Source organism: Macrosteles quadrilineatus, unplaced genomic scaffold (genome assembly GCF_028750875.1).
Source record: "Macrosteles quadrilineatus isolate MER2022 unplaced genomic scaffold, UCM_ALF_1.0 Scaffold_3__2_contigs__length_128488019, whole genome shotgun sequence".
Classification (NCBI taxonomy): Eukaryota; Metazoa; Arthropoda; class Insecta; order Hemiptera; family Cicadellidae; genus Macrosteles; species Macrosteles quadrilineatus.
The window spans coordinates 97,511,717-97,577,006 of record NW_026542596.1 but is presented as its reverse complement, the minus strand read 5'-3'; the positions used below and the strand labels follow the sequence as shown (position 1 = coordinate 97,577,006).

Genomic DNA, 65,290 nt, shown 5'->3' with positions numbered 1-65,290 from the left:
CATGGTTGAGAGAATGGCCCTGCCTGCAATTCTGTCTGTGTGGTGTAGGTCACAAGCAGGAAACACAAACTCGATTAAGTCGGGAAGGGATGTCACGTATTTCACACCGGACAGTGGGATCAGGGCAACAGAGTCACGGCCTTCCCCAAAAGGAACAGATGTAATTGTTCCATTGCCTACTTGGAGGAGGAAGTCAGAGTAGGCAGTGGACCCAGAAGTCCGGTGAGGAGTGGAGAGAGAAAAGATTTTGAAACTTGACCACAGAGATGACGCACACAGTGATACACAGGCAATGTCGGCCGGAGTACGAGCCTTGGCAACAACTGGTGCGATCTGACGGAAATCTCCGCAGCAGATAAAGATCTTATTCCCGAATGGCTCAGGTGAATTCATGAGATCACGCAGAGATCTGTCGATGATTTCAAAAATGTACCGGTGAGCCATCGGGGCCTCATCAAAAACTATGAGCTGTGCGGCTCTGATGAGTTCTGCCCGCTGAGATCCGTTGGTCAAGTTCCAATATCCAGTGCCATCGCCGAGATCAAGTGGTAGCCGAAACATGCTATGTGCTGTCGTGCCACCAGGCAGATTACCAGCGGCAATGCCGGAGCTAGCGACAGCAATAGCGACCTGGTTACGACTACGGACGTATGCGAGGATAACTTGTATTAGACAGGTCTTGCCGTAGCCTCCGGGTCCGTCAAGAAAGATCAATTTTGTTGATCGACGATCGACTTGGCCCTGTAGTAGAGACCGAACATGATCGAAGACCGCCCTCTGGTCGCGGGAAAGTTTAGGTTCCCACTCATCTACAAGTGATCTCTGACGATTTTCACCGTAGATGAGTAGTTCCCTCCCCAGTTCGGTCGTGTCGTCATCTACAGTAGGGAGACCGTGATCGGCCAAGCAGGATCCCTGACGTCGAAGGCTTCGGTCGATCTCAATTAGAGCCAGCTTGTACGCAAGCTCGTGATCAAGAGGATTCCGCTCTAAATGGTCTTCGCACAATGCGTCACGGAAAGCATCCCACAAGAGGGCCGCAGGAGCTCCCATGTTACACAGAAGGACAAAGAAAGAGCGGAGCCTCGGACCGACCATGAATCGAGCTGCTTCCTTCAGGGCTTGGTGGTACTCGTCCTCGTCCTCAACCAAACCGAGGGTGCGCGCAACCTGTTGATATGTCGTGCAACCATCACCACCACGAGCAAGCAGGTCGGCGTATCCCCGGCACGGAATGACCATCAAAAGGAGCCTAAGAAAGTACTGCTCGCTTCTGTTTGGCGAGACCCAGAAGAGACGACAGATCTTTTGGCCACGCTTTCTTGAGGTAAGGAAATGCTTGCCGTCTGGATGGTCGTACACCTCAGCATTACTAGGGCGTTTGTTATGAATAACGTACTGCTCGAAAAAAGACTGGTAGGTTAAATCGTCGAATACCGAGTCAAGAGGCCTATTGAAATACAAGAGCAGGTCAGAGGTAGCTCCCGAAGTGGCGTGTGTCAAGTTGTTAGGGCGGAAGCACACAGTCTGTTTTCCCTCTAGGTGGACAGGGAGACAATCGACTGTGGGCTCAGACTTTGAGATGGGAAAGTCCAAGAGACGCCAGCATGCATCGCTGGCTCCCACCATACGCTTCGTGACGTAGTGCTCAACTTCATCGTCTTGTTTAATAAGAGGAGTAACTTTGACGTTCTGAAGCGAGCCACCCTTCATGAGGTATTTAAACAGATACTTGATCACACGACGAGTGGAAGCTACCTCCAAGTTGATGTGTGCCTCGTATTTAAGTAGTAATGCCGAGTTGTACGGCACGACCCAGCCGTCATGTACAGGAATCGATTTGTTTCTTGAAGTTATACTCCCCTCGTTACTATAATCACGTCGATATTTTACAAAGCCCCTATCGTCTACATGGGTTGATTCACAGGGAGGTTTGGGGAAAAATTTTGAACAGCTGCCTTTGGCAGTGTCCCAGCAAGGGAAGTCGGTCCACTGTGATCCGTACCACAAGGGCCGTGGATCATGTGCCGCAGAACCAACGCCCTTAATCGGCCTCCTGCCTCCTCCGGAGATGGAATGTCAGCGCGGATGAGGGAGTCTATGTCCGAAGCCTGCACTGGTCCATCGCCATCGATTTTGAACACGATGTGGGCATGTGGAAGACCCCGCATCTGCATCTCGATGACGTGGACTATGTAGATAGACCGACCGAACATAGCTCCGCTGCGCAAATCACGGAGGAGTTCCAGCAGTTTGATATAGAAAACTCTGCAGGCCGTGCTGGGATCACTGCGACCGCTATTTCGAGGACAGGCTTTTTTGTTCTCCTCCCAAGTCGCACTATAAGTGAATGTGAGAAAAAATGTGGGGAAGCCGAGACGTGAGACCAATGCCATAGCATTCTCATATCGAAGTTTCATATATCTCGGCCCCCCGGTAAACGAACTTGGGAGGTAAACTTTGCCAGCCTGTACCCCACCCTCCCCCTGAACTGTCTCGTCATTGTTAATGTCGTTGAGCACTTGCCGTCCACCACGATTCGCCGCTTCAATCTCATCCAACGGCCCTATCCTCATGGCATTTTCAGCTGCCTTCGTCTGCGTGAACTTGATGTAGTTGAGCTTCTCGTCCTCGTATCTGGCATACATTTCGACCTGCCAAGCTTGAGACAGTCGGCCGAGGTGTGAGAAACGAGGCTCAGACAGCAGAAGGCAACGGGAATAATCATACTGGGACAATTTGTTGTTAAAATTGTCACGGCGACCAATATGCCAGCCCAAAGTGCCTTGAGGATAGAGCAGAGGGTACTGGAAGGGTTCCATGAGGGGACTGAAAAGGTTGATAGAATTGGGTCTTCCGGATCCAACTTTCCATACGGATAGCTTGCGGGGCTCGTAAACTGTCTGGTCGGTGCTTATGACAGCGTGCACCTCAACGCCTGTTTGCCTGTCACCTAGAACGGGACCATGGGTAGATCTACTTGTCACTTGGAAATCCAAGTGAGCGTTCACAGCTGGCTCACTACCCAAACGCCGATAGTGAGTGACGTATGGATTCTGCTGTGACAGGTATCGATTGATAGAGTCAACAACGTCACCGTCAAGTGATCTACCCAAGGCAATGTTCCGCCGTTCTTCACCGTCGTCGATGTAAAGACGGGACCGGTTCACAAACTGTACGTCCCCAGCCTTAGTGGTAAACTTTTGACCAGGGTCGGACAGATTGTAGACCTGGTGGTACATTCTCCCTTCGATTTTAAAGAAAGAGAGACCACTGGGGTGCCTGTACCCACCAGATACCTCTAAAGCACAGAACGCAAACAGGTCGTTGTAGGCACGAGCCCTATCGAGAAAACGCCGATCCGAATAGAAGGATTCATCAAGAGGACTTAGATCAAGGACGTTGTATGCCCCTTGTCCGCAACACCACTTCTTCCTACCCTTTTCCTCCTCAAAAAGTGGAGCGCCACAGTGCATACATTTAAAAATATCATTGACCCAAAGACTAACTTTTTTAAGACTAAAAGCTGGAATATCATTCAACAGCTCCCCCTTCCAAGACCCCATTGGACCGTGATCAGAAATGCTTCGAGCAAGTGAAGCTGGCAAGTGACGAAGATCGGTAAATAGAGGATTTTTCAGACGGAAAATCTGCACCCTTTGTCGAGAGGCATCAGGATTTCGTTGGCTATATCGACCAACCGCCTCTCTGTTGACCTCAGGGTGACTCTGGCTGTAACGCTCAACAGCTGCCCTGTTGACCTCAGGGTGCGTTTGGCTATAACGGCCAACTGCAGCCCTGTTGACCTCAGGGTGCGTTTGGCTATAACGGCCAACTGCAGCCCTGTTGACCTCAGGGTGCGTTTGGCTGTAACGCCCAACAGCCGCTCTATTTACCTCAGGGTGATCTTGGGAGTATTGCTTTTTGTCATCCCTGATTTGATCAGAGTGTGTCTCCCTATACTTCTTTTTAGCCGCATTCACTTGCTCTTCCCTTGTGGTTTCCAAAGTTTTCGGGCGTCCACGTTTGGCTTTTTTAGGTCTTCCGGGGCATTTTTTAGGGGCAGAAACTGTCTGGGAAGGGGGAATAGGTTGTGGATCATTATCGATACGTTCGATCGACCGGACAGTGGAGTCAATTGAAAACCTAAGTTTCATGATGCTGTACTGTCCGCCGACGAACGCACAATTCACCAATAAAAGTGAGGCTAGTGTAGGGAAACTCCCACATACGAATAACCTAGCCTTATTTTTATCCGATTCAATGTCTCTACGGCGGGTTTCATTCACGGCGTGTGAATCAAATAAATAGAAATGATCTTGGTGACGCCAAAATGCAACAGTCACCAGTTGCCCCGTGAAAAGAAACCCGCCGTCGAGAGAATCAGCGGGCATGGCATTCTCCAAACTGGATGATAAAGACTTGACCGCCTCATCCAAGCCATCAACACAAGTCGGGTACAACCCGTTAGAAACATGCGTAATTTCCTCAATGGAAATCTGTTTCTCCGCAATATCAAATGTCCTGGACAGTTCCTCGGGGAACAGGAACCTGTCAACAACGCAAAACTCACGGCGAGATTTCGCATATAGGCGATCGCCGGCCATGAGTATTTCGTCGATGGCGGATGAACTGAAACCTCCGCAGAACACTTGCCAGGCAAGGGCACAAGCTGCATTGGCCATGCACTGAGCGTTGTTACTATCAGTAGAGAATCGTGGATCTCCCTGATGGAAAGAACCAGCAGCTACACAAGTGTAATCCATGCTTTCAAGCCAATTTAAAACAAATAATTGTGTATCGCAAATTGGCAAAAAGCACAAGTCCAAATAATAGGATTAAGTGATGGTGAATCTTTAACAGGTATAGTCAAATTTGGTAGCAAAAATAAGAGCGAGAACCAACTCATTGTACTGCATTACCCACCAGGTATAGTCAAATTTGGTAGCAGAAATAAGAGCGAGAACCAACTAGATGTACTGCTTTACCAATAATCAGCCATTATTAATTTTTGGGAGGAAATGAGTAAAATAAAAAGTAAACTAAGGACAATACAAAGCATTAATAATATTTGAAGAAAAAAAATTACGGAGGAAAGAAAAGTGAGAAAAACATTACTACAATACTACCATATTACACGTCTCTAGCGCGTTTCTATACGATTCGGATGACCATAACAAAGTCATTAAATTTCAATGTTATTCTCCATAAGAATAACATAGGGCTCGTAAAAACTTTCAAATTTTGACATTAAACCTAAGTTTTGGGGGTTAAGGAGTAAAGTTACGAAAAAACCTGTAATGAGTAAAATTTAAAGTAAAGAAAGGAGAATACAAAGCAATAATAATATTTGAAAAAAATAATTATTTAAGTATGAAAAAATAGCGAAAACCGGTAAAGATTTGAAAGAAATTTACCAAATTTTGAAAGTAGGGCGTTTTTTGAGGGTTAAGGAGTGCGATTTTCGGAAAACGCCTAAGAGAGTTTTGTATAAAATTTAATTCCTGTTCCTGGATATACTTTCAAATCTTTTCTATCTCTTACCGTTTTCGAGCTATAGCCCTTGGAAAAAAACGTGTTTTGTCGTTTTCAGAGGTCCGCCATTTTGGATTTTTAGGGTGGTTAAAACTTGAAAATGGGACTTTGGCGAATATCACCGTTAGTTTAAGATCCCATACTACAATACTACCTAGTTTCAAGTCTCTAGCACGTTTCTAAGAGGTTTATTTTATCTTACTAATGTTGGCAATTTTCAATGCTATTTCCCATAAGAATAACATGGGGGGGAAATTCGAGATTACGGGGGGGTTAATGTTAAAAAATGCAACTTTTTAGGATTTTCCCGTGGGTTGGGGCCCAAGACCTACAAGTGTGCCAAATTTCAGATCTCTAGCTATTCTAGAAGTGCTCAAACATTTGTATCCCCCGTGAGTGAGTGAGTGAGTGAGTTACACATCGGGCTGTATAGTTATTTAGATATAAAAATAATTTTTTCTTAGCAATGCGTTTAGGCATGGTTAGCAAAAGGTTTGCAAATTTTTGGATTATGCAAATTAGAAACTTCAAAAGCAACCACAAGAAACCCACAAAATAATTTGTTTAAACATTTTATCTAAATGTAAAGGTTGTGTAAAATATGATTCCCTACGTAGAGATATTAATGTTTTTTAAATAGCCTACTCATAAAAATAAAATTTGATAAAAAATAAATTCTACATATAGGCTACATATTTTCTTTTGAAAAAACTACCAAATCTTTTTTTTATCACGTAGGAAATAATAGAATGTATCAACAGAAAATAAAATGATTTTGTATAATAGGAAATAAAAGATCTTTCTGAAAATATATAGTTGAATTCTAAGTAGAGAGTAATTTATGTCGGAATGTAAAGTTTTGAAGATTTTTTTACAAAAACATAATTTTTATGACATTTTTAAAACCAAATAAAATTTTTACAATCAACCTCATAAATTCAGAGGGAATTGTAGGGAATTTATTGTAGTTTCAGAATATGTACTAATATTGTATACAATGTAATTGACAATCTTGTAGTCAGGTGACCAAAACTTTCCACCACCAAAATCTATTTTGAACTCTCTAGTTTTTCAAACTATGTTTCTTGCTAGATAATACTCACTCAATAATGTTTTATTGCCTACATGAAAATGAATACTCAGAATCTCATCTTTCTAATGGTAGGTACCGGTATAAGATTTCTTGAGTTTTAAAACTGTTTTAATATTTTAATAATAGAAAAACCTGAGCCATGTGGTCTTTAGTGGTCGAAAATCGATCGGCGCCAGATAGAGGGTTAAGACAAAATAGTAGAGTAAACTTGAGTGAGGGGTTGGGAATTGTGTAAGGATGAACATGTATTAAGTATATGATTATAGTAAAAAGTGTTCAGGTCAAGTAGGTGTATATTGTGTTAGTATAATAAATACCTTTGGCATCGTCTTAATCAGATCCAGGGTGTAATTAAGTTCACCCGTCTAGAGCCTGGTGGGAAAGGCCCACCTTTAATGATTAAACGGGTGGTTGGCTCTGATAGAAAATGTACGGGATGGGTTCTTTCCATACTAGCTTTACCACAAATCAGTCATTTTCCTCAATTTTAACTATCCATACTTGTGTGTCCACTAAAAAATTGTTTTAAAAGAATTAGTATTTTAGTGGTCATAAATGGGAAAACACATTAAAAAAATGTTGACTCTATTGTTCATAGAGTTGAATCTGTATTCTAATTTGTGTGAAAAACATTAAAATAATATTTATCAAATTCAGTTAGGCCTGTATTAAAAAATCGTATTATTTAACGCCTGTACACAATTGTAATTTATTACCTCTTTGGTTAAGGGTTAATTGGATAAATGATCTCAGTAATATTGTTGTTTTTCAGGGATTGGAGAAAATCCCAGACCCTTAGAGCAGACAAAAAGAAGAAGATAGAAGATAAACAGAAACCCTAGCTTACTAAATTGTAAAATACTAGATAACTCTTAAATAGTTTAGCAGGCAGAGGCACAACAGCTTCTTTGATGTGAGATAAATCCAATTTATTTATTAAAATTGTTTTCTCTTTAACCTCAGATGTATTCTTAATTCTTATCCAACCTAAATTCATAAACTTACATAGTTGAAAGCAAATAAATAAACTGGAGCACATTCAGGACCTGAGCCGAATTCTGGTATTGTGTCCCTTGGTCTTTGTCTATGTAAACTCTGTTGTGCATTTTATTAATGTATCTTGTTTAAGCCCCTGTCACACGGAGCATGTTTACTTTAGTTGCTAGTTCTCCAGCGGGCTAGAAGTCCTGTCAGACGAAGCTGGAGAACTAGCACCGCAACTTGCAAGGCGATTTTGCAGACCTTTTTTAAAAATCTGTAGAAATTACACCATATATTGGTGGGGAATTTTAAAATTACAAATTTAATTTGAAAATTCTTATGTTATACTTATGGAGAAAATTGTAAGATGTTGTAGTTTGCCAGCAAACTTAGGTACTCGATAAAACCAATGTTATTTAAATATATTTGATTGAAAATCAATTCAGACAATGGAACTTACTTAGTTAAATAGCAGAACTAATAAAAAAATAGCTTAGTAGCAGAATAGGTTTGCTGTAGAATAGTTTGCAAGGACCGAAAAATATTGATATTTTGTATCGATACGTGGGAGGGTATCGATACACATAGCCAATATCGTATTGTTTATTTATTAATATAAATCTTATTTTTATGGTAAGAAATTTGTCTTCCCATCTTCCTCCCCTCAAAAGTAGTAGTGGAAATTTAATATTTTACCCTAGCATCTTCAAAAACACTGATAAAACATCTTATTTTCAGCTATGTTTTGCAAATAACCTCAAAACTAGGGCCACCATTAATGGAAGTGGGGACCCTCATTATCCATATTATACTATTTAATGTGCAAGTGGCATACCCACCATCATTATTAGTACTTTTTTGGTTAAATTGATTATCCCTAAGTAAAAACTAGGAAAACAATAACAAAATGTTTTACAATTTTGAAGGTTTACTGGAATTTGGAGGTTATGTATGTATGTTTGATACAAATAAAAAGACACAGGAAGGAAACGGCTTTTCTGAGGTAAGATTACAAGCACTAACCCTCTTTACCCTCTTTTGTACAAGCTTGTAAGTAACATTGTATTTGTCCATGCAGCATGTATATTTGAGATATTTAATTTTATTTTTTAAAATTATAAATAAATAATACGATATGATATTTTATCCGATACAGATAAAAATCGATACATGAGGATACGATACGATACACCACGTTCCGATACATATCGATACGCAGTATCGATACATTGACCCGTATCGCACATCACTAGTTTGCTGCGGCAGAGTATTTATTGCATAATGGACTGGACATGAAATGACTTCTATCATCGACTATTGATTCAGTCAAAGCTTCTATTCATAGTCAATGGTTGCACCAAAATATCCAATATGAGGTTAGAGGAAAATTGTTAATGTTAAAAAAATAGTTGTTTGCCTATTTAGCTGTTTTACTAGACTAGACTGTCTAATGTCTATAGATTGCTTAGTGAAGAAGAAATTTGGTACTAATGTGTAAAACAGTCAACTTAACTTGTAGGTCTACTTTTTTATGACTAGCAACATGCAGAAACTTTCTCTTCAACACTTCAACCCTAATGGTTAAATCCACCAATAAATTAGGTATTCCAGACCAATTAGTGACCATATTATGCATTAACCTAATTTGATTACATAAACTAATTAAAAGTCAAGTACACAGTGTAGTAGATAGATTATATGATAAGGAAATAATAAACACCGATTTGAGTGTTTTAAAACTTTATTTACATACAATATTTATAAAAATTCCACATCTTCATGCATTCACCTCATGGTAAGGACTGATAAGAAAGCATTGATTCTTTCTGGTAAACATTCCAGCAACGAGTTATAACTAGCAAAACGTTTTACTAGTATACTAGTGTAATTCTGGAAATTGTTATGAGAGTGAAGCAGTATTATGGGATTTCCTTACTGCAATGTAAAATTAGCGATAACCCAAATGTTCGATCTTCAGTTGCCCTCTTAACAGCCTCATTCAAGAGTATTGTACTTGAAAAGTAATAACCGAAAATAACTTCACAAGAAAAAACAATGTATTGCTGATCTATCACAGAACATTATGCAAAATACATCGTTTAAGATTTCATCTAAATTCAACTACATTGGGAAAACTGAAAATAAGTAAGTTTAAAAACATAAAAATTAAATAATAGATAATTTATTACTGATTGAAGGATGGTTGATATTCAACAGGTGAAACTGTAGACTAAAGATAAATTTCTTTAATGAGAGTGGGTCAAATATCTAGAAAATAGTCATACCGCAGAATGTTTTGTCATCCTTTCCTATATTATTTGTAAAGTTAATTTATCACCATGATCAATAAAACATACATATTTCAGAACATAATTAAAAAGCGAGAATCATCAATATTAATTACGTAATTTACCAAAGCAAACTACTTTATGCTAAAAAAATTCATTAGTATGCAATTTGTATAGAAGCTAACACCAACAAAAATTAAACAATGACTAGTACAAGATCTGTGAAGTATAGCTTATGTTGTAGGATGGTATTTGGTATAAATCCGTGCCAACATAAAAAATAAAAAAATAAATTTGTCGATAACATATATACACTCGCATATCCTCATAAACCAAGGTAAAAAATTGGCTTACGAGTCGGTTGAACGCTTAGTCGTACAATATATCCATAAATATTCACTTTGAGCATAAAATTTGGAATAATATACAAAACAAAATAAATAAGAAAGGCGGTTTTGTCTTGTTAGGTTACGCAACATAACTGTACTCGTCTGAAGAGTTGGGGGTTCTCTCAATGTACTGTTTATCTATAAGAGCTTCAATGCATTTTTTGATCATGCTAATTGCAGGAGCGAAGGCTTTTGGCTGACTCAGCACCTGCAACAAAGTGTGGATATTAATTGCAAGTCAAATGAAAATGCTCCAAATCTCCACTCAGTCAGGCTGCGGCTCCACTTCTGTAAATAGTCGTGCGCTAGACGCGACAGTTGGTGGCTCCACTAGCAGCAGAGTACGAACTACTGTACAATCTGCAGCGTCACATGTACCGTGGCTTCACTAGCAGTTTAGTGAAGCACCGACGTAAATGTGGCCCTGGATCATGCCGCAAATTAACATTGGTAGTGTTGTTATCAGTGTACTTTTATCAAGACGACACCGATCACAGCAGAGAAAATGGTAGTTCCATCCAATATTAAGCAACAGAAAGTCCGAAGGGATGTTCCACACATTGCGTAGACAAGTTTTTTTAATATTATCAAACGTCCCAAAACTCTTTTGATCAATTAATAAAAACAGTAAACATGTTTGAAGAAGGATACCAAACTAAGGACTTTTAATGGTCCTGGCTAAAAACACAGCTGATCTTAGTCTGTAAACTTACAAAGATTCTAAAGCATCTCACTTGTCCCACATTCACTCAACTCGTAATAGGTTAAATATTGCCCGACCAAACATAATCACGCACCGCACTAGTCTGGCTAATAAATGTACAGTTTTTGTTGTTTAATGTGTCTACGTCAATGTGTTTCGTACCAATTCATTTTTAAGTATGACGATTCGTAAAAAGATAAACTTGAAGATGTTACAGCCGCCACAAAACATGTACTTAGCCAGATATCGAAGGATAATGCAAGGTAAGAAAATACTTTATATTAATTAAGTTACCTCCTGGATGAGTGCATTATGCCTAAGAACCTTCCTAGACTTCATGATCCTGACGATGGCCGCCTGCAGGTACAGTTTCCTGTCCTCGTCTACCGCAGTCACTGTCTGCTCCAACTCCTGGGGAGATTCCTTCTGCAGCGCAGTCGTGATACGCAGCCGAGTCCGCTTGTTACTGTAGTCCAAGTTCAGCATCAGTGTTGTGTCTCCTTGGAGTTTCTGTTGGGATAAAGGTTGTTTTTATTTTTCAAAACCTAATAATCACATTTGGAAAAATGCTTGTAGAGAAAATTCCATCTGGAGTTATTAAAAATAAATCATAAATGGAGCAAAGTTCCCCAAGTGTTCTAGTTTAGTAGAGGTTTATTTTCTAGTTATTAATACAGTAACGAGTTAGATAATTTGTACAATCGGTTCTACTTCACTCTCGTGTTGAAACAGCTTTTCTCTGAGCTATGCAATCCAAGCATTTAATTCCAACCCCGTGCTCAAGCAGCCCATGCAGTTTACTTTTCCTATGCTAGCACAATCTAAAAGCAGTTTGTTTTATTTCTGTGCAAGATCCAACTGTTTGCACTATTCCTGTGCAGTGGCAAACCTAGCAATTCTTATTATTTTCCTTTCCACAGCAATTCAAGCAGTTTAGCTCAACTCTTGGGCTGGATCATCCAAGCAGTCTTATTACTCCTACTCCACTCCTGTGCTCATTTACTCCTATACCGATAGAGTAATCCTACTCCTAGTCTGAGTTGAGGAAATCTACTGATCTTTAGTGTTGTAAAAACACCTTCCTCCACGGGGAAAATTTTTTTTAGATAAATTAAACCCGGAATTAAAAATCTATCTATCTATATATTAATAGGCAAGCATGTTTCTTTAAAACCTTTTTTCTCAGCTCGTGTGCATCGTAGGGAAAATCTACGCATACCGTTGGAAAGCTATTTTCCTGTAGGTGTGCAGAATCCCTTTATAAATTTAAATAGGCTCAAAGATAAGCACAAAAAATGAGTTTAAAAATTTGAAAAAATTAACATGGATCTTATGCGTTGCTATGCTGGTTACGAAATAACAACGAAATATAAACAGAAAATCAAAACAAATGGAGGAAACTCCAATCACATGTTTTATTTACAGTGTGGGGTGAAAATAGATAAGTGAGTACATTACATATTTTTGGTCGAGTTTCGACCACTGGACGACCACTAGTACTTATTTAATACACAAGCAGGTTTTTTGTGACAATTACTCCTCCGAAACTACTGAACCGATTGATATGTTTTTGGTGTCATTGGAAAGAGTGTAACGTGAAGTTGTGCAGGAAACCTTCTTTTTAGGGAAATAATTAGAGAGTGAGGCCCTGGGGCCCTTTAAAGTTTCGTATTTCTCCATAAGGATAACATGGGAGACCATTTTTATTTACAGAAACATATGTTTGTTACTTGAAAATAGTCAAAGTCTACTAAATGTTAATTGCTGTGTATTATGGCTGTTAATGTATACTACATTTCAATAAAGGATTTTGTACCTTAACCCTCCGAGTGTCACGCGTCATAAAAACGACGCACAACACACTTTGTGTAGGGTCACGCGTCGCTTTTAAGACGCACAAACATCGTTTACGGCGAAGGCTCTATGACTGACTGAATCGGATTGAACTGGATCGAGTTAGGTATCGTTCTTTCCGTAATATTCTAAGCTTTCTCAAGAGGTCTGTCTCTAAGCGCTAGTCATTTTAGTTCCGAAAATATTGTAGCATACAGCTGACGTGCGTGTATTTGTAAACAGCTAGGTTCCCCCGGACCGATGACTGATGTGTTTTATTACGTTTATCATTGTTTTAGTGTTAAAAATCAAAAGTAGTGATATACGTGGTGCATTATAAGAAGATTTAAGTGGTTTTGAAGTGCTGGTTGATGATCCTGAAGAAGTAGGTAGTGATATTGATGTAAATTATCAGCCAGATTCCTAGCTATGGTTAGGCTATGCATTCTTAGCTAAACGCTATGTACTGAAATACGTTTTTCGCTCATAACTTATTTATTTGATAACTTACCTCGCTATATGATTATATATTTGTAATCCTCATTAAATTTAGAACAAAGTGGCTATTTTCAAATATTTATAGGCCTATAATTTATACAATTTCATTGAGCGCGAACTTATTTTTTTTTTGAAAATTTTCGAAATTATATTTTTTTTTACCTAAAAATTTTTTTTTTTTTAAATGTTCCTTATGTTTTATATATAATATTGAAGCCCATGATTTTCCAAACAAAATGGTATATAGAACATTATAATTAACATTGTTTTAAGCTTCTCAGATCCGTTTTAATAAAACCTTGCAAAGGGGCCAAAAATAGGTGGACATTAAGGCCTAAACTATGGACACTCGGAGGGTTAAAGTTTACTCATAAAGGATCTCACTACTTTATTTTAATGCTGGGAATAGAAAAATTTAGTTGAGACTAGGTTACCATGATTTAGAAAACTTTACTATAATAATGTATGTATTTAAAATCACAAATCTTTGGAATTATTAATTCATTAGAAACGAAACAGCTGATTGAGAAATCAAACAAATCATCTACTTCATGTGAATAATGTTTTTACACAAACATAGTTTTTTTTTTTAACCAATAACTTGATTCTTTTTTACTTGTGGGTGTATTTTGAGTTTGCAGTTATGAAAGCACCAAGCCAAGTAACTTTTATCTAATTTTCTTTATAAACTAACAGTATTAATGAATTACTACATGAACTGGATAAGTTAGGTAATTAATTGTCAGTATACCAAAGGGAAGAAGAGAGTGGGTCCTTGAAAACAGACGAAGGCGGAGACACCCATCTAGAAAATCCAACTGACTTTTTAAATATAGAGTTATTTTGATTTTGAGGATACAAATTTGCCCGTCTGGAACAAACTTACCTTTTAATTTTTTTTTTTTTTTAATGGGAAGATGCTAATTTCTGTTATATTTGGCATTTGCAGCACAAGCACTTAAATTAAAGAGCAGCACTGTTCTTAGCCAGACCAATTTCCAGTCATGGAGCAACTATATATATGTTGTTTTAAGTAAGGCTACATCTTTTAATAGGATACCCATATTCATTACGGCAAATTCTGGCCAGGGTAATATTCCTGAAGGTAACTTTAAGACTAAAATTGTAGTATTCATGGAAGTGATTTTGTGAAAAAAATATAGTTTTTTAGTGTTTATTTTTAAAAGGGTTTTCTTCAAGCAGCATTTTATGACCCTCAAAATATGGTACATAGGCCTATTGGTTTGATATGATAACATGTTTTGTTAAATGTGTTTTTAAAAATCTTTAAAAAAACTACCCTATAACATACTTGAACTTGAACACTTATTAATTTACTAAATATGATACGCATACAGCTAGAAAATGGCTGGTCTGCTTCCCTTCTAAGGCCTTATTATTACTGTATTTAATTTTCAACGTCGAGTCAATATATAACACGTTGAATTTGTTTTCTAAATGCATATGTTTTTTGCGGGGCATTGAGCCGCACAGGTTCACTAGTATTAATAAATACTAATTCTTTTAAAAGCAGCCTTGCCAACTTTTTACTAGGTAAAACTTATTATAGCATTATGAATTTTTAATGGACAGCTTGATTCTGTGATTATTTTAATCTTTAACTTTCCACTTATCTGCTTTTATTGTAATTTAATTTTTACAAGACATTGTGGATTGTTTAATTATTACATTAATCTTTCATTTAAGCTATTTATATTTATATTTACTATACTAGCTGTACCCGCGGGCTTTGCCCCGTTTTACTTCATAAGTGAGCTCGTTCCCATGGCTCAATCACGTCCTGGTTGAAGTTCGTTCGCTACGCTAACTCATCTTTAGGTTGGACATGTAGTACAAAACATTATGTGACAATAAAGAAATATTTATTTATTTATTTGCAAGGTATGGTCAAACTCAACCTACCTCAGAACTGGCAGAGAGCAGTTTGCATTCCACTAGGCTGGAGATGTGTTTGCTGAACTGTTCAGAATTGAGTTGGAGAGTCTGCTGCACTTCGCCACAACTCAGTGAATCACAGTTCTCAAACAACAACAACACAGCCATTTGAAATGTCTGCATCGTAACAATGTACGTCTTTTTAAGGTACCCTAACTTCAGCTCACCTGTGAAAACAGTTTTATAATTTGAGTTAGGGACGGAAATATTTCCTAACACAAAGTGAATACTTATAATTATTTTCAGTTCTTTGTTTGAAATTCATTGTTGGTGATGGTGAGTTAATGTTGTTCAAAGGTTTATTGCGGACATTTTCCATCACGATGGTAAATATTTTCGGTTAATTATTGAAATTTAAATTATCATTTTTTATTTAGCTATGCTCACGATTATACTTCGCTTATGTTGGATCAAAAAAGTTAATATTATAAAATCTCAACAGAGATGTTCCGAATAATCCAATTATTATTAAAAAATCTTTATTTGGTTAAAAAAAATAAAAATAAATTCAATCTTAAGATTTTCACTAGCTTGACATTTTTTCTTGGAACGTACTCATTTGGGAGCTACACCATGTTCAACAATTGAAAAAGATTAATAACCTCACTGTGTCTTTTCATGTGATTATCATGTAGTAAATATGATGTAGGAATATTAAAACTTTCGACAATAGCAATACAGTAATTCCATAACTTACCTTGACATAAATGGTGTAACCATGTTAATTTTCTGCCGCTAAAATGATTGTGGTAAAAGTTTTCAAACTAGAAGAAACAAAACAGAAAGTCAATGACGTAAATAACTCTGATATCTATCTATCTACTAATTGGGGAATCAGCAAAGTATGCGGTATTGGTTTTAACAAGGCCAATATTAATGCAGGCAAATTTCAGTTCCATATTACGAGAAATATGTTGTGTTTGATATGTCTTGTTTTTACTAGATCTTTTAGAGAGGGCCAAATGTGTGACAATAAATTACATTTTTAAAGTTATTTTTCTCATTATTAGTTCAACGGTACCGTAGTAAACTTTTGTTTTCAGTTCCAAGTTCTGATAATAGTAATACAATGGTAATACTAAGTATGAACCTCTGTTTGCCAATAAATATATATTTTTTATTTTAAGAAATGTATCCAATCAAAAATATTTTGTTTCAATAGGCCTACAAACCAAAATATTTCACTGTCACTGACAGCATTTTCAACTAAGGAAGAGAGAGTTCTTGTTAGAATATTAGTTTACACTAGTACTAATATATACTTTTTAGTACTAATAATATCCTTTTTTTCAATACACATTGTTTTCCCCAGCCAGCAATGTAGGTGATAAGGAAATTGTCAATGGAAAATAGTTTTCCCATACATTTTAATTCCAGTGTATTGTAGCTTAATAATTTACTGACGATTTATTCTTACCATTTGTACAGATTTTTCTAATTCTTGAGGAACTGCAAAAGATGTAACAGTCGTTTGACCTAGAGGCCAAGCACCTGCCTGAAAATAGGAAATAGTTTTAATGGTTTTGGACGAATTAAGTAAAACAGTTTGTTTGATTAATTTCAATTCTCAAGAAACTCAATTTTCAGATAGTCAAAGTCGTTGGTCGATTTGTAAAAAATGATGTGCCGGAACTGTAACCTATTTAATGTAATTAGTATTTATTTATGCCAATATTTTTATCTTCCCGAAAGAGAGGTACCGGAACTCCCTTTTGCCGCGTTCCCCCACAAATCAACCTAACCTAATTTTACCACTAGTATTCTGTTGCTTACCTGAAGAACGTATATTGAAAAATTGATCCCCAGATCAATGTTGTCTTTCTTAAGAAAAGCGCTGAATTTGTTGTTCAAATCTGTAGACACAGAAATGTCTGTGAACATTCTGTGCAGTTTGTTGGTAAATTCGTAGCCGCAAGCTTGCTGAAACACAACAGTTGAAATAAATATAGACCCACAACAAATGCAATCATAATCTGAATAGTTAACCTTAAGGGTATCTAATATCATTGAATTTGGATGTACATTTCTCCTCCCATTGTAATATCTGAAGTAGCCTGAAGCCTGCCTATTCGTATGTGTACTGTGTTAGTCTTAAGCGAGTGTGTGGATGTTCAGTCTGAAATGTTTTTAGGGTATGTTTTACAACTGTAATTGTAAACAACACAAAATTCTCTCTACATTAACTGAACAGAAAGTAAATAAAGAAACGTCTTATAACACTTAAAACATATATTTACGCTTATATATAGGTGGACCACTTACCACCTTTTTTGTATATTTACCGTCTTGTGAGTAACAGTATAAGTAACAGTGAATACATGTTTTAAGTGTTATAAGACGTTTCTTTATTTACTTTCCGTAAATTTAATAACACATACAATGCTGATCAAGAAGTTAAATAACTGAACGTAAACCTGTTTTAAAATTGGTGGTAGATTATCAAATCAAATCGTTTATTAAGCCAGAATTAACAAAATATTGTACAATTTGTATTGGCTAAGTCATCATTACAACTATTTACAGAGGTCTTATGCAGTACTAAAAGCTATACAGTTCTATATACATATTTAAGCTACATCACTATTCATCGAGCTTATTTTATTTACAAATTCTTGGACGCTGTCACAGGTAAACTTTATCAACAAAGATTTTAATTGCTTTTTAAATTTAAGCAGGTTTGGTTCAAGTTTAAGAGGAAGTGGAAGTGAGTTAAAAAGTGTTATGCCATTGTACAGTAAGTGCTTCTTGAAAAATTTTGTTGAATGTTTAGGAATTGGTAATGTATGTGAATTGCGCAATGTGTTATAATGCGCAATTATTTATCTCACCTTCAGACGGTTAATCATTGCCTCTTCAGCATCCATAGACTGACTTTGTTGATGAATCAGTCGTTTGGCTAACATTCGAGAGTAGAACTTCTGAAATACATCTTTGTCATCTATGTACTTGAAAATTGTTATGGACTGGGCTAATTTCTCATCAATTTCGTTTTCTGACATTCCTTTGGACGATTTCTTCAGCAGCATGTCGCAGTATTTTGCAAGCTGAAAAATAAATATCGTTATCATAAAAATTAATGTTAATTAAAACCCTAACTACTTCTGTTAAAGCCCTAGGAGCTAGAAAAATAATTTTTACTATATACCAAAATTGAATCCTGGAATGACTTAGGTAGTGAAATTTGTATGAAATGTTCTCTCTTTAAATTTTTATTAAGTGTTACAATAAAAATAAAACATTAGTTTAGTCTTAGTTAATTCTGTTTCACTCACCAGTTCAGGAGACCTGCAGGGTTGTTTCGGGTTTGGTCTGAAGTTTATCACTGAAGAGCAAGCCTTGTCCAAGGCTCCCAGGAAACTTTGATCATTGGAGAACACTTCCTGTATCAAAGCCTTGTACTTCTTGTGTACACTGAGCATACTCTCTACAAACTGGGAGTGAACCTGAAACATGCAATAGACAAAACATCAATGAACAAGTGTCACAAAACTATTTTTTGAGTAAGTTATTTCTTTACAAACATAGAAAATAAATACGGTTTCCTTCCACAAGTCAGTCAGTCAGCTGTGCTTCCCCAACCATTTGAATAAGTCAAGGGAAAGTAAGGCTGGCCGCACACCTAATACAGCACGGCACGGCCAAACTTCTTCGCCTCGCCTCGCCTTGCCATGCCACATAGAGAAGAGCTGCATACAGCACGGCACGGCAAGGTGTACACAACAGAGAAGTACCCACTGCTTTCAACAGGTGCTGTCAATCCAATTTAGTAGCTATTTAGAATTATTTAGAATTGAATACTCACATTATCACCTCTGAGTCCAGTGACTGCCTCCAAACCCTGCTGTTTTATATGGTTCATTACATGAGCGATAAGTACCTGAAAGACAAGAAATCAATGAATAACTTCCACATCAGCATCATACATGTTATTAAATTACCTGAAAGCACAAAAATTACGTCAAATAACACTTGTAATAATATATTTATTATTTGCACTGACACTGATTACTCACAAGACGGTAAATACATATAAAAGTTAGTAAGTGGTGATCGATTTTGATTGGACACTCCAGTCATAATCAGATCCAATAGGTGGAATGTCCACTTACCATCTGTTATATGTATTTACCGTCTTGTGAGTAATCAGTATACAGTAGACTCCCTCTTATCCGGACTCCTCGGGACCGAGGCCGGATAGCAGTTTTTCTAGTTAAATCGACGTCCCCAAAAACTTGTTAAAACGGACCATTTACTGTGATATTCGACTTAAATTTAGGAGAGCATTGTATTTAGACACGTGATCACTGGTCTCAAATTTTTCCCACGAGAACGGTCGTTTCAGAACCACCCACTTCCTACCGATCTAGTCCGGTTAAACCAATGTGCTAATAAAAATTGTCCGGTTAAAGAGATGTAATTTCCGCCGAGTGTAGTCCGGTTAAAAGGTGTCCGGATAAGAGTGAGTCTACTGTAAGTGTAATTATATTATTTAAAGTGTTATTTGATGTATTATTTGTGCTTTAAGGCAAATCAATGAATAACTGATTAAACCAAAATATTTTAAGATTTTTCCCGATCACGAAATACGATGAAGATGTTTCCGTGACCACAGAAGGCAATGATAATATCTACATGACCGTTGAAGTTGTTCACGATTTTGCCCAATCACAAAAGACAATGATGATGTTTCTATGACTGAGGGAGCCAATGATGACGTCTACACAACCGTGGGAGGATTTTGCTGGATCACTACTCCTGTCTTCTTTTATAACAATAATATTATTAGAGTACTTATAGATTTTTTAAATTCTTTCTTTTCTATAAGCAATTTTAATAGTCAGCAATTATAGTTTGGATAGTAGGAGTTCTACTGTACAGAGAAAGCAAGTTAAGCTTCAAGGGAGAGTAAGCTCACCTGTACTCCGCTAGGTACAGATCGCAACAGTGGGTACATGTTGGCTAGATCCTTGCACCTCTCCTGCTGAACCATAGCCTCACACTCTCCGTGTAGGAAGCTCAGATGATCTGCCACCATGTGTAACTCACACCTCGACCTCACCTTGCTGTATGAACTGTAACACAAGAACTACACAGTAACAACTCAAACTCACCAATTCTCAAGAATTCACTTGTTTCCTTCAGCGGGATTTGAAATAATTTCAAGGTTTATAGGGACGGGGATTTTGCATATGTTTGCTTTCGTGGGAGATGAACATTTTATTTGATCAAATTTGTATTCAGATTTGAGATTCAAAGTTCCTTCATTTTACTATCACAAGTCTTTGGAATTGATAAATATTTTCCTTATTAATAACCCTCAGAAGAATATATGGTTTGTTTTTGTTACTAATTCAAGGCATATTTCTGAACCTACATTAAATTGTGAGGTACCAAATTTTAAGGGGTGTAAAAATGTAAAGTGAGTAACCAAATAACAGGACTTAAATCCATTTACATTGAATATAGCTTACATCTAGGTCTATGTGTTAGCCATGGGACTTATTAGTGCCATGGCCTTGTTAGTGAGGGCTTTGTGCAAAGAAACTTAATCCTAGGTTCATTCATAATAAAGTGTTTCAAGTATCCACTCACACTAGATGTTTATTTGGAAGAACATTCTAAGATTACAAAGACCAAATTACACTTTCACTTCTACAGAATCGACACCATTTTACGACCAAAATAATAATTAATTTAACATAGTAATTATTTATTATTTAGTTAAAACCACGGACCAGCTTTCGTATGGACCCTCGTATGGATTTCCGGAGAAGAAATATGAGTTGGGGTTCTAGGAGTAGGACCAGCTTTCCTGAGAAAACAATATAATCCCCTCTGGAATTTAAGTCACAAAAGTCAATACAAATCATTAATCCAAACAACAAACTGAATGACATTTAAATGTACCACCATACTCCCACAACTACAACGAACAAGATCTTTGGCAAGAGCAACAAATTAGGTCAGATACTTACCCGTTGTTGTATGCTAAGTTTTTTTAAGTAATTGACATCAACTTTCCTATGCATTCAACAGATTTTTATGCATAACATATAAACAATAGGGATAGGAGCGTTTTCCAGTTACCTGTAGTGTAGGAACCTATGGGATCGTCTAGTCTCATCCTCTAAACACTGCATCACCTTCTCCATGTACTGCGACACATCACTCTCTTGAAGGAATTTGGCCGCAAGACGCTTATAATATTCACCGCTGGCCGACAGGAAAGGATCCTCGAATATCTTTTCATACAACTGCAATCAAAATAAATACTGTATTGTCAATGACTTTATTTGAGTTCCATTACTGATATCATTAATTTAGTTCTCGAATTTGTTTATTTCTTTAATACATCCTCTGGATAAAATTGCAGAAAATAATTTATACTGTATGCATAAGCATCTCTTTTTGCTTTACCTTGTTATTTTGACCTTTCAGTCATTGATCAGTTTCAGTGTTTTAGAGTATTAACAAAAATAGAGCGACCAAAAAGACAAGCATAGTAGATCTACACTTGACTCCCTCCAGAGGTTTCAGCACATGTCATGGATAACCTTCAACAGTTTTTGTTCAATTAATTATGCATAGATAAGTGTAAATTTGTATGCATTAGGCGTGACTCAATATATTTAGTAAACCAACTACTTGTCATAAAATTCACATTAATCTCTCAATCACCTCTAAAATATTACTTATCAGTTGATACACAGATGTAACAAAGACACTAATACAAAAGATTGAAAATCATAAACTAGAAGACTTACTTAAACAAAACAAACTTCATTTTGAATATAACTACAAAATGGACCATATTTACGACATTACAATAATATGTAGGGCCTACTAAAAATAACAATTCTACAACATTCAAATACAGGAGCATTGGGGATGAAATAACAATAACAAAAATGTGGTAATATAGATCAATATGATTAGCAATGTGTCGACCTGAAAAATCAATTCTCGATACCATGCCATTTATTTATTGTTTTAAAAAATTTTCTGAATGGATTGGTTTTACACCAACCCTTGTCTTTACGTCCTATCTTTAAAATATTTTTGAGGTAATGGGGTGTTTTTCAAGTAAAGAAAAATTTATCATGTCATCATGAGTCATGACTCATCTTTTGCCGGCTACACCACGCACGCTACCGTACCAGTATTATTTTAGTTGGCCAATTTTGTTAAATGTTTGTGTTTTCGTGTTCGTGTTCTTGTCTTCAACGACTCTTCACAGTTATGAAGAGGATTTATGTGTTTAGAAAAAGTTTAACCATGGTATCAGCTTGAAAATGAACCTTTAGGTTCGAAACCTGGGTCGCTGACCTAAAACACAGGATCACGGACAAGTAATACAGGTATTTATCCTTTTATTAAAAATGTATGCTGCAATGATACATTCCAACTAGCCAATTTAAGTTTGAACCCATCTAAACACATTGTAAAACTACCATATTAAAGATCAATGTAGATCTTACAAGAAAATTTTAATTTTAGAGGTGTGCTAGCCTGGCATTTTCAGTCAACACCAACTTCAGGTAATATCAAGATCATCAACAGCGGTCATCTTCGTCTTCTGATATCACTGCAAAATCCAAAATATCTTCCTCAATTAAGGAAAAATCCTCACTATCTTTCCCAGTCGCAGAAAAATCATGAACATCTCCTGCGGACGTGTAGAGATTATTATCCATTCCCATGGTCACGAAACATCATCGTTGTCTTGCTTGATGGTGGCAAACTCATTTAACATCACCCGTGGCTGACATCATCATTGACTCCAGCGGTCACGAAAACATCATCATCATCATCTTACGCGGTCACAGAAACGTCATCATCGTCGTTGACTTGCACGTTTGCGGCAATAGCAGTAATTTTACGGTCACATAGTCATGACGGGTATCAGTGTCAGAATTGACTTTTGACGATCGATTCTCGATACCAATACCAACGGCCAAGTATCGATGGTATCGAGAATCGGTATCAAGAATTGACCCATCCCTAAATATGATTAACACTAGCTCACATCTAAGGCATAGCTGAACCAAAATTGTAGGCCTGGCTGAATATGATTTTTATGTTAAATTGAGTGCATTGCGTGCTGTGTTTTTAATATGACTGACAACTCCACTGGACAAACAGAAATTTGTTTTACCTCTCAAAATGCCGGGATGGAAGCGAAACATGTGAATTATCACACATCAGAACTGTTGAGATAAGGTGATTTGTCTACATATGTCAAACAATGAAGGCATGACCAAAATAATTTCCATGGGTTTTTTGCATTAAAAATTAGCTGTTTATTTCCGAACTGCCAATGAATACAAATAGTCCATGCTTTAGGAACTTGATATTGAAAACTGATCAGCAATGCAGGTAAACTACAACATAACTGGAACTACACTAGAATTACCACACACGAAATTTGGACCTGGACAAACTAAGGAACACCCAGTAGACAGTTTTGAAAACCTCCCCAAAAACTTACAACTCGCCAACACCTTAACTTAGCTGGACAGCTAAATACACAGCGGCAGATCTGTAAATATGGCTTAGCTTGAAAAGTGGCTTTTTGAACAGTTTGACTGACTCAATCAACACCGGGCAGGTTAAAGCAGTTGTGGTTAGGTAGGAAGTAAGGAGACACACCACATGTAACCAACTGGCATACTTGGACAGAACATTTCCGTCCTACCACTAATCCGCTCTGGTAATCTTAGATGGAACTGTTCCGCTCTGGGACATTGCTACTAGTTCAACATTATTCCGAGGGATCGCAGCACTTGTTGGGGTCAATATTTTTTTCTTTTTACCTGCAATAGTTATTGCAAGTATTTTTATTTTCTTTAAAAATATGGTAAACAACAAGTGAGAGTTTTGAGGTTATGTTTTGTTTCGAAATTCGGTGACTATATTTTTTATGATCAAATGAAATAGACAGGTATATAGAGCATTGCGAATTGTCTTCCAATCACTAAGAGAGCCATAGAAAATAGGAACTCCTGTATGTAAACAGGAGGTGCAATTTCGGTATGCCAATAGGTTAATATGATTTAATACATAAAAGAAAAAACATTAAGGGCAATTTACGAAACCATAAAATTAAACCATGGACAATACAAAGCAATATACCGGTACATTAATCCGAAGAACTATTCTATTAATCGGAAGAACTATTCTATTAATTTACTCAACTATTCTAAAAATGAGTTCTACTGTCATACATACAGCAATGCTAAGATAATACTAGGATTCAGTATTAAATCAAAGAAGCACCATAAATTAATAAATTCTTCTATTGGTTGACTAAGCGAAGACAAAATGACATTCCCTAACTTTATTCTGACTGGCCTACCTCTAGATTGCCTTTCTTCTTGTATTCTTGAACACTGACGAAAGACTGGATGACTCCTCGGATCACGTCATTGTTGTTGTGCTGGCCGCTGCCGAGCCGATCTTGGTGTATACCATCCAACAACAGCTTGACAAGGCTCTCTTGCAGCGGTTCAATCATATTCCGTTTCCATATTTCAAGACCTAAGAAAACATAATAGACAGAAAATTTTGAAGAATAGAAAATGTATTAAACACAGCTTCTTAGAGGACTGTGTCATTTTTAATTAGGCTTAGATGTTAAGACTGACATGCTTTTCGCCAGAGCAGCACAGAAGTTGAAAAAGCACAGAAGTAATAATTAGGGCAAAAAAATATGAGATTAAATTTGGGTGAAATATCCAGGATAAAGAATTGGCCAGATTGTTAATCAAAATGCAATAGCCTCGGATGTTTGGCAAAAATGCTGCACAATACTCGAAATGTAATGAGCCCTGGTAAGTGCTCCCAGGATAATGTTGCTATGACATAGTGATGTGCGTATCGATACGTATCGATACAAGGACCTCAAAATATCGATATTTTGTATCGATACGTGGGAGTGTATCGATATGCCCGTATCGATACACCTATAGCCAATATCGTATCGAATATCGTATTGTTTATTTATTAATATAAATATCTTATTTTTATAGTAAGAAATTTGTCTTCCCATCTTCCTCCCCTCAAAAGTAGTAGTGGAAATTTGATATTTTACCCTAGCATCTTCAAAAACACTGATAAAACATGTATTTTCATTTTCACCTATGTTTTGCAAAAAACCTCAAAACTAGGGCACGGCCGCCCGCGGCCTTCGAACTGGCAACGTCGCAAGTGGTGTTGTAACAGCTGTTTTTGTTTGGAAGTAGCTAATGGTATTTGTGTATTTACGAAAGATTGGTTACTGGACTATGACAATATTGACTCCGCTAAAAAATGTACAGATATAGATTTTAATTCATATTGTTTCGGGTTTCAATTCTGTATGTTTTATTTTCAATATTTTAATAAATTTATGTTCATAAATTTAAATTTAAATCATTAAAGTGTGAATTAATGAGCTGATGTCACCTGTCTGCCTTGTTATCTTATGGGACGTCTGTCACTGAACAACATACCACTTGCGATGTTGCCAATTCTACCAAAGGCGGCCGTGATTAGGGCCACATTAATGGAAGTGGGGACCCTCATTATCCATATTATACTATTTAATGTGTAAGTGGCATACCCACCATCATTATTAGTACTTTTTGGTTCAATTAATTATCCCTGTGTAAAAACTAGGAAAACAATAACAAAATGTTTTCCAATTTTGAGGGTTTACCGGAATTTGGAGGTTATGTAATATGTATGTATGATACAAATAAAAAGACACAGGAAGGAAACGGTTTTTCTGAGGTAAGATTACAAGCACTAACCCTCTTTTCAAGCTTGTAAGTAACATAGTATTTGTCTATGCAACTTGAATATTTGAGATATTTAAATTTAAAAAAAAATTATATTATCCGATACGGGTAAAAATCGATACATGAGGATACGATACGATACACGTATCGATACATTACGTTCCGATACGTATCGATACGCAGTATCGATACATTGACCTGTATCGCCCATCACTACTATGACATAGACAAAAGGTATTTGGCCAGAACAGTAAGGACAATATTTGACTGAAGCAAATTGAACAAAATCATGCCCAAAACCCGAAGACAATGATTGTCACAGTTTTTTCCACAAGGATTAGGCCAGAGTGCTTTTGATTCAGTTGACCAGGATAGGCCTATCAAAGTCAACGATCTGCATGAGCACTAAGCACCATGTTCCTTGGTGCATGAAAAATGCTTCATCCACTTCATTAAGGCCACCAATTTGGTTTCCAAGGGACAAAGTCGAGAGAGAAATGTATCATATTTTAGGACCACCACCATAAAAAATTTAACAAAGGGCAAGATGGCCTTACCTATTAAAAGTTACAAGCTGATATTTATAGAGGTTCATTTAGGATACGATTATTCTAGGGAGCTGGCACGTGCAAGGCTAGCGAAGCATTGAATCAAATGGGGGGTCATTAGACTAGGGATGGCAGCGTCGGATGCTAAAACTGCCACTGAACGCTTAATTTTGTGCATTCTAGCTGGGATGCTGAAATTCGATCAGTCGGTCGCTTTTTGTCTCCCGGGATGCACAAAATCGGTTGTGGGGCATTGGTTCAAATGCGGCGCATTATACTAGGCGGCTAGCATCTGAAACGCTCTTTTTCGATATGTACACGCACACACAGTTTGACGATCTAATGGTCTGAGTCAGCAGAAAAATATGAAACGTATTGAAAATAATGTAGCAATCCGAGCGGCTAGCATCCCAAAACGCTCAAAATTAAGCTGTATGGGCTATTAATTAACAGCTGTGTCTAAGGAATATGTCGGCCTTAGTCACAAACAAGACTACAAGATCGCGCCACTCATCATACACTCATCTCCATTCATACTTGGCTTAAAATACCTACCTTTGTATGGTTGCCATTTCAAAGAAAAGTATTAAAGTACTAGCAGAGTACCTGTCCTTCGTACGGGGTTGGCATATAAGTATAAAATGCTTATTGCAATTATACTGAAGCTTTGCGTTTGCAATAAGGGAGGACACAGTTTGATAAAATTTGCTTCTTCAAATTTTCATTATTATTCTATAATATTACACATCTACCATAGCCATAGTGTTCTACCACTTCACCTAAACAATAGAAAAAAATAAATTATCAAAAATTTTCAAAATATCACGATTTATTCATGAAATTAAAAACATAAACATAACTGTAAACAGTCCTACTTTGACAGTTCTATTGCGTATCACAGTTTTTATTGCTGCTTAGTTTAAATTGGCTGTTTTCATTAATGCAAAAAATATAGTGCTGCACCCTGATGGTAAATCTTATAACTTTTTAAAGCTTTTGCATCATAGAACCAACTTTTTTAGTTGAAACAGCTGACTAAATTCTTTAATTCCATTTAAATATGAATACTCATAAGGTTAACATGGTGAACTACAGAGCCACTGGGTCGGAGCCCGAAAGGATTTTTGAGATAAGAATATGTCTATATGTTAATCGGGAATGTGAGCTATCATCATGCCAAATTTTAGCCAAATCCGTCCAGTAGTTAATGCGTGATTGAACTTCAAACAAACACACAAACTTTCACATTTATAATATTAGTAAGATTAAAACAAATCACGTCATTTTCGGCTTTAATTGGGATGCTAGCGTCCTAGTATAATTTAGCCTTAGTGAGGTGGTTTAAAAAAGAATGTTCTATAGGTGGTACCAAGAATACACTAATACAAGTAAATTAAAACATCAAGTGAGACCTGAGAGACCCACCACAGATAACAATAAATGCATAAACACATATTGGGCAGAAACATCACTTTTACTCACCTAGTTCCCCAATTTCCATCTGCTCCTGAGAATCCACAATGGCATTGCCATAAATTATTTCTGCTTCGGTTAATTTTTGCTTTTTGATGTGTTGTTGATTTAAATATCTGTTAGGCAAATTATGAAGTATTAAATCAATCTTAAAGGAACAGTATGTAGCTAAGATGGACTACAACATTTGAAAATACTTTTATCAGTTGTGTTTATAATAGTTATAATACTTCCAAAAGCAAAGTTAGTATAACACCTACACTTGTTTAAATTGACAAAACAATTATGATGTAAACCTAACATACTGATTTTTTACCAGCAATTGTAATATTGTTGTTGTTTGTAAACCCTAATTTGAACTACTAAGCTTTTTCTTGTTGTGGGAACTCATAAATAAGTTATTATCTAGATCTCTCAACAAATGCAGAGTCTTCTCGGTAATGATGTGTTATTAATTAATGGCTATTAATTAACAGCTGTGTCTAAGGAATATGTCGGCCTTAGTCACTAACAAGACTACAAGATCGCGCCACTCATCCTACACTCACCTCCATTCATACTTGATTAAAATACCTAGGTAGGCTACTTTGTATGGCAGCTATTTCATTGAAAAGTATTTAAGTAGCTGCATATATTCAAAATAAAAATGATTTCCCTGGGGGGGGGGGAGAGAGGCAAGTTGGATTATGAGGGTAACCTTCAGGGGGGGTATGGAACACGCAAGGGGTAATCGGGAAATTTTTTAGCATTTAAACTGAAAACTCGTTTTTAGACAATCTAGGACAAGAACATAATGATTTTTGCAATTTAAATCTATAACACATCACATAATTAATTTTTTGGTTCTCAGATTCTCGCGGGGGCGGGGGGCGGGTGTAATTGAATCCTTTGCTCCCCCTCTTGGATTTCCCACTGTCTTAATTGTTGTTTGTATGTAATTGCTAAAGAGCAATAAGGCCTACAAGATCTGTCTCTGCTAAAACAAGTTTTTAAGTAGTGTTGGCAGTTAGCTAGATAAAACATGTAAGTTGAGATTTAATGTACCATACCAAAGGAGTTTATTGTATAAAAAAATACACATTTATAGTAGAACTCCAACCATCCAAACTTTACTTATTCAAATCGCTGATTATCCCAATCACTTATAGAAAGCAATTTTTAAAAACCTAAGACTACAATTAAGAATTGTTCTTAAGGAAGAAAAAAGGTTGCAGCAAAGTCCTAAACATATCCCGCGGTTATGTAGACATTATCATCGTCTCCCGTCATCAGGGAAACATTATCATCATCCTATGTGATCGCGGCAAAATCATGAACAGGCCTCTTGGGTAGTTTGTGTAGACATCATCATTGTCTACCAGTCACAAAAAATTGTTGTCCTCTACAATTCTGTCAAAAGCGCAGAGTTCTGTGATCACAATAATAAAAGCTCAGCTACACGTGGCTATTTTTTTATTAAAATGCCCTGTATTTCAATAAAAATTCAAAAATAAAATTTTTTATCATCTGAATGTCGTACAATCCAAATTGAAAAATAGCAAAACCCAACCTCAAAACCACAAAATATGGAAATTTCTGGTTTCGACCATCACTGATAGGTACTGCACAACACCCTTAATCATCTCTAAGAGCTATCTCTTCTATGAATGCAATTGTACAATTCAACTTACAAATACAATCTATGTAGATAATTTATTCCTTGGCTGTATTCGTCCCACGCCTGGTTGTAGTTTCTCAACAGACCAGAGTCTCCGTTTTCTTTTACCTTCTCCAGCAGAGACTTGACATGGTTGTCTAGATACTGCTTGGTTTCTGCGTACAATCGATCGGCTAATGGTTCCGGGTAAGCAACACAGAGGGAGTAGACATCACTGCAACAATCCATTTTACTTCATATCGGGTTTAGATTAAAATTGATCAATATTATTGTTTGTTGTTCACAAACAACAATCAGCAGGGCTAAAGGTCACCAGTTAAATGATTTGAAACAGAGCCCAGATATTCTTGATAGTTGGGCTTTAAATGAATGTTCCTGGAAAAAAACTGCAAGGAGTCTAGCGCTATTTTACACTTGTCCTTCACTGATATGTTGGTTATGGCCAGTTGCGTCCCCTTTTTTTATAATTTGAAATGATAACAACAGGCCTACATATCATAACTAGACTGAGATTAATTAAATTTTAACACACAATTTACAATTTTAATAGCAAATTTGGCAGAAAACTATCAAATACTATCTTTGCTTAATACACACTAATTTCCAATTAAAGTTAAAAAGTGTCAAAGAAAATGTAAAAAATAAGTTGTGTATAGATCTAAAACTTATTTCGAAAACTATAAAATTGGGAAATATATTTTAAATTTCTGTATTTTAGAAATAGCCTTATATCCCCTACATCTGATAGTTTTTTAATATAACATTTTGTTTTAAGTTGAATTTAAATACCATCAATAGGCCTAGATTATTTCATATTCAATCTTCACTACTTGCCGTCATAAATAAAGTAGCAAACATAAAGATGTCAGGTTTATTTATTCCTGTGTTATTCTTTTTGGAAATGAATTAACTTTTTCTTGGCGCATTGTGAACTAATACTTTCCTAGCTCCGGATCAAAACATTTAATTCATTGTTTAAAAGCTTCATAAAAGGCCAATGATTTAAAATTGTCTTAAAATCTTACCTGAATCGATCATTCCAAATAGAGCGAGGAACGTTTCCCAAAGTAATTACTCCCTTGACTGTTTCCTGCAGTACATCCCATGTTTCGTTAAAATCAACCTTCTTTGGCTTGAGGGACATTTTCTCATCAAAACATGAAAATTACAACCTACAAAACATTTGTAACTCAGATGTAACAACTTTCCACAGTTTAACTCACTCACGATTACCTTATTCTACACTTTTGTTGGCATTGAAATTGAATAAATAAAGATCATCAACAAAATATATGCTACACTAGGCCTCTTAAAACTGTATTAATTTCTGAATCGGCTATTTTGAAAACTTACTTTTGAGCTTTGGGTTGATCAACTATTAGCTCAACTTGCTGATGATAGAGAGGATCCCTGAGAAAATCAATCGAAAAATTAAAGTGAACAAATTATTAGCGAGGAAGGGTACAGCTCCACAGAAAACCTGCGATACATTATCGGATAAAATGCTAGTTAGATATAGGCTAGATAAGTTTGCGGGCAGTGAAATCGCCTTTGCTGGAATTTTACCCCAGAACAAAACTGACGTCACAGCCAAGGGGGGTAAAATTCTGCCCACAAACTTTTGGTTTGCACAACATGATTTGAACAAATTAACAGTGGAATTAAACATATCTTTTCACAGTTGTTAGTTTCATCAGGACGAATCAAATTATAAAACCTGTAATGGTACAAATATTACAAGATCAGAAAACCAGCGTACATACGATTTCAAATGGCCCACGCAGGGTGACCGAGCGGCCACGCACTGCGCTTGCGTCGCGACCCCTATAAAAGCGGCGCAGGACAAGGCACAGTCACTTGAGCGCTGGGCGAATAGCTAAAAACATCTCCCTAGTAGGGCGAGGGCGGAATAACCCGGTAATTAAACCAGTGGTGGAATAACCCTGGTAGCGACGAATACTAGGGTTAGGCCGAGAAGCGGAATAGCTCTCGGACCCGCGTATATTGCGAAACGATAGGTCGAGGGCGGAATAGCCCGGTAAGTGAGCCAGTGGTGGAACAACCCTGGTATCGTTGAATATTAAGTTAGGCCAGGGCGAAATAGCTCGTGGACCCGCGACAATCGATTTGGTTATTTTAAGTATCGTTGGTTAATTCCAAAAGTGAAACATGGTATCTCCATTAAATAGAGATTTGTTTTATTTTCCAAGTCAACAATTTTAGTTAGTTACGACCAGTGTTTCACTCACAAAATTAACGCCAATTAGTCCAAATTACTAATTTGTTTAAATTAAGGGATAACCCGGGCAGTGATGAATGTGACATTTACTGAAAGCTGATGCTTTAACGGCCATATCTGAGCCCATAATTTAAAACTAAATACTATTTTATTACCGTACTACTAACCCTGGACATACTTAATTGGATTAGCTATCCGAGGCCGACAGTACCGTCACAAACCAATAAATTAGCTTCCGGTTGGAATTTAACTCCCCTGGAAATTAACCCCTGGCAAGCAAAACCAATTCGTACGAACCAGAATTTCTTTTGAAGGTTACGATTTCAAAAATGCTTTTGATTTCAAAATCTGATTTTTCCATTATTTAATTTTTATATGGTAGGGTTAACCACTAGGGAAAACCACACAAGTTGCAATAGCTTGTAAACGGTAATTTTTACAGCAATGGGTTATACCATCTTGTTTAGAGACAAAAGGACTATAACATTTAAGTCAAAATCGTTCAGGTCAATTTTAAGAAAATTTAATTTTTTTGTTTTTTAAGTTTTTTTTTAGGAAATCATCATTAACTTATCAACATTTCAGGAAAATTAAAAAAATCTTGGAGATATCATGGGTTTAGTTAGTCTACCCACACAGAAGACAATTGCCGATGTTGCAACAATTGCGGAAGACGATTAGGCATATGTGTCGTGACTGCAATATATCCTCACGAGTGTTGTGGTGACGATTACCAATTTTGCCGTTACAGCAGATATATCTTCACGAGTGTTGCCGCGATCACAGAGGACGATTACCGATGTTGCCGTGACCGTAGGATATCCTCACAAGTGTTGACACGATCGCGGGAAACAATTACTGATGTTGTAATGATTCCATATGCTCAAAGGTGTTACAGCGATTGCAGAAGACGATTGGACCATTGTCACCGAGACTGCAAGATATACTCCTCCCGATATCCGACCTTTTGGCCCAGTCCTGTCATGGTCGGATAGGAGGGGTTCTACTGTAAATCCTATACAAAAATACATTAAATCCTACCAATTTAATAGTACAGTCCACTCTTGGTAATTCAAACACTCAATAAACCGAAACGTTCAATAATTTAAAATCAAAGCTCAGTCCGTAGAAAATCCCTCAATATCTCAAATTTTTACCACAAATTTAGATACACTCTGTATTTATAAGTTCAAATAGACGTAAGGTCAATTTGGAAAACACAGTAGGCCTTAATTCTAAGTTTTGTTAGCAAAACATTCTATAATTCGAAGTCAGGGATCCCTTCCTGATATAACAGGAAACTGTAGCCTACATCCTGTTCCCATGGTAGTTTTGTGCGTTTTGATGTTTAAGTTAGAGCAGTAATTATTGTCTGGTTGATTGTGTTTGCGGTCAAGCACAAGTTTGAGTTTAGGCTACAGTATATTCATTTATCATTATTCTATTGCATGTAATTAGATCCAAGCCTAAAACGCACACTAAAAATAAAAATCCCTACCTTCAATAAAATATTTGGATATGAAAACGAATTATACCAGATTGAAGTATAACACTAGCACAATAGCGGCAAGCGAAATAACGTCTCACGGCAGTGGCTGACCTCGCATTGGAACAATAGTTTGTAAACGGCGCTTTGACAAGCGAGTAGGCTATACTCGTCGAGCGCCACTGGAAAGCGCCAGCGGTGACAAGACTACTCAACATGTGCAGTGCATGAGTTTTAAGCTTAGTTTTGTAGTTCGCTAAGTTCTGTTTTGTTGAAACCTTTTGTTGTGTGGAACTGTGGCCGAAGCTAAATCAGGTATTTGATGTTTTATCATGAAACCTAAGCAAATACAAATCCCTTTCGATTGTGGAAAAAAGAAGTGATCGCGGCAGTTGAAAATGGAAAAGTCAAAAGTTGACAATAGAACTCTCTATAACTCGTATAGTTTATTGTTCTCCCCATAAATCAAACCCTTCTTAGTGTGGTTGGGTATCATAAATATGTTTGTAACTTAAGTTAGGACTTTCTTAGTTTCGTTGTGAATCGAACAATACCAGATGAGTCACCACTCAGGACACTGACCCAGATACAGGCGCAGTGACAGGTGATGCGAGCGTCACCGGTCATGTTCCGGTCAACAACCTGACCTTAGCCTACTTGGAGGGAATTTGGCAGGCGAAAGTATGACTCATCTGGTATCGTTTGATCATAACAAAACGAGGAAAGTCCAACAAACATATTTATGATAACCGAACCTAACTTAACCACCGCAGCATGCTGTAAAAGGGTGGCCTCCGTATAATATGAAAGTTGGCATACCTTAATTTTCGTTGTAAAAGATAAATAAGATATGTAAATGCATAACTTAATACATAATGTTTTAATGTCGGAAGAATAATATACATTGGAAACTTAATATGTTGAGCTAAAAATGGCATGGTAGTATAAAATGGCACAGTTTCTTAGCTGGGCTATGCTAATTTTGATTAATAAGCGGTATTTTTATATCAATTATAAAATGAAACTGTCATAGCCATATCCTAACCTAGGTAACTAAACAAACTTGCTGATGAGAAAATGAATTGAAGACTAATCGAGTTGATAGTTTCAATCAATATTACCATAGCCCAGTAAAGAAACTGTGCCCATTAAAACATCATTGTAAATTATCACTTCAGTTGCTGTTTTTGATCCACAAGCCAATTAATTCATCTATGATGCCATTATGACTCACAATTGGCACTATATTCACTCTGAAAAACAAACGCAGTGTGCAAAGTGCACAGATAGAATGCGCAGCGAGAACTAGGACTACTAGGGAGAAAGCACGACATCCGACAAAAAATAGTGTGGGCAAGTGCCCATTAGATCGTGTATGCCACTGCGAGCACGACAGTCGGGTCTTGAATAACAGTAGCAGTGGACGACTGCATGATGACAGTTTGTTGTAGGTCTGTCGTACAGTGGGCGAACACTCATAGCCTAAGATCCAATGGTTCACTATTTTAACATATTGGAATGTGGTCGGTCCCACAGTGTCGTACGACCGAAATCTAATCGTGGGCGAGAGGCCCTAAGCCTTATTAAAGGGCTTGTGTTTAAGGCATTTGTATAACTTAACTTAGGACTCAGTACCTACTTTGAAAATCAGAAGATCCTCTCGCAAACTCATCAAAAATTGAGTTTGAGACTTTAAGTAACTTAGCAAGAATCAAATCTTATGTTTGCGAAGACTTTCAATACAGTAAACTTACGATAACATAGGCTAGGCTAATAGCCCCACTAGCTTAGCCTTATTCTAGTAGATAGGCCTAATATGATGAGGAAGGAACACTAATATCAATTTATAGGCTAGGTAATTTAACTTTCTACTAAAAGCGTTAATTTTATGCCTAGGCCTAAAGCGTTAATTTTATGCCTAGGCCTAACTTAAATCGTGACTTAAATCTAATTCAATCCGTACCTAGGCCTAGTCAAGGAGTCAAATAGGCCTAATAGTTAACTTAAACCTAAACTCAAAAGATAAGTTAACTTAGGCTAGGCCTAATTCTTAAAGTTGGAAAAATAAGAATTAATTGTTGAGAAGAAAGCTTAGATAAAACATAAACTGCTATATCATCCTAGCCTACAAGTCATTATGATAGTAACCTTGCGACCTGGAAAAATATTGCGAAGCGATTTATTTACATTTCATTCGATAATTAATTACTTACAGAGAAATCCGTAATCAAAGTGGCGTAATTGTAATTTTAAGGCAAATCAACCTTTCAAACGATGGAGTAAATTTCCTCCGAAGATTAAAACAAAGCTGATCTTTCGATTCTAGGATTAATTATTTTTCAGAACGCCATAACCAGTGTTTCCACACGACCAAAAAAATAATCCCGCTTACTGGGTCGAAAAATCCCGTTTTATCCCGCTTATAAATTGTGAAAAATCCCGTTTTATCCCGCATGATTTTTATGGTACAATAACTAGTATTATACTTGACGTATCATGTTTATAAAGTTGTTTAAACATCACTATTATATTTTGCTACAGTTTTTAATCAATTTGAGTTAGTTTTTCTCTAAAATTAAGTAGAAAAAAATAAAAATAGTCGTCACAGCCGAAAATCCCGTTTTATCCCGCATCCCGTTTTAATCCCGCTCAAGGTCTAAAAATCCCGTTTTCGGGATAATAATCCCGCGAATGGAAACACTGGCCATAACAACTAACCAGTTCAGCAAGCGCAGAACAGACAGAACAGAACAGAACACTGAACAGACAGAATAAATCTTTGCTGTGTGTGTGTGTGTTATGTGTGTAGTGTACTGTGGTCTATAGTGGTGGTGGTGTCCGACCGATAGTCCAGATATATGTCATAGACTTATAAACAAAATAGGTCAAAGCCAAAGCATGATTGTCAGCATTCAACATCAAAGTTAATAATCATGCTGGCATTGGTTCAGAACGCTCGAAAAATAATGTAGACAGGACGATCTGAATTTTCCAAAGATCTGTGAATAATAAACAAGCTTTTTTAAGAAAAAGAATTAATCATGGAGTGTAAATCAATTAAGGAATTGTTGTTGTACTATACAGCCAATTGAGCAAAGCGAACACCTGACTCACAGAGAAGTAAATAAACGGTATCAGAATTCTGACACATACTTTCTCCCATAAGTTTGCCAACAACCTTTATCATGTGTAAGGGGATAGAGTAAATATACGGAAATGGGATTAGTACAATTTTGATCAGAATTTAATGGACTATAACATACTAAATTTTTATCAAAATCGTTCGGGCCATTTTTTGTGAAAATCAGATTTTTTTCGTTATTTTATGGGGTTTTTATGGGAAAATAAGATAATTTACAATAACTTTTGAACCATATTTTTTACAGAAATGGGATTTGTACTATTTTGTTCAGAATATATAGGACTATAACATACTAAATTTTTATCAAAATCGTTCGGGCCGTTTTCGGGAAATTCCTATTTTTTGTTATTTTATGGGGTTTTATGGGAAACTCCCCATTAAAAATCAAAATTTCTAAAAAATTGAAAAACAATTAAAATTGCAAGGACCATGACATACTATGTTAAATAAAAACCAATTTTTTTTTTAAATCCTATTTTTTGTTATTTTATGGGTTTTTTTTTATGGGAAAATAACATATTTTACCATAACTTTTGAACCGTAATTTTTAGAGAAATGGGACTTGTACCATCTTGTTCAGAAGTTTAAGGGCTACAACATAGTAAATTTTTATCAAAATCGTTCGGGCCATTTTTGAGAAAATTGAATTTTTCCTGTTTTTTATGGGTTTTTATGGGGAAATCGCCATTAAAAATCAAAATTTCAAAAAAATGAAAAAAACGCCTGGAGCTACCATAGATTAGAACCTACATACCAAATTTCATCGAAATCGGACCACAGGTGTAGTCTCTAGCTCTGTACACATCCAGACACACACACACACACACACACACACACACACACACACACACACACACACACACACACACACACACACACACACACAGACATCACTTCGAAAACCACTTTTTTGGGTCCAGGGGGACCCAAAACGAATATATCCACTAAACTCAAACTCGAAAATTTTGACGAAAACAATACTTTCTCCATATACTATGGTATAGGGGGAGAAAGTAAAAAACCGATGATGCATTCAATGGTACCCAAAAGCATGCATCCTTTGTGTGTTACAATAGACAAATGAATTAAATATAGACTGTGAGCCCTGCTGCAGTTACCATGGTTACATTCGTTTCTGGCGCACACCGCTGGGAGCGCCATGTAGTTACGTAGTGCGTGCGCCGTAACTATATGACCCTTCCAGTGGTGTGCACCAGAACCTAACCGCAGCACAGCTGACGGTCTATATTTAATTCTTTTTGTCTATGATGTTACTTCTCTGTCTTTATCCTTGCTTGACCCTGACCGACACGGTTGCATAGATTTCGTCTAGGCTATGCTCTTAAGAGTTGCCAACAAACTACCCAGGTAGGTAACAAAAAAAGCTTGAGAAAGGTTTGTCACAAACTTGTTCTGTCAAAACTTTAAGCATCATGACAGTTTATCGTGGTCGTACGTCTGTCGTACAGTGGGCGAACACTCATAAGATCCAATGGTTCACTATTTTAACATATTTACTATATTATGCAACAATCCTACTAATATTATAAATGAGAAAGTTTGGATGGATGGATGTATGGATGTATGGATGTATGTTTGTGACAAGTGAACGCGAAAAATACTGGACGGATTGGGCTGAAATTTGGCATGATGATAGCTCACATTCCCGATTAACATATAGGCATATTCTTATTTCAAAAATCCTTTCGGGCTCCGCCCCAGTGGCTCTGGAGTTTCCCATGTTAACCTTATGAGAAATGGAATTATTAAATCTTAACAGCTGTTTCAATTAAACATGTTGGTTCTGTTCTATGATGTTCAATAGCATTAAAGTTACAAGGATTACCAACAGGGTGCAGCACTATTATTTCTTTTACATTTATGAAAACAGCTAATTTGCAACCAAAAGGTGAGTGAGCGTAGCGAACGAACTTCAACCTGGAGGGGAGTTAGCGAAGCGAACGAGCTAACCTGAAGGCAAGTGAGCGCAGCGAACGAGCTCCAACCTAAAGGTGAGTGAGCGTAGCGAACGAGCTCCAACCTAAAGGTGAGTGAGCGTAGCGAACAAACTTCAACCAGGACGTGATTGAGCCATAAAACGAGATAATCTTGAAAATTAAGAAGTTAAACGGGGCAAAGCCCGCGGGTTACAGCTAGTATAGCATAAGTTTAAATTCTACAGGTGTATAACGGCAGGCTTGTACACTTGTGGCAAGCTTGTAGCAAACCTCAAGTTCCCTCCAGACAAGCCTGCCACAAGCCTTCTGTTTAAACTTGTTACAGGCATTCTGGTATAGCTTGTCACATACTCATCACAGACCTTTTATTCAAAGTTGTAAAAGGCCTTCTGTTTAAACTTATCACAAGCCCTTTATTAGAACTTAGAAACTGGAACAGATATATTTTGTTCCATAATACAAAGTAATAAATCATCAAAAATATAGCCTAGCTCAGATCAAAATAGAGCGCATTATGTTTATGTTTCATAGTAATGTATGTAAAAAAACTTTGCTAAATAGAGAATGATAGGTTTTAAAAATAGACTTCGGACTGTAAGCTAATTATCAAAGATACATGTGTTGGATCCTGTTTGAAAATAAAAGTAACTAATAACTAACTAAAATTATTTTATTATTTTTATATAGGTATCTTAATTAACACTGCATGACAACACTACCGCATTTCATGGGGACAGCTCACTTACTCTACAGATCATAGTCTATACGAGCTTTGTAAATAATATTAAAATAGTATAGCCTATAAAATAGAAGGTTCACCTGCACTACATCGAAAATATAAAATAAATGAAGAGGGTTCACTTACTCTACAGATCATAGTGCCTATGAGCCTCGTGTCTTATATTTAAAAATACAGTAGGAAGGTTCACTTACTCTACAGATCATAATGACCATGATCCAAGCGTACGAATTATTTTATAATTCAGGAATCGGCTCTTAAAGTGAGCTCAAAATATGTATAATTCAGTATTTTGGCTCGTATACTATACGAGCTTATTCCTAAATTAAAAAATAATTCATACTCTTGGCTCATATGCACTATGATCTGTAGAGTAAGTAAGCCATGTCTTTGAAACATATTTGGAGGCTCAAAGTGTCTATGATTTGTAGTGTAAGTCTTTAAATAAATGATCCTGGCTAATGAAACAGCTGATCTTAGTCAGTAACAAAGCTACACAGATCATCACACACCATTCTACACTCACTACACTCATTCTTCACTCATATTTGGGTTAAAATACGCACCTAAGTGGCGTCCCCATCTTAATGATTGATAATTGATAGATTGAAGTGAACCTTAACCCATTTCACTACAATCGTAAATCAAGTGCACAACGAAGCTGTATAAAATAAATTAAGCCTGCTTCCAAGCAAACTATAAAACTGTTTTTACAAAAATAGAACTCAGTCATGTCATGCTTAAAGAAATGTGGCTACATGGTAGTTTAACCAATCCACCTTATTTAAGCAAACTAGACCAACGATAGAAGAAGATAGAAGAAGAAAAAGTTTTCATTTCACTTTCACAGTTTTTTTTTGCTTTGTTGACTTGTTGAAGTTCTTTGTTCTTAGTTTTTTTTTTACTTTTAATTTAAATGATTTAACGATTTAACATTTAACAACTTGAACTTCTTGTTCTTAAATAACTTTTTACTTTAGTTTAGCCCACCACCAGTTCAAAGCTATTCTGCTGACTTTTGAGATTAGTTTTGAAATTTATCTTACAGAGATGTAGGTTACAGCTCTGACTATTGATAAGTTACAACTTCATGTATAATTTTATTTATGATTAGGCCTACAGTTCCAATGAAAACCTAGGAAACATTAGCTCTATTAATTTGGATACCATATTCTATTCATTGTAGGGTAAGTTTATGCATTGAATAGGGTAATAACACATTTTAAGGTAATTTGGTAGTTTTGAGAAGAATGTGCTGCAATGTTTAGGGTTCCCAGAGGGTACACTTTCATAGGCTATATGTTGGCACAAACAACCGAATGGATTGTGTGAGTGCTCTCTCCCATGGAGCTGCCCCTCCTTGTCATGTTCCCGGGACTGAGAGTGTGGGTTGCTTCTCCAATAATATTGGAGATGCGTCGGGAGCCTCTCATGTTCCGGAAAACTGTAGGCGAGGGGGGGGTAAGGGGAATCTCAAAGTGGCCCATGTCAATACAAGGTCTCTAAACACAGCGTTCAATGAGCTGGGGTACAGTTTCTTAACTGGGCTATGCTAATATCGATTGAAACTATCGAATTGAAAATATCGATTAATAAACGATATTTTAAAATATTTCTATTATAAAATTAAACTAGGTATCATAACCTAACCTAACCAACCAAACTTGCTGATGGTGAAAAAATCGCATGAAGGTTTACTAATCAAATCGATAGTTTCAATTGATATTAAGTTAGCGTACCGGTACCCATGAGCTGTGCTCAATTGTTGATTACTTTAGATTTGACATTTTAGGGGTTACGTACTGAGACCTGGCTCCTCCTAAACACATCCACAGACAGTTATGCTATACCAGGATATTCAATGCTTCATTGTGATCGAATTGCTAAAAATGGTTACCCAGGAGGTGGTGTAGCATTGTGAAAGACGGCATCGACTCTCAGCTGTACTACTTATCTGATTTCATTGATCCTGGTATTGAGCATCTCTGTGTGGTGGTGAGTTTCAAAGGGAGTAAGTTTGGTAAGTGTGGTTTATCGTCCTTCCTACAATGGTTACACTCGCCTTTCGGATCTGTTTCGCTCCCTTTTTGTTGAAGTTAAATCAGTCATTTATTTGGGGGATACTAATATTGGAAACCTTGGCAAAATTGATTGACCACATCATAGTAGACAAATCAGCCGAGATTAAAAGAGTTGGAGTCATAGTTACCCCAGCATAGTTGACTACACAGAGGAATGAGGATGACTGATCATAAACTAATATATTGTTATATACCGTATCTTGTAAGAAAGACAAAAGGGGGTCGATGCTAATCACATTTAAAGATTTTTCCAAATTTAACTTAATGCAGATACTGCACTAAACATAATTGCTGATAGGCCTACTAACTGGAATTGTGTGTACAACCTAGAGTCTCCTGATGTGATAGAGCAATTTATTACTGATCATATAAAGAAAGTGTTTGATGAGGTTGCTCCTATTGTTTGTAAAAAGGTAGCCTAACACGGGAAAAAAGCTCCTTGGAAATGAAACAATTAAAGAATTGTCAATTGTTAAAAATAAACACTGTAACAAATATTGGAGGACCAGAGATGCTTCAGACTGGTGAGTACAAAACCATAAGAAATAGTTTGAATTTCATGATCCAAGAGGCTAAGAAAATATTCTTTTCTAACAAGCTTGCCTTGTGTGAAAACCCTGCGGGGTTCTGGAATTGTTAAAAAATTGTGAGATTCTTAGTAGTCAGAGATACAATAGGCTCCCCCCTGATTTAGACATTACCGGTAATAAGATAAATGAATATTTTGTCAATATGGGATCTTGTAATGATGCAGACATTGAATTGCTGAATGAACTTCAACAAGATAAAAAACATGGAGATAACGATAAGTCTGAATTTAAAATGATTACAGAAAATGATGTTAAAGAGGCAATGAACTCAATAAAATCAAAAGCTGTAGGTGTTGTTGATAGTATATCGATACAAATGATAAGATCTGTTAGCCCATATGCAATTGTAGCAATAACACATTTGACAAACACGAGTCTGGCCTCTGGTGTTTTTCCTAAAAGTTGGAAGATTGCCCATGTGAAACCATTGCCTAAGGCTGCTGCCCAAAAACCATCCAGCATTTAAGACCTATCTCCGTGTTACCTGCAATGTCAAAAATACGGTAATGGAAAAGATAATACCGGTACTGTAACTAAAAAAAGCTTCATTTCTAGATGACTTTGATATATTGCCTAAGCTACAGTCAGGGTTTAGAAAAACCACAGTACTTGTACTGCACTGACTAATATGTTTGCAGATCTATTCGATGCCAAAGATAAAAGGACTCTACAGCACATAGCTATTTTCGATTATTCCCAAGCATTTGACTCTATTGATCATGAATTGTTGGCCAAAATGAAGTGCTATGGCTGCAGTGAAAAAGTTATTTGTTGGTTTCGGTGCTATTTGGAGTCCCGACTGCAGGTTACCAAAATTGGGAGTGAGACATCAGATCCGCTTTGCAAATTGCGTGGTGTTCCTCAAGGTAGTTGTGTAGGACCCGTGCTGTTCAATTTGTAGGCCTACACGTCTGACTTAAATTTCTGCATTAAATTTTGAACAAGAATAATAGAAAATGACGGAGGATCAGTTGTAAAAACTCCATTGTAAATAGATTCAAAGATAAAAATTAAGATGTTTGATAAACATTTAAAAAACAATGGTCTATTGCATTTTTCACACCCTGTATACAAGAAAGTGTCGGAATATGTTAAAAAGTGCGCCATTTTATAAGCTTTCCAACATTATGCTACACCATTGAGCTTTATGTCTGCTTATGTACGCTTTAGTGGTTTGAAGACTACAAAGCACGGTGTCTTTAACATTTAAAACATAGAAAGTCGGCATGTATTAAGCAAAAGCTGTATTTTTGTTTCAGATTGAACAGTAAAAACAAAAACAGTAAAAAGTTCCCTGTTTTCTGGTATTCAAACCACTAAAACAAACAAAAGAACATTTAAACCTCAATAGTACTACTCCAACCTACTCCAACTAATAATTTCCCCACTTAACTCTCCCATCCTCTCTTTACATGCCTCCAGCTCCTCCGTCAAACTGAGGGACTCATCCCAAGCTTGAGTCATGCTTTGTCTGAACTGGGAACGCAAGGTGCGCACATCAGCTCCAGAAGTCTCCCCTCGGGACTGCACCTCGTACACTAGCTCCGGCTTTCTAAAATATTCTGGCACAATTGACGCCATACCGAGTCTCATAGGCCTGTGCAAGCATGAACAATGTACAAGAGTACACAGCTTTAGTTCAGACTTCTGGAGTCCATCTTTAGATGACCTGATGATTTTTTTCACGCCAGAACTCCAAAGTCTGAATATATAGGAGTGAACTACCACAAAGGATCACTTGACAAAGCAAGAAAACTTAAAAACCGTTTAGCATTAATTTTAGGATAACTGTGATACATTGCATGAATTAAACTCACTCTACGCTTGTTTTATGTATTAACTTATTACCTCCTACTGGAATTTAACTACATTGCTTGTATTTTACATATCCCGATGATGAATGAAATTTTTTTCACAGTGGCATTTAGATCTTCACATCACAATGGATGACCTTTCACTACCCATAGACAAGCTGTATCTTGAGTACATGACAAGTTACCACCCTCCTAAAAAGCAACGCCGGATAGAGGAAAAGCTGATTGCTGCAGGAAAACTTAACTTTACCAGGTTAACATCTGTCGACAAACTCACAGGTAATACAGCCCAATAATGACTGCAAAATTTACCCACATGTAAACATGTTTTTGAAATTAAATTAAATTAAATATTCCTTTAATTGTCACAATACATTTCAAGTTTTCAGCAATGCTGATGAAACAGGTCACATTGTCCATTATTAAAACTAGATTTACAAAACATTCCTATAAACTAAATAAATGTACTGTTTTTAGACAATTTATCAAAAGCTCCGGGAGTAATTAAATGGTGTAAGAGTTAAAAGAGTTGTATTGGTACCTTAGTTTTTACAATATAGGGGCGGTTCACGAGCTCGGGACTATCATAGTCCGAGCCAAGAATCCGGAAATAACCGGTATTTGGGCCGCTACTTAAAAAATCGGGTTCACGAGCTTGCAACTTTATAAGCTGCGGACCAAACTGATAGGCTGCACACAATTAGTGCAGGGATTTTAAAACCCGGTTTTAAAAGTTGGGTTCACGAGTCCAATTACAGATAGTCCCGGCTTCGGATCATTAGTCCCGGTGGGTTCACGAGTCAAGTCCGAGCCCAAATGAGATGGTTCGGGCCCAAAAGATTTTTTTTTCCCCTAGGACGCTAGGCACGAGCCTGGGATTGTTTTTCACATTACTTCAGGCTAGACCTAGGGGTTGCGGCATTACCACTAGGATAAAATCCATTGGTGACTTGGCGGGGATCGAACCCAGGACCTCAGGGACTGAAGTCATGCCTTTATCCCCACTCCTCACGGACAGAGCGAGGTAGCGACAGACCGTTTTTAGAGCCCTACTTCAACCTGAGCGCGCAATCCAGGGAGTTATTATACATCGATGTTAATACCCTGTTTGAATTAATTAAAAGATTTTTATTGTTTGAAAATTCACTGACTCACAGAAGATTTAAAAATGTTTTAAGCTCTATTTCTTCCTGGCAGTCCCCTGTAACTATGATATTGGTATCATCAGCATAGAGTAGGTAATACAGAACCTCCTTCATTCATAAATCTTGGTAATCCTCTCATACAACAAAGAAAACCAACAACTACCAAACAATAACAAATAGACAACAACAAATAGAGGGACCAGGATACATCCCTGAGGAACCCCATGTTTTATTGTTTTAAAATCAGAATAAAAGTTTTGTGTGTAAGTGTATTTTATTTACTATTTGGAATAGTTGAATTTGGACATATTTTTGCCGAGTTTTTAAAATAAAGAAAACAACTTATGCTCCTTATAGTGAATATTCAAACTAGAAAGAACACCAAGCAGATTATCATGAGTCACACTGTCAAATGCCTTTGAAAAGTCAAGGAAGATCTCAATTACTTTTTCAGTTTTGTTAATTTTGGATTCAATAAAGTTTATACCCGCAGTAATTGTGGATTTACCAGGAAAAAACCATGTTGTTCATTGTCAAACAACAGATTACTTTCTAAAAAGTTTAGTTGGTTGCATATATACAACTTTTTCCAAAATCTTTGAGATAACAGTTAATAAAATACTAGTTTATTAATACTGGCCTATAACTATATATTACTAAACATTTGTTTCAGCAAAATTTGAGATGGAAATTCATGTCTTAGAAAAGACAGTGATTGTAGATGATGGGTCTGAGAAAAAGGTGTACTCCACGTGTGTGTTTGAAAATACAAAACGTTACGATTGCAACATTTGCATCACGTCTGTTTACGGAAAGACCTCGCTGATTCGCCATAATAGAAGCAGGAAACACTATGAAATGATGCAAAGGAAAACACATCCTCATGAAAATTTTGATGACAAAAGAGATATGAAAATAGTTAGAGGTGAGTAAAATTTTGGTTTAATAATTTTAATTACTGGTGCGATACCAAATGAATGAACTTGTATCATTAACATTTCCATTAACTTCAAAACATGTAAAGTAATAGTATTTTACAAATTTTCAATAGGTATAAATAATAAATAGTTTATGTGGTTATTTTAAATAACCTGGAGTATTGTCAGGTGATCCTAGTTTTGTTAGAAGAAGAAAAAGAAAAACATACTTTATTTTTCACAAAAATAATTGACAATACTAAATAAGGCCGGCCGCACACCTAATACAGGACGGCACAGCAAAACGTTTTCGCCTCGCCGCGCCTTGCCATGCCTCAATTGCTGGTATGTCAACCCCTTTTTATTTTAGATGTGAAGGAGTGTTATTTCGTGAAAGACCTTCTAGAAGAGTGTCGGTACTTGAACATCAATCTCGTGTTGATTGGACTGGAGTATCTGGTGGAGGTGTTGGATCCTCGTGGGCCGTACTACATCTGTCTGCTGTGTAACAAGGAGGGTGAAGAGATCGAAGCAACTATCAACCATCTGGAGGGATATGAGCACAGGATGCTGTACATGGTGAGTCTACAATACAAATCTGAAGGTTCGATTCCACACTCAAATGCCACTATCATTGTGTGTTTGGTGTGAATTTTAAAGACAGCAATCTTTAAAAAGCCATCTTAATGAAAGATAATCGATGAAAAATATACTTTAAGGGTTATGTAATATCGTAATATTTTATTACTATATAACCTGTTTCTCTAAATAGAGCAAAACTGCGACTTTTAATAAAAGAACGTAAACAAAAGTTATCAATGTATCGTTAATGTCACCATATGTTTCCTGAATTACTGACCTACTTCTAATTATTCAATCTGGCAACTCTGTAATAAGTGGATCAAGATCATTGTGAATCGGTAGAGATACATCTTTGTAGCTTCTGGGGGAAATTACAAAGTCCACTTCAACTTGTAAAGTACGCATGTTTGTTGTTAATTTGAATTTCTTTATGCATGACAACTGCATGAATGGGTTTACACAGTTTTCTACAATAGTCTGCGATGAATGAGTAAGAACTTGCAGCATTTTTCGAAAGTGGCCACGAGGTACTCTCAGCTAAATGAGCTTCTGAGCTGAGCAAAGGCGGAATTTAATTGACGAATATTATCCAAATAATTTCCAAATCTAGGTCTCACAGCCCTGTTTTTACATTGGGAGTTTCCAATAAGTTCCTGAAAGTATGGTGAATTCCACAAATGAGGTAAATGAACCTTTCCTCTATGACAATTAGAGTAAAAATGTAACTGTTTCAAAATGTTCACAATGTTAAAATTCAACTTTCTTTTGTCTGAGGTTAGATGTAGCACCACGGCGGTCTAGTACAGCCGCTCTTTATCCGTCAAATTTTCCATTGGGAGGGTGTTGCAAGTGACCACGTTCGCCTTTCTTCTGGCCACTCATAGTTCTTTGTCTTAGGTGGCATTTAATTTTAAATTTAAATCAAACACGAAAAAGCTAACGAAACAACAGAAAACATCACTACAAAGAAATAACTATACACATTGTAAATTACATGATAAAATGGTAATAGGTAAATACATTGAGAATAAGCACTTTTCAACAATCATTTCTTCATACCGAACTAACCAAAACTATGTGATAAGTTAATCCAGCAAACTACGTTTCAGTTTTAAGGTAAATCAATTTAGCTATTACAAATAATTTGTTGTCAAGTCTTGCTAGGAAATACTTTACAATATTAATGAACCAGACTTAATAAACATATGCAAAAATCCAAATTTAAATAATTCCGGATTTGCTCTGGAAGTAATAAGTCCTGCAGTCTGTGATTAACCTTAAGGACTAGGCTATTCCAAACCATGTCCATATGTTTAGTTGTAAACTAAGTAAATTAAGATTGATTTAATGACGACAGATAGCGCCACTGTTCCAAAAATTTAGCCCTTAACTGTACTTAAGTGATGCCCTTTTTTAACATTCTGAGACATATTTGCACATCTAGGTTAGAATACCTGTAATTTGACACATCAAACGTTAAAATCTGTTGAGCTGCAACTAAACCCCAGCGATTACGCATCACTAAAGCTGCCATATCTCAGTTAAGATAAACAAATCTCTCTGTTTTCAGCTGCTATACTTCCCAAAAGTATACAAGAAGCTTTCACTTCTACAGAAGGAAATTTGGCAGGTGCAACTGAACATTGTTGTTCAGAAAATTGAGAAAAAGTTGGGTCGGTTGAAGCCCTGGCGCCATGATGGACCTTTGTCCTTAAAGCAGAAGAAAGCTATTCGTTATGCAATAGATAAGGGCCCTCATCTGAGGTAAGAATAAATCAATCTATTTCTGAAAAAATACCTTTATATTTGTAAAAACTGTATTTCCAAAAAAAATGCAAAAATGTTCCTAGTTTCAACAAAAATAATTTTATTGTGTGTGCATCAAGAGTCCGGTTCTAGAGACATTTATTTATACATGCATAAACTCTCTGGTTCATAAGTTTGTTTACTAGTGGCCTTTTGTACCGGTTTTTTTCCTCCTTAAATGTTTACAAATTCACAATGTTTACACATACAACAACGAAAGTTTTATTATTACTTGCACCATCTCTGCATGTAACAATTCCTATGTGGCCACTCAAAACCAAGGAGGTTTTTTTACCTCGCCAACAGTTTTTGTCATCCGCCCCTCTCTATAATTCTGTGAAGCACCACACAAATTTTTCCTTTAGTACTTGATCACTCAATTGCAGTCTAGGATGCCCCTATGGTCATATACTTTGCTGATTATTTTCTGTCACCATTGTTACTGTGGAATAAACATGCAATATTGGATGTGCTTAGTCTATAAGTATAAAAGAGGATGTTTGTATATATATATATATTTGGCAGTGATAAACTCAGACACCGCTGAACCGATTGCCACGAAACTTGGTACATACGTGTAGAATTTCATGGAATAGGTTTATACACCATCAATTTCGTGATCCGTCCAATCGGCTCCGTCCCAGTGGCTCTGGAGTTTCCCATGTTAACCTTATGAGAAATGGAATTAATGAATCTTAACAGCTGTTTCAATTAAACAAGTTGGTTCTGTTCTATGATGTTAAATAGCATTAAAGTTACAAGGATTACCAACAGGGTGCAGCACTATTATTTCTTTTACATTTATGACAACAGCTAATTTGCAACCAAAAGGTGAGTGAGCATAGCGAACGAACTTCAACCTGGAGGCGAGTTAGCGTAGTGAACGAGCTAACCTGAAGGCAAGTGAGCGTAGCGAACGAGCTAACCTGAAGGCAAGTGAGCGCAGCGAATGAGTTCCAACCTAAAGGTGAGTGAGCGTAGCGAACGAACTTCAACCAGGACGTGATTGAGCCATGCGAACGAGATCATCTTGAAAATTAAGAAGTTAAACGGGGCAAAGCCCGTGGGTTACAGCTAGTCTTTTCTAAAACAGATAAATATCTCTTATTCACTAAAACTAAACTCACTACATGTAGTAAAGTATGGCCAAATTATGCAAATTAGGTTCTTTGAAGACGTTGGCTGACGTTGGCCCAAGTGCTTAAATAAATGATGCCGGAATAATTTTAAGGATATGACCTGGATATGTTTAGTTTTATTTAATTCATTCATTTTACTTTCAATTTTTCAGGGACTTAGGTCTGAGTTTTTCCGGAGATATTGTATTTAACGAAGACGTAAAGGACCCAATGAGTAAGTTGAATTTGTAGTTTCATCTTGTTGTGCTAATAATAATATGTGTTAATAATAATAGAATACTAATCCTCGAGTGTAGGCTTTAGTGTAAATTATTAAAAGCGCACAAAGTGGCGGCCCTAGAGAGTCTTTACTTTGAGTTTAATACGGGCCTCTCTTAATACCTGAAATACGGCTGTGCGAGGCCCCAGACACCGCCTTGCTCCCCTTTATGTAGGGCTGCCTCTGCGCAATAATTATGATCGTGTGAATGTTATTTGGTAAAACATTTCCCTGAGGATACAATACATTTTGTACACAAGAAATCAGTACGTATGCAAAGTATGTTGGTTGATCAAAATAAGAAGGAAAAAGTAAACAAAAGACTGCAACATATTGTGTTTATAACATGCCGTCCACAGTATCCCTACTAGAAAATTACAAAATATATAGTACAAAGGGAAAAACATTAGTTTTTCATTTTTTTGCCATTTATGTAAAAATTTCAGAGGGTAATGGACGCACTTGTTAAATTCTGACTTTAATCTCAGAATTCTAGTTGTTTTTTTTTAGAGATGAAGAAAAATATTTTTTTACAGTTTCCTTCAGCGCCGTTGTAGGCCATAGTACAATGCCAAATGCTGTCTAAAATAGTTTTGGAATAATTACTCAATTTTCTGTTCCCTTTGTGGGGTTTTCAAAGGAGAAAAGCAATTAAAAATGTGTAGATATACAAAATGTTTTATCTGCTATTAAAAACAATAAAGGGGTATAATCCTTATCATAATCAACATCATCAATTTAACAGGCTCCTGTCCCTCTAGTGTACCTAAAAACAGAGCTCCTCTCCTTCATTGTGCAGGAGATGAAATCCTTTCAGCTTTTGGCTCCCTTTTATGACATCCTGCCAGCCATTTCTTACAGGGTCTTTCAACTCTTCTCTTTTAGCGAATTTCCCATATAGGGTATAAGCTATTACTCATGGTTAGAGCTAGACCCGGGACCGATTTACTTATTCGTTTTGGGATCCCTAGAGGCCAAAAACACCATCCTTTCAAATTCATATATATAAGTGTCCGTTAGCACAATAACTCAAGCAAAAATGATCTGATTTTGATTAAATTTGGTTTTAACGTGTTAATCTACATTTATTCGAACAAGTTCGCAAACCAGCATGATCGGACTATGTGAACGGGGGCTTAGGGGGGTTTTATAGGGTAAAAATAGGCCCCATGTTGACCCTATAAACACAAAATTTCACAATTTCTTTCCAATCCATTTTGTAGAGCTTAAAAAAACAAATATATTGAAGCGTTATCATGTGTCTAATGGTTAGGGAGAAAAAAAATGTTAATTTAAAATTCCCATGTTATTCTTATGAAAAATGAGTCAACTGTTGTAGTTTGCTTGTTTATGAACATATTTCGATTAAATTTGGAAAAAACATTCCTTTTTTTACTTAACTATTAATATTTTACAACAAAAAACACTTTTTTACCCTCACTGTTGCAGCAAACCTATAAGTACTCGTTAAACTAATTATTAGGGATGGTCAAGTCTCGAAATTTCGGGAAATTTTCGGGAAATTTTAAATCTCGTTACACGAGACGAGATTTTTTTTGGCCGAGATTTTTATCGAGACGAGAATAAAAAAAATTTAAAAAAAAATTAAAAACGCCTGCAGAAAGTCAATGCAATACCCGCAATACAGGAGCGTGTTGTAGTTGCGTTTCCATTGCGAAGGCGTTCTTATTTAATTAATTCTTTAAATGTAAATATTACTTTAATTATTTTAATAATATTACTTTAATAACATTTGAGAAGTTATGTTAAGTGTAAGCAGTGTGAGGAATGTTTTATTACTATAAAAAGTCAAAACAAGTAACTATTTTATAAAAATTAAAATTGCTTTTATTTTATGATTTATTTTATTTTAGGATAAGTTTAACTCTATTCTAACTGATATCACTATGTTTCCTAATCGTAGGCATTTTTAATAAGTTAGGCGTGATTAATAAAAAAATGTTATACTGATGTTTTTTAATAAAAGATTGTAAATATTCTTGCCTATTATCATTATTTTTGTATTTAAACAGTCATCTAACAATGTTACAAAATCAGGTAAAAATTTTGAACGTGCATTTCCCGTTGTGTATGAGAAGGGAAATCCCGTCTCGATCTCGTCTCAAAATTTTATGAGAAATAAAAAATCTCGTCTCGTCTCGTCTCGAACTAAAAATCCAATCTCGTCCATCCCTACTAATTATATTTAAATAGGAAATAAATTTGATATTTTTAAGAACACATTTTAGTGTAAATCCAATCAGACACATAAAGGAAACATAAAATAAAGAATTTTTCGTCATACTGCAGCAAAAACAGCCGTTTTTAATGCATGCGGGTCTAAAGCAGCTTTTTTACTCTCTAGGGAGTAAACATTTTTAGTCTCTAGAGACTAAAAATCAGCTGTTGTGAACCAAACAGTTGTAAATTTTGATTGTGTCAATCGTATCATTCAAAATTATTTATCGATTGATTTATTAGGTAAGGTGTTAGCCTATTGTTGTTGATTGCTAATCATATCGATGCCCGATGGTATAATGTATTTTAATGTAACACAATAGTAACAGACAAAATGATTGTATCCCTTACTAAACAGCTGCTTATTAGCATTAGCAGTATTGAAAACAAGCTAGAAGTCGTTTTGAGAGGTTATCTTTGCATAAATAATATTTAGCTTGGTTAGTTAATGATGTAATGTTAATGAAAAATATAGTTTACCACACGGACAAAAAGTGTCTTTTTAACCCACGCTATTTTCCACCGTAAAACTTCACTGTAGGCCCTAGTAATAAAATATACAATTTATAAAATCTCTTAATTTCTAATTTAATTAACATAATTTTAGCTGACGTGAGAGTTTCAATGTATGTCAAGTGGATAATATGTGGAAATTTCCGGTTTTGGTGCTATTAAATATCATGTTCTGAATGTATTTGTTAAATTTATTTTATGATATTCAAATATAAGAGCTGAATTGGTTGATTAAAACATTCATATATGACATTTTTTTACAGTGGAGCATACAGTCCTCACAGAGTTTTTAGTGAATGAAACCGAGGATAACAAAGTTTTTGAACGTGTTAAGGTAATTTAGTTATTAGATTTTGTATTCTCGCATCCTTTTGAGAGATATGACTCACACACTCTGTTGGAGATTAGAAGTTAATAGTTTCAGTAGGATTAGCCACTAAAAGTCTTTAATAAAACCTTAATCTTGCTGTCAACATTTAAAAAATTGTTTTGCCATAAGAACAATTGATTTGTTCAGATTCAGACATATGTGGTTTGAGAACTCTGTTAAATTGTATTTGTAAACATCAGATGTGGTTCTAGTCTCTCAGCTTTTACTATTTATCATTAGTCAAATTATTCTTAGTTTTATCCATCCTAATGCACCATTCTTTTACTTCATTACATTCTTTTGTTACTTAGAAAGAGTTTTTGTAGCCTATTAGAACTTATTTTTGGGGGAATCGATAACTTGAGAATTTTAAGTGTAGTATAATTCTCTAGGGTGGAGGTTACCGGTGCAAGCTGTGTAAAACAGGGGTGAATTCCATTGTTGAAAAAATTACTCATCCTTACACAGGAAGGCATATAGGAAAAACAATCAAAGGTACGTAAATAGTTTTTTTATGGATATGTTTACAATTTCAATTAACTAGTCGAAGGGATTTCATCATAATGTGCATTTGTAATATCCTTACAGTGTTGCAGTAAATGTTTTGTTTTCTTATATATGATCTAGCTAGTAATGTTACATATGATCCAAGAGTTGCATGAAATTTAAAAAACGTTTAATTTATTAGGCCAACAGTTTTTTTTCATAAAAAGGGAAATACAAAGAGTGGTATTTACTTATGAACTAAATTGCACATTTTAGTTGTTGTAGGCTACATGGTCTAACTTAGTGCTCACACACTTACTTACTGCTCATGATCTTATACACACTCAGCTGCACATTACATACTTCAAGATGTAGATGATCTAAATTACATTCGTTGCTAATAATGTAAAAACTGATGGTGTTGTGTCATCTAAGTTGAAAGGCGTTCCATCATGTGCAACTCCATTGAGCAATGGTTCATTAGGTTTAGAGCGTAAATACCAAATTAGATAACCCGTTCAAAGTGTTTGTCTCTTCCAGTTTACGAATTTACTTGTAGAAAACACATACTGATATCACCATTTTATTGCAGGAATGTCGATTCTCGACAATGTTGCTTGCACCATACAAAACGCCATAGAGAGGTATCCACAACCGTTGATCGGGACGGAGTACATAGTGGAGTATGACGAACAAGGGGTTTTCCTGTGGTACTGTATGTTGTGCAGAAAAGGGATGAACAACCAAGACCAGGTCTTGTTACATCTGGTTAGCAAGCAACATCGCCAATGGTACATTGTAAGTGAAGGGACAATTGGATTCCTGATTCATTATACATAGAACAACTTTAAATCATTGTGCAATTTGTCTTAGCAGACCATAGTTGACGAACCTGAATCTTAAATTCAATGAATTTATAGAGAAGATTTGAAGTCTTGATTTAATATGCTGTATTTGTGATTCGAACCTCAAATATTATTGCTAACATTATAAATTAAAGTAACTTGAACCCTACATTTCAAAACTGGATTATTAGTCGTATTTCATAAACATTTTACTTAATTTCCTTATTTATGATCCAGCACTGGGATTTTAGGTTTTGGATTTGAGATTCAAAATTTTTTGAATTTGACATTCCTAAAACACTGCAATCAAGTTCAAACAAAACTGCTTGGTAGAGAAATTTCAGAAAAATGACATGCAAACCAAAGTAATGTAAATAAAAGATCACCTATAGTGTACAGGGGGTGGGATATAGAAAATTAGGTATATAAAAACAGGAATATGAGAGATACAATTAGTTCACTGCAATTCGTGGGTTATGAAGTGATTTGGTACAATTGTATTGTAACCTCATTGGCACTTAGTACACAAGAGTCTGTGAATTACTTTATGCCCAACAGATCTAAAACTATCTCTGGATGTTCTAATTGGGGTTTCTCGTCCAATTCAAACCAAATTAACCAGGTTTTATTACCTTGAACAAGTTATTAATGCAAAATTGATAGTGGATGGACATAGTTTGAAGAGAGTTGGTGTTTGAATGTAGCCACTTTGGCTACGTTTTAAAATTTAAATATAAGGTATGTTGTGCATGGATTTAAAATGGCTCTTTTTTCATTTCAGAAACACCACATGCCTGTGAAACACCAAGAACTGCTCAAGAAGACTGGCCCGGTAAAAGCAGAAGATACATTAAGGTTGCTGAGACAAATCGAGGCCAAGTACCCAAATCGATTGCCTGCGTTTGGTTGTATCTACAGCCTTGACCATGTAATTGACTCTGGGCTAACTATCAAAGATGTGATTAGTCAGAAGATCATGGATGGCCAACACTTTACGTAAGTGTTAATTAGAGTTCTATTCCATATTAATACTGTTGAGCACAGGATATTTATGTAGCAACTATTCTCCTTCATGTTTCTGTTCCTATAAAATTTTTTTATTCCAATACATGTAACTACAAGTAAGCTGGGACATCACTGTCAATAGTTTTACAACATTTTTTAAATATGCTACGAAAGTTAGTGAACAATTGATATTGTTCAGGGAATAAGCCTCAACATTGGAACTACCCAGAGGCTGATTTAAAGATTTTCTGCCATGGGCTATCCACATTTGCCACAATTACCGAATCGGTGCGAATTAAGTCAGTTCAGAGCAGGTAAATTGCTGTTACGAATCCTAGCTAAGTTTGCCTACTTAGTAGAGGCAACCTTATCGGCTAGTTTTCAACTCCAGGGATGATATTTGGTTTGGTTGATCACAACTGCGAGCGCTAGTGGCCTTGACACTTTGATTGACACGACCTCATTGGCTAGTTTTCCATCCAGAGACGATTTTCTGCCAATCACGTGTAATGTGACAGCGGCGTGGATACTTGGTTTGGTTGATCCCCACTGCGAGCACTAGTGTCCTTGGCATTTTAATAGACACAATCTCATTGGCTCACCTACTGCCCTGCGACGACGATCAACCAATCATGTGCTATGTTTTAGCGACATTGAAACTTGGATTGTTGTTGAACGCCGCACCGAGTGCTAGTGTCTTTACTAACTTATTAGAACCTTTCTCATTGGCTGGTTTTGGATCGGAGGATAACGATGAACCAATCACGGTTAGCATTTTAGAGATGCAGTAGTCCTGTTATATGCACGATCGCGGTGTTGCAGTTACAGTGTATGTCGTATGATCCATCCGTATGATGACTGTTGAGGTTATGTTATTGTCATTTCACATTGGTTCTAATTGAGTTTCTTTTGATTTTAGTTAATGAATGATATAGTTTTTTTATTTAATATGAGTAAAGTAAGCGTCAAAGTGATGTGGGCCTTTTTGAATATTATTAGTGAAAGTCGTGATGTGGCAAAATGTAAACTGTGCAAAAAAGATAGCCTAAGTCTCGTACGACTTCTAACCACGATAAACATCTGAAACTTCACCATCAAAATGAATTTTTCCAGAGGGAATTAAGCAAATCAACAGTTGGGGAAGAATATAGGCCTAGGCCAAGATGAAAGTGTAGACGATCCCATGGATGTTACAAATCCAAATCTAAACTTAAATGAGTTTAGCCCACTCTCTATTAACATAAGACACTAATATGGATACAAAAATGTGTATGTATAAAGAAAGATATTCTGCTTATTTATCGTTGACAATAAATATGTTCATATTAAAATTAATGTTTTATTTGATTCCAGCTGTTATTTTGATAGGTATCGGAAGTATCGGTATCGATAGATATTGAGAGTACTTTGGTGGTATCGGTATCGACAATTTTTTGTATCGGCCCATCTATAGAAATAAAAAAAACTTCTTTAATATTCAAACAACATATAAGTATTCCCTATCTCTCAACTCTGTACTATAAAGTTTCGTGACAGCTGGCTGTTTATGTCGTTTCCTAACCTCAAATTCACTTCAAACACCTGATCACTGCAGTGACATCATAAACATGTCAACAAAACAAAACAGTGGATACCGTACCTAATATTTCTCTCATCAGCAACTCGCGAGAAAATGAATCATCACGCCACTTCGCTCTCCGCTGATTCAAACAAGTCCATGGCTGTTTTCGGGAATGGAAGCTTGGCTGGTGTGTGACGTTAGTGGAGATTAAATGTGGAAAGGTTTGATCATTACAGTACGTCTAATTTCCAACCCTTGACTTTCCTAGTTATGTAATAAAGTTTATTTTTTGATTTAAGCTAAAAATATTTTTGAAATTAAAAACTAAAAAACATACTTCTAAAATTTGTCCCACTTAAAAATCTGCTGCCCTGGGCTGCAGCCCCTACAGCCCCCCCCCCCCCCCCACCCATAAATCCGCGACTGGAACTACCTAGAAAAACATGGGTTGTTTACATTTAATTTGATGCCATAGACTGGACAAAACAGTTAGTTTAACGGCCAGATCAAAATTACTGTACCCTATGAGTAAAATTTATACACTACGTCCATGATTCGGGTTCCGGTCCACTGCTTGTTGTGGTCAGCCAACACTTGTCGACGCTGCATTGTATCAAGAACAATACCGGACATTGGACACATACCGCAGTCCACTGTCTGTAAGTAGACCAGCTGTAAGAAAAGTAATGTGATCTACAAATGTTTACCTTACTTTCTGAATCTACACAAAGATTCTTTTAAATGAGACCAAACAAAATGTAGTAATCTTTCACTTTGTAAAAAATTGCTTCAAACTCCGCTGTAGACAATGTGACAACAATAGTAAACATTTTAAGTCTAATGACTTTGAGATATAAGTCTGTATGTCCACACACATATATTAATACCAGCCTAAAACAATAATAATGTTGCTAATCTCCTCAAATAAGTCTAATAATCAAGAAATATAGGTAATTCTTCTGTAAAACCATCTAAATTTGATTGGAGAAAATTCATGTTATAGAGAAATATAGAATAATTACGGCAATGATAGGCTGTTATGAACTCAATTTCCTGAACCCCAATCAGGAAATTATGGCGATACCGCATTAAAAAAAATTATATAGCATTTTTTGTGACAACTCTATTCTTCCAGTACAAACATAAACATCAACTAAACAATTTGATTATTTGCGCAATTTACAAACTTGGGACCATTATATTTCTTTGATACCACTGACACACAAAAGGAGGAATCAAAAAAGAAAGGCAATTCGAGACCATACATAGTTTAGTTTGCCTATAAATTACCAAACAAAAGCGATCAACAAGGCAAAGGACGACAGATTTTAAGTCCCACAACTTCTGAATAGTGAGTCAGATCAACTTGGATATACTTTAGCGATGTGATTGTCCTGGGATCCTATTCTACTGAATCTGACAAAAAGTATATGTGTTATTTCAAGTGTAGACACAGTGGTTAAGAAGAGTGTAGCAATTGGAGGGACCCCTATCGAACCAGGGGAACGAACCCGGTCCCAAATCCTCATTCTAAGTCAGTGTGTATGGATAAATTTTGAGATAGTACTGAATTCTTGATCCACATAAAGAAGATTGTAACAGGTTGGTGAAAGAGCCTACCTAAAATAAGCAGTAGATGGCTCAAATGGTAGTTAACAATATAATGGATGTTCAGGACAGTAAGAGAACGATGGCTTCAGGAGTTACACCCTAGATCAGGCATTTTGCTACTTTTTGCTTACCATAACTATGTGTGTGGGGTGGGAGGAGGTTTATGGGGTTTTATTGCTAAATATTTTCAGTCAACAGGTTTTTTGAAATTACAAATGCAATTTTAATGTTAAAGTTTTCCACGTATAGAACTTTTTTTGTGGCTTTACTAACCTAGTTTTCCTTATAGTTAGTTGAGTTTGATCATCTATTATCCGAATCACACACTTTTTCAACAACCTATTGTTTATCTCCCTAGATAACATTGAATTTATTACCAAACTCATATTATCTAACTGTGTTTATTTACTTAGAGTAAAAAAAATTACATATATATTCCTATCAAGTTCAAAGATTCAAAGACTGTAGAAGCAATTAATTAATATAACAAAAAAAGACCGGATCAAACTTGAGGAACCTATCCTTAATCTTCATGTATCTGTGTATGGATCAGTTTTGAGGTAGTACTAAATCCTTGATCAGTACACCCGGTCAGGATAACTCCTCCATGAGCTAGAAACCAGAAAATTTGATTGTGACAGGATTAGAATCATCCTATAATGTTATCTCCTAGCCAGGGAGACCCAATATACCGTGATTTGGATCTCAAAAAGTTAAGAATAGTATTTTCATTTACCTGTTTCTGCTAGTTAGTTCATATTTAAATTAAAATGCTTAAAATTTCCTTAATTTTTTATAGTGTCAATGAGAGAGGGATGCCACAAATGATCTACAAAATGCCAGGTATGTACATATATTGGCACAACTTTAAACACTTAAAAACCTAAGGCCGAGTACAGTTTGGGGCGTTTTTCGTTGAATCTCACCTCCGAACGCTAGTGTGATTATAGCGGCACTTGTAACGTTTGGCTGACCAACGTGGTGGCGGCATGGTAGCTAAGTTGGCTAAAGTGTTGCGCTGTAGACTGAGTGTAGCAGTGAGGTCTTTCTACATGCGCAGGTTTGAATCTCGTACAAGTGCAATCCATACTAAAGCCAATAATGTGTGGCTTAGCTGGCAAGAGAGGGCCACCTCAAATAAACGGTGTCCGGCTCGGTGGAAGTTCACGCCTTATTGAGTGTAATAGGGATTGCACAACACATCTTTTTCTTCTTTTTACATCTATGTCCGTAAGCAGGATAACTCGAACAAAAGTTATCCGATTTTGATTAAATTTGTTATAAACGTGTAAACCTAGATTTATTTAACGAGTTCGCGAACCAGCATGATCGGACCATGGGAACGGGGGTTTATGGGGTAAAAATGGGTTTTTCCAATTTTTGACCCTAAAAACATAAAACTTTGGAATTTCTTTCCCAACCATTTTGTAGAGCTTAAAAAATAAATAATTTAGTATATTGAAGCATTGTTGTATGCCTAATGCTTATGGAGAAAATTCAAAAAAGTGCAAATTTAAAATTTCTATGTTATTCTTATGGAGAAAATGAAAACTGTTGTAGGTTTACTTGTTTATGGATATACAGTATGTTGATCAAATTTGGTAAATTTTTTAATTTCATCCTATACTATTGACGTTTGGTCAAAAAACACTGTTCGCCTTCCCCGTAGCAGCAAACCTAAGCACTCTTTAAATCTAATGTTATTTAAATTGGGAATAAATATGTCTTATTTATGGAAATATTTTAGTAAATATGTAATCAGGCAAGTTGAAATACGTTTAGTCTGCAGGTTTACTGCGCCGGGGGTATTTCTCTTTATTTTAGTTAAATATGGACTAAAACAGATAAATATAGAAAATTTGGATGAGAGCTTAAAGTGCTAAGTCTTCACTTCAGATAAATCTTTAAAAAGTTGGACACCTGGTTACCTGGCTGAATATAAGACATTTGCAAAGATTTAAACTGATTTGATTACAGTTAGTTGTTTCCATATTTTAAAGGTAAGCCAGCCGATTTCATTCCATAGTTTTTCTGTTTTAATCACAGACTAATTAGAAAAACTCGCTTTTCAGTTCCTCTCTTTTCCGAGGAAGAGCAAGCTACTCCTGGGACTAGCTCCAAGAAAAAGAAGAAGAAAAGATCACGATCAGCCTCCTCGGATCGATCTCTCTCTCCAGTAGCCAGACAGAGAAGGTGGGTTTATTAAATGATGGTTTTATTATGGAATGTCTAGTTCTATACACTGTCAATGATCCATGGTCTTGTTTTTGCAAAGTTCTAAGTATTTATGGCCATGTTTTAGATTGTCTCCGGAGCCATTAGAACTGCCCGACTTGCCAACAGAACAACTCAAAGAAGCCTTAATCTTCGATTGGCTGGCCAGCCAACCCTCAACCAGCCAGCCCTCAACCAGCCAACCCTCAACCAGTCAACCCTCAACCAGCCAACCTTCAACCAGCCAGCCGAGAAGAAGAGCGTACGCATTAATGGGGCAAGTTGCCATTACCAAAGAGTCATTGGAACAATTCATTGCTGAATGCGACGAAGACAACTGGAAATCCCGATCCCAGTGTGGATGTGTCGCGGAGCTCACGCTCACTTGCCCACTGAGAGAATTACTGGACGACGACGAAGCATTCTACGAGGTTCGACGGGTTCTAATCGGAGCATGGATGATCAGGCTCAACAAAGACTTTGGTTGGAACATTCAATCGTTAGATATAACGAAAGACCCAAAGCTGTATAGGTTGGTGGAAATAATGGAGACAGGCCGTTTTGTCCTTGACGTGTGTCGACCTCTGTGCAGGAATTGTGTGGAGTCAACTGCGGAATGTACCTTGGAGGATTTCCCCCAGTACAAGGACATACCGCCAGACGAACTGATAGACATAAGTAGAGGTCTGGTCAACATGAGCAACTTGCTACATTTCTTCTATGTTAATATCCCAAAATCCGCATATACACAAAGCGAGTAGAGTAGGCAGGTAACTTGAAACTTATAACGGAGAAATGTAACCATAGTTAACCTGCCTGTCTACTCACCTTGTGTAAATGTGGATATTACCGGAAAATACACTAATTTGGGTCAAGCTTGGACCTGCACTTGACTCAAAGTTGAATCCGTACCAGTCACTAATCAATCAATCAAAATAACTATTGTTAATACACATTATGTAGGCCTACAGAATAGCGTCAGTAATTTTCATCACTAAAACAACCATATAAAACCTAAGACTACTTTACAGAGGATATTGTTATTAATTATAAATATACATAAATTTTCAAGAAGTTGATATAACACTGACGTAGCTGCCTGGTTTATGTGGTTTTGTAGTTGGACTAAAAACACCCACTATTATATCAGAGGACTGACAGTGGTGATTACAGGCATAGACAAAAAGAATTAAATATAGACTGTCAGCCGTGCTGCGGTTACCATGGTTACCATAAGTTCGGGCGCACACCGCTGTAGTTTACGTAGCGCGTACGCTGTAACTACCGTGGCGATCCCAGCGGTGTGCGCCAGAACCTATGGTAACCGCAGCACAGCTGACGGTCTATATTTAATTCTTTTTGTCTATGTTACAGGTCACTGTTATTGTTTCATCTTGCATCATTTACTAGGCTATAGGCTAATGTTTATATAATTTATCTATATACTCAATAATGGCTTTATCTGTAACCTATGAATATTGTATAATTCATAAGTAATTTTTACAAAACTTGTGCTCTTGAATATTGTTATTATTGTAACAATTTGCCTTGTAGACTAATTGTAAGACCTAAATATTTTGAACATATAGGCTAATATTTGTGTAAGGAATATGTTTTGTACTAGTTTTAGAATGCACATAACATGTTTGAAAAATACTGGTTTTTTTCACAAGCACTCTATTTGCAAAACAATTTCAAACTTATAAAATGTGCTGGAGTTCTATTACTATAAACCTCTTAGACTCCAGAGTCTAAAGCCGGTTTAAGTCTAGAACTTAGCTAAATCCCGAGCTCAGCAACCGGCCCTTAGCTGCTACATAATGCATATTATTTTCTTGTGACCTGATTTTATAGTTACTCATAGTGTTATTTTTCCATTGCTCTCTTTGACTTAATTGAATATGTTTGAAGCAAACCCAAAGGTCAGTGCAATTATTTATCTTGTTAACTTAGCAATAATTAATCGAACCATTTTCTTGGTATTTAAACTGTTATTAATTAACTATTCATTCATAATGATAATAGAATTTCTATATGTAGTGAAGATTTATATTTATACAATAGTGCACTTTAATGTACTCTCAGTACCTTATATACAAAGCAATTGATAGTCAAAGTATTGATAGTTGAAGCTTATATACAGTGGACTCTCGCTCATCCAGATCGGCCTTGGACTCCCGATAGTCCAGATCGGCAATTGTGATTTTTTTTGCGGCACATTACAGTAGAAGTCCGATTATCCGAGCTAAACAGGACCAAGACTACCTCGGATAATCAAAAACTCAGATAACATGGCGGTAAAAATTATTACCAGTGGAACTGCATTTGCATGGCTATCAATACTGTGGACCTGGAACAAAATTTTTTTTAAACAGCTATATATAGTAGGCCTACTGTATTTGCTTGAATCTCAATAGTCCGGATTTTTTGTAATCCGGACCAGACGTTCGCCACATTAGTCCGGATGAGCGAGAGTCTACTATATTAGTGACAATTCGTTTTTTAAAGTTGATGTATTATTTCAGTTATTTGTTAGTATAGTTAAATAAGGAATATATTTTACTTAAAATTAGGTCATGACCACTATTGACAGTGTTCAAAGATATTAGGCTATTTCACTTGCCAAACATGTGCTGAAAAGAGGTTGTAACCCCATTTTATCGTTATTTCAATTACTCTCTAAGATGTAATAGGATATTTGATGCAAAAGTCAGTGCAATTTGTCTGGTTGACTTAGAAAGTATTCAAACAAATTCTCTGTTCTTAACATGTTACTGATCATCGTTTATCACGTTGAGTATTCAGACTACATAAGGGGATCTAACTGCGGCTTTATTATTTTTTTATTAGGATGTGTATTTTGCAGTTACACACATCCTCGGTCCTTGAGGGTAGTGTGGGACATCGACTATTCATTCATTCCATCACTAGTTCCTAGTTTAATTAAGTTAAACATTAGTTATTTAAATTTAAAAACAGTCAAAAAGAAAATATTCAAATGAAATTTGGAGCCTCAAAGAACTGTTTATTATATTCTAAATTATATATATATAAAGTATCAAAACTAAAGGACTGATTAGATGTATTGGAACACCCTATTGCAAGCAGCCGTTGCTCTTTATTTAACAAAGTAATACCAAGACCAACTAACTCACTGTAATTTTGAGACTAAATATAGGTTTTGACACAAATGAGTTGCAGATGCAACATAGAAACTTTGAGCTTTAAATGTAATCGTATGTACAAGAAAAATGTGCCTTTTAATCAAAATAAGTGTTTGAGATATGATTAATACTTTTTATCTTGATTAAGGCTAGATTATGACATTGAGGATGAGTTTAGAGGACATTTTCCTCCAAGTTTGGCTGTTGGCCAGAGAAATTATTTAACTTTTTTTTATTATCATAGGACCGCTAGTTTTAGCATTTATTTGTTATTTAGTTCTTAAAACAGAACTATACTTACTGTTGTACAATTTTTTATTTTTATGTTGTTAGCTATTTTCATTTTTTATCTTTTTTGCATTTACATATTTTATATTGTTGAATATATTTTACCTGTGCTCGTACTAGTTACATTTTAGGAATCCATGGTGACTTAGCCGTTGTGGTAGGCCTATTGTAACAATTATTTGCTTTGTTAATGTTACACCTACCACTAAATGTTTGTAATAATTAGGGTTTAAGCTGTAGTTGATTTTTCATATGTTTAATAAAAGAAATTTAACAATCTTTTTGAAATTTGGAACAAAGGAAAGCTAAAATGTAGTAGAAAATTTTATAAATTTATAACTAAGTAATACTATTTATACTACAGTACAGTATATTGTTCTTAAAGCCGTCTAGATATTTGTATATTTGGATTTACTTAAAAGAAATTTACCTATCCAAATTTTAATTGTCTGGGTAGACGAGTGGTAATAGCGCTCCTGCTCGGCTTAAAATCTTAAGGTCACTGGTTCGAATCCATGCGAGATCGTTTCCAGACCGAGATGCTATTTGTCATCGGGCTATGAATTAATGAAGAGGTTGGCGTTAGATAGTGGCAAGACCAGGGTTTGGATCGTTCCCTTTCAAAACGTAAAAATGCCACTTGCGTAGAAACACACAAATAAATGGGCAAATATTCAGCTAAATTTCAGCAAAATTAATTACCATACTAGGAAGAGTTTTATACTAGCTTAAACTCTAGTTAGATATTTCAGAATAAAGTATAATTTTGTTGTGATCATATAAGAATTTTGGTTTTAGGAATCAGAAAATGTGATGTTCAGCAAACTCATGAAATTTGCAACTAGAAAACAATATTTTTTTACTAAGTTAAAAGATTCTACTTTATAGTTACAATATAATTATTTTAAGGTTGAATGTACTTAGGAATCTGTAATTGCTAGAGAGTCATCACATTCAAGTTGTATTTGGCACATTAGCTAAGTTGGCACAATTGATTTTGAATTTTAAGATTAAAGAAGACAGTTGTTTTTTTTTTCAATTTTTCTCAGCAATTAAAACATTTTTTACAAATGGTTTATGAATTATTGTCCCATTACAGTAAGCCTATGCATTGCATTACTTTGGTTAAGATTGTAAAATAAGTAATACTATTTATACTACAGTATATTGTTCTTAAAGCTGTGTAGATATTTGTATATTTTGATTTACTACTACCGAGTTAGTGAATTAACTAAATAGGGAACAAGGTTTTAAGAATTGGTGCTGGGATAGCAGGTTTACCTGAATAGGAAAGAGTCCATCCTGGCATTAAAAACATAAAAACTGTACCTTAAAATAAGAGCATTTTATTGTTACTGACAACATT

The 65,290-nt window shown here is 36.1% G+C and overlaps 4 protein-coding genes across 5 annotated transcripts in view; 2 read left to right on the top strand and 2 right to left on the bottom strand.

The window, feature by feature from the left end:
• LOC128989397 (ATP-dependent DNA helicase PIF1-like) overlaps window positions 1–1,713 on the bottom strand; it is a 2,319-nt gene extending 606 nt beyond the window's left edge. The window contains exon 1 of the mRNA XM_054411287.1: window positions 1–1,713. This exon is cut by the window's left edge and continues 606 nt beyond it. Coding sequence (XP_054267262.1) covers window positions 1–1,713 — 1,713 coding nt within the window.
• Window positions 1,714–9,332: 7,619 nt separating this feature from the next.
• Window positions 9,333–35,843, bottom strand: LOC128990143 (cullin-2-like). Of its 2 annotated transcripts, XM_054412407.1 has the most exons (17): window positions 35,671–35,843; window positions 30,758–30,904; window positions 29,746–29,946; window positions 28,085–28,191; window positions 24,632–24,813; window positions 23,765–23,815; window positions 21,364–21,530; window positions 20,192–20,348; window positions 19,079–19,153; window positions 18,549–18,719; window positions 18,105–18,320; window positions 17,050–17,196; window positions 16,694–16,771; window positions 15,974–16,040; window positions 15,244–15,443; window positions 11,284–11,499; window positions 9,333–10,494 (listed from the first exon to the last, which is right to left on the bottom strand). In XM_054412407.1, the coding sequence occupies exons 2-17, from the start codon at window positions 30,874–30,876 to the stop codon at window positions 10,366–10,368; spliced, it is 2,283 nt and encodes a 760-aa protein (XP_054268382.1). In that variant the 5' UTR covers window positions 30,877–30,904; window positions 35,671–35,843; the 3' UTR covers window positions 9,333–10,365. The 2 variants fall into 2 exon arrangements, with proteins under 2 accessions (XP_054268382.1, XP_054268383.1); XM_054412408.1 differs by lacking the exon at window positions 23,765–23,815.
• Window positions 35,844–43,954: 8,111 nt separating this feature from the next.
• Window positions 43,955–49,601, top strand: LOC128989396 (uncharacterized). Its single transcript, XM_054411286.1, has 5 exons — window positions 43,955–44,060; window positions 45,600–45,851; window positions 46,214–46,422; window positions 47,996–48,189; window positions 49,523–49,601. Exons 1-5 carry the CDS (start codon window positions 43,955–43,957, stop codon window positions 49,599–49,601), a joined length of 840 nt encoding a protein of 279 aa, XP_054267261.1.
• Window positions 49,602–52,151: 2,550 nt separating this feature from the next.
• On the top strand, window positions 52,152–64,995 carry LOC128989395 (uncharacterized). Its single transcript, XM_054411284.1, has 8 exons — window positions 52,152–52,161; window positions 52,644–52,714; window positions 53,143–53,245; window positions 53,829–54,034; window positions 54,863–55,077; window positions 59,058–59,101; window positions 60,331–60,451; window positions 60,561–64,995. Exons 1-8 carry the CDS (start codon window positions 52,152–52,154, stop codon window positions 61,231–61,233), a joined length of 1,443 nt encoding a protein of 480 aa, XP_054267259.1. The 3' UTR covers window positions 61,234–64,995.
• Window positions 64,996–65,290: the final 295 nt, after the last annotated feature.

Bases quoted from the DNA above. Each gene is read 5' to 3' on its own strand.
- LOC128989396 (XM_054411286.1), top strand. From the start codon at position 43,955: ATGACAAGTTACCACCCTCCTAAAAAGCAACGCCGGATAGAGGAAAAG. The intron at 44,061-45,599 runs GTAATACAGCCC...CATTTGTTTCAG, and splicing joins ATCTGTCGACAAACTCACAG to CAAAATTTGAGATGGAAATT. The intron at 46,423-47,995 runs GTGAGTCTACAA...CTCTGTTTTCAG, and splicing joins AGCACAGGATGCTGTACATG to CTGCTATACTTCCCAAAAGT.
- LOC128989395 (XM_054411284.1), top strand. The intron at 53,246-53,828 runs GTACGTAAATAG...ATTTTATTGCAG, and splicing joins TATAGGAAAAACAATCAAAG to GAATGTCGATTCTCGACAAT. The intron at 54,035-54,862 runs GTAAGTGAAGGG...TTTTCATTTCAG, and splicing joins AACATCGCCAATGGTACATT to AAACACCACATGCCTGTGAA.
- LOC128990143 (XM_054412407.1), bottom strand. From the start codon at position 30,876: ATGTCCCTCAAGCCAAAGAAGGTTGATTTTAACGAAACATGGGATGTA. The intron at 20,349-21,363 runs GTAACTGGAAAA...CTTGTGTTACAG, and splicing joins CATAGGTTCCTACACTACAG to TTCATACAGCAAGGTGAGGT. The intron at 18,321-18,548 runs GTGAGTGAAACA...TTTATTTTTCAG, and splicing joins CCTGCAGGTCTCCTGAACTG to CTTGCAAAATACTGCGACAT.